We start from the raw sequence: 65,848 nt of genomic DNA, 5'->3' as shown, positions 1-65,848 counted from the left end.
GTATATTCCCTGGAATGTCTTGGTTTGTGGGAAGCTGGTCAGTCAAGAGATGGTGTAAGGAGCAAAAGTACTGTAGGAAAAAGCTGCTAGCACTCTGTCTGTACACAGCTCTGGAGATTGTACCTAGCCTGAGCTGGGACTATCAGGAAGCTGGTAAGTTCTTGGGAGGCCAAAAAAGAAGAATCTGTGAGGCAGTGTCATTTTTTCAGCAACTTCACCCTGAAATTATTTCTTGTCACTCAGATCTTCCATCCAAACCAAGTTATTTAAGAGAAGCAAACTCAGGAAATGTTTTATAAGCACAGTTGGATCATCTCATGATGGTTTGACCAGTCCTTATCAATCCTATAATCCCATCCATTTGGAGGATGTGTGATGTCATCACACTTGTTCAATACATCCTAAGCCCCGCTCCTTTGTCCTGCATTGGTGATCTGCATAATACATAATCTGCATAATATTTTAAAAAGACAAAGGATTTTGTTTTGTGAAGGTAGTTTTGCCTGTGTGCCTTTCCCAAACTCATTCCCTAACCCTGCCCCACCTAACATATGGAAGAGCAAAGTATCCATAGGCTCACAAGGAGTGTGGTGGTGGCTTCTTTCCTACTGACATGTGGGATAATGGGTATGTGAAAGCCAACTAAGAGAGACTCCAACCTGTGTTGAAAGTCAGTTTTGGTGTTGCATCAGGTGGCAGTTGTGGCAGTTCGGAAAAATGGATAGTGTTTCTGCTACCAGTTCAAACTTCTCTTGGGTGGGCACAGACAGTCACTGTATACATGGTGTGTATGGATAGGTCAGCAAAGAAGGACAAGGAAGGGTCTTCCGTATAGTATTCCAGTGAGGCTTATTCCAAAGTCCCACCAAAGAGTTCCTGTAACAAAAGACCAGGATTTCCTGCAGTGTCTCAGGTTAAGTATGGGGTCAGGAGCCAATAGTCTAGGGGCACAGGGGTGGCACAGGGGCAAGGCAAAGGGCACTGACCTATAGGAAACAAGGTAAATTTACCTAGTGTTAAGGTAGCATAGCACCATGGAGAGTCCTTTTTGTCTCATCCTAAGCAGTCAGGCTTCCTTGAAGCCTGTGGCAGATTCTTCCAGGGCATCTGCCCAGAAATTCCCTTACTGGGCTTAAGGGCTTCCTCAGGTAGTGGCTGAAATGTAGGAAAATACCAGCATTAATGACAGTAGTGCAAAATTGCAAGGAGGTGTCTGGCTTTGGGCTGAGATTAAATGGAGAGGTGACTGCCATGCCAAAGAGAGGCCAGCCCTGTCCTGCAGCTGATCAAAAAGCGAGAAACAGCCAGACAAAGGAGTGAGAGAGTATCAGCAGTGCTGCCTGACTGGGATATCTCACCAAGGCTACAATCACTGACCAGGGTGCAAAATCAGCAAAAATTGAGCCTGAGAGAGAAAGAACTGGGCTAGGTTGTTCATATGGTGGGGGGAAATGGGGGCAAAATAGAAGGCAAACCATATGATGGGGTTGTTCAGGGCCAGGGTGGGCATCAGCTCAGGAGCACAACACTAAATCTGCTAGGGCACTGTGGGTGGGTTTGCCTTGCTTCTGCAGCCACAGCAGTGGGATGTGGTCCCCAGCATCACTGAACAAGTCCCCTGACATGGCAGCAGTGAGTGTGACTTAAATTATCAGCTCAGTTCATCAGAATCTCAGAAAAGGCCATTTAATGAATCTCATTTTTATGTCCACATCCCTCTGCAGCCCTCCATATAGGACTGAAAGACAGAGAAAGGTCACAAACTGACCTCTCACTTCCCAGGAAGAGCTCTGCAGGTCCTTTCCCAAGCTGCTGCTGGCAGGGTCTTTGAAGTCAACAGCACATCTCCCTCTCCAGCTCACCCAGCCATTTGGTTCAAACTGGGAGGTGACCCTTGCCAGGAGGGTTTCACCATTCCCAGGCAGCAGGGACATGTGTCACCAGATCTGTCAGTGCAACTCAGTCCCACCAGAAGTCATCCGAACTCCAAACACTAAATGGGAAAGCTGCCTGAAAAATGAGGGAATGCTTTTGCATCAGGAATTACTCAAAGCTTTGGTATATAGTGTTCTCAAATATTTATTTAAGTGTTCTTATAAATGTTCTGTTTGAAGAAAATTGTTGTAATTGGCCAATATTCCACAGAATCTAAATATTTTGTTCTAAGACAGTACTTCCTTCCCTCGCCTCATAGAGATTTAATTCTTTGCTAATTATGTGGCTTAGGTTCTGTCCATGATGAGGGTTCCCTTCCACTGTTCACGTGTAGGTATGATCTTAATCCAGCCACTGTCATAGCAAAGGGGAGAAAATAATTTATCTTTTGTTAATCCTGATAAAGGCTTTCCATCTGACAGACTTATCCACTGAGAATGAGGAGTATGAAAGAGAGCACATTGGAAGAAGATGGGACAACTGGGGGGCAGAAACCAAGCTTCCCTGTTCCCCTGCATCAGCTGTGCTGGGAAGGGGTCACTTGCTAGCAATGGAGAGCCCTTGATAGAGAGGCCATGGGATCTCAGAGCTTGTGGGATCCCCAGAGCTTACAGCATGGTGAAGAGCAGTCAGTGTGGGTCAAGTGGTACGACTGGAACTTGTGGCTGCCAGCTCCTCCCTGAGGTTCTCCAAAACCTTTGCTTGTTGTACTTGCCTTCCCTCTGGATGGCAAAAGGATTACCCAGTTTCATAATGTGAAGAGTTTTATGCACACTGCATGGTCCCTGCTGTGAAGAAACATCCTGCCCTGCACCCAGGGCTCTGCAGTGTTCACAAGTGTCTGCTGGATTCATGGTCTGGAGATGCACCAGGCAGAGAGGAGTGTGAGCCTGCACTGAGGGACACACCTTGGCAGGACTGCCATCAGAGCACACAAGTGGTTGGTCATGCTCTCCCCTCTCCCAAGTTTGTGACAGAGTTGAGATCAGGCTGCTGGGCTGTAGCTGTTGGAATGAGCAAGCACCAGCTTCCAGGTATGCAGATGGGTGAAGCTCAACTTCCTTTTGGGATGCTAGTAACTTGATAGGAGCTGTGTGTCTCTTGAGCAAGCACTTCCCTGAAACAAGGAGAAAGTTGAGACAACTGCAGGCCAAAGGATTCAAGAGCAGAAGCAACAGCATGCAGCAAGTTCTGCCCAGCACAGGGAAGCACATTCATCTGGGAGCTCACCACCTGAGCCTGTTGTTGAGCTGTAGCTGATGGGTTTTGGACCAGCTGGAGGCTCCTGTTTCCACTGAGGCTGAGCCACAAGGCTAGGCATAGGCTATGGTTGTCAAGAGAACCTGGAGCAAAGATGTCTGTCACACATGGTAGTTGGTGGGACAAGCTGCCTGGTCTTTTTGCTTTCGGTGGGAAGTTTGGCAGTTACAGTGTGTGTTCTGTGGTGTTTCCTCAGTGACCAGTACCTGTTGTGTTTCCATGGGGTGGTTTGAGAAGTCCACTGTAGGAACATCTTAAGAATTGTGAGGAATTTTTGTAACATCAAATGGAAACTTTGATCCATTTTATGATCTTGTTGGATCTTGATGATGGCCTTCATTATTCTGTTGGTTCACTTTACCATGTGTACCCTGCACCAGGAACATCTTAACAGGTACTGGGAGAAGGAGCCTTGTAACAACCACCTGCTGATATGCAAGATGTTAAAGGTGTGTGGGTGTTAAGAACAAAACATAAATGCTGTGAGGTGATTGGGAGAAGCTTTGCTTCGTGACAGCTGATTTTTGTGTCCTGCATCACAGCTGCTGGAGTGGGGACAGGAATGGGGCACGGTTTGGGTGGCAGGCAGGCAGCTTCTTGAGGAACCAAACACAGCATAAGTGACATTGAAATGCAGGCACAACTAGCAAGGAATGGCAGAATTTTTGTGCAAGGTTATTTTAACGTTTCTATGGGTACCATCATACCACTGAGGAGGGGGAAGAAATATGGAAGGAGATAGCTGGATTGGGATGCACTTGAGAGCTGTAAATGAGTCAAAAGGAGAAAATACTGGCTTTGCAGTGGATAAATTAATCTTCCATCTCCAAAGTTAATTGGAGACCACATGTGAAATGCTGAATAGAGTACTAGCAATCTCAGTTGATTAGAGCATGGTGCTAGTAACTCCAAGGCTGCAGGTTTGATCCCCCTATAGGCCATTCACTTAAGAGTTGAGCTTGATGATCCTTCTGGGTCCCTTCCATCTCAGACTATTCTGTGATTCTGTGAAAAGCTCTGTGACTCTCACCGTGTGTGGACAGGGCATTTTAATGCAACAGCATAGCCTGCCTGCAGTATATTAGGCATAGCAGCAAGGATTAGGAGTCCAGTGCAAGAATTGGCAGTCACAGCTGGGCAGGGAAGACTCCTGTTTTGTTCTTTCTTATGTAAGCCATCTAGACAAGAAGACAAGAAGCAACAATGCCCTGGTATGAGAGTATTGCTCCCTACACAGATGGTCTCCAGTCTACAGCTTTCATGTCTGAGCTTGTGCAAAGCAAGAAGGAAACAGAAGAAGGATGTTGGTAGTGCAGCCAGCCATGCGTCAGAGAAAAGTCTATGAACTGCTATAAAAATAATGGAAAAGAACAGTAACTAGTGAGATTTATTACAGCGAGTAAAAGGTGAGCCCACAAAACTCAGGTAGTGCAAGAGCAAACAGCATGGAGCTGCAAGCAAGGAGAAAGATGGTCCTGGGGAGGAGGATCCTTGAAGAGCATACCCAGGAATATTTTTCCAAGTCTTCTTAATTCTTTGTCTTAATTGACTGTCCCGGGGAGAATCAAGTGTCTATAAGGAGAAAATACATTCAGAAAAGAGTCTGGTCTTGAAACAGTTCACATGGTAAATGAGACAGAAGGGCCCCTGCCTGAGACAGGTGCAGAGGCAAACAGAGCTGTCACCAGAGAGCAGCAGATGAAAGCTCATCGTCTTGATTCATGAGGACATAGTAATCCTGGAGCATGGGACACCCATCACCAACCACAGGCAGCAGAAAACCCAGAGCTGTGACACACAGCCAGGCCCTCCAGCAGTTGGTAGGACATGACCCATTGGGAGCAGCACACCCAACTATCTTTTGTCAGCATGTGATATTGCTCATTAGCAAATACCAGGTCTGGTCATGTACAGGTGCTCCATAACATTACAGCTTCCCGGTTTCTTGGCGTCATATGGCTCTGGTGCCTGTGATGTGGTTTTCATGCTGCCAGTGACCACAAGAGAGTAACCTCTGAGTGCTGAGGCAGATTTGCCCCCAGTTCCTCAGTCCTGGAGGAGAAATTGTGCCTGTAGCCAGGGCTGCCTGCAGCCAGCCTGTGAGCATGGGCCATGCTGAACCCTGCACTTGGGGATGTGTCTCCCTCCATGAAGGCAGTGTTGCAGCTCCAGGACAAGCAGTCTGTTTGCTTTGGCACAAGGCTGCAGAGAGGACCTGAGCAGTTCAGGGGGTTTGGCCACCTCTACCCAGGTCTGTTTTGCCTTCCTTGTGGCACAGTAGTGCCACTTAGGCCTCTCATCCCAGTGATTTGGGGGTCCTTCCCCAAACCCATCCCTGCAAGAAGAGTCATCTTGCTGTTGACATACAGCTTGTGAATAAAGCCATTTTTTAGGGCAGTCTGGAAAACAATTCCTTGATTACCTCCCAGCATATTGGTCATCAAAACACCTAACTCATAGCTGACAGGCAGGATTCTTGGAGATGCAGGTGCCTGCTCTAGTCTTCTGGGAAAGCCCTGAAAGGGTTGGCAAGCTCAGGCTTGAAGGGACCTCAAAGCTCATTTCATTTCATTCCCCTGCCATGGGCAGGAACACCTTCCACTATCCCAGGTTGTTCCAAGACCTGTCCAACCTGGCCCAGAGCACTTACAGAGATGGCGCAGCCACAACTTCTCTGGGCAACGTGCCAGTGCTTTACCATCCTCTCAGGGAAGAATTTCTTCTTATCTAAATCTCTCCCTTGTCAGTTTAAAACCACTCCCCCTTATCCTATCACTATCACTATCTGCCCCCCTAAGTACTAGAAGGCTGCAATGAGGTCTCCCTAGTGCCTTCTCTTCTCCAGGCTGAGCAGTATTTGGAGATGTCTGGAGCCTGGGTTTTAGGGGTGACCAGGAGTGACATCTTTCTTAAACCCCTGTTCTTTTTCCAAATCCTTCCTTTCTTGGCCACAGCAGAACTCAATGTTTGATTTATGGGCTTTTGAGGTGTCTCAAAAAAAGGGAAAAAAAAGAGTTGTGTTCATTTGTGTGTGACAAAGAAATTGAAAATGCAGGAGGGGAGATTGCTGTCAGGTCACCTCTCAGGAATGTCCTGTCTGTGGAAATACTGAAGCTGCCTCCCTCAGTGTAACACACAGCCAGGGCTTCATGTGAGCTCCCAGAGCTGCAGCTGAGCTGGAGCCTCCCTCTGTTCTGATAGCACAAAGATATTTCCCTCCAGCTCCAAGTAGAGTTTCTGATGTGGCCAGGAGCTGAGGTCCCTGGGACCCTGTTTCTCACCACTGCTCAAGGTGCAGAGAAGAGCAGGATGAGAGTCTTGTGCATCAGCATGGTGGGAGGGATACAACCCCTTGGAGGAAGGACAGTCAGACAAGGGACATTTGGAGGTCTGGGCAGGCTGGAGGGCAAACTCTGCAGCCTACGAGTGCCATCTAGGCAGGAGCACAGCTCTGTGGGAAGTTCAGATGCCACAGAGCACCTCTGCAGTCCCTGGCAGCAGCAGCTGTGCAGCAGGATAGGGACCATGTGCTCAGCCTGGGTACACATGTTGCCATGAATAGATCCATCTGGAAATGCCAGCATACAGCAGGAAAGGGAGGTTCCCACTCTTCCTTGCAAGCTGGCAGCCCTGTGGTTGCTGGAGATGCTGACACCAAGGCCCTGACAGTTTTCAAGCACTCTAGTCCTTTGGGCCCACTGCCAGGGAGCAGGCTGCAGCCTGGAGGTTCATCTTCTGAGCAGATGCTAGTTCCACAGCAGCCTCTGCCTGTGGGCTCCCTTTGGTCCTAGTGGGCATGGTGCCCTGCTTGTGGCTGCATCCTGCACTGTGAGGTGCAGTGCCCTGGGCTCCTGCAGTGCTAGATACTGAGAGTGTTTTCCTCTCCCCTCCTTCCTGGGGCAAGGCAAGGTAGGAGCAGGCTGTGTCAGAGGCATTCCAACAGAAGCAGATCAGGCTTCTGTGGTGGATGTGGTGCTGAAGGATAGACCCACTGACTCCTGTGTCAGGGCAGGGAATGGGACAGACTGTGCTTGCTTCACAGGATCATTGGAGGATTCTGTGCAGGACAGGGGCCAAAGGTCAGTGGAGGGAAATGGATTCCCTTATCGGGGCTTTAACTCCTACAAGCCAAGGCTGTGGTGGGGCAGGAGCTCAGTGGCTCAGTGCTGCAACCCCTACAACAGGAATTGACCTGGACTGGGGCGGGCATGGGCAGGAAGGGCACTAACCCAGCACCTCACGTGTGGATCTACCCTCTGGAGAGGCTCCACCAGGAGTACAGGTGCATGCCATGAGCAGGCTGAGCCCCTGGGTACTCACCAGCGTTGTTCCTGTACCAGCATTAGCAACAGAAAAAAGCCTGCAGACAGATGGATAAACCTGTCCATTCTCTTCTCTATGCAGGTAAAGAGGCACAACAGAGATCCAGTCCTCAAGATCCACACATAGGGAAAATTGCTTCTGGCTTATAGGGAAGCAGTGTGTGCTTTCTGCATGCTGGTCCCCATACAGGCCACCCAAGTGGGACAAGTGGAGCCCTTAGTGTATGTGGCAGCACTGATCCTCCTTAGGCAATGTAGCACTCCAAAAGTGGGATGGACCTTCCTTGCAACATGGCTCCTTCCTATCCTAGATGAAGCAGAACCCTTGGGCAGGTAGGAGGTTGCCCAGTGCCCCTGCCAGCAGCAGGATGTGAGGGATCCATCACACCTGATCCTGTCCTGACTCCCAGCAGGAGTCATGCCTGAGAAATGGGGATGTGTTTGGGCATGAGTGCCCTGCCCTAAGCAAGTGGGCTGCAGGCAGGTGGTCCCTCTGGCTGCAGCAGAGCTGCCATAATGCTGTCCTCCAGCTGCACTGTGTGTCCCAGGACATCTTCCTGTGCATCACCCTGGCCACCCTGTGCTGCCCAGCCTCCATCCACACCCAAGGGCAGCCCTTAACCTATCCCTTGTTCTGCCCCATCTCTGGGGTGTGGCCATGCCCGTCTCTAAGAGGGCACAGCACAACATCCACCTAGGCCCTGCTGCTCTGGCCTCTCTTCATGCCAGACTCTGAACTAAACAAGCTGCATAGTTTCCAGGGACTTAATTTTAAGGAGGGTGTTGGCACATCATCACACCCAAGGCTGCAATTCTCAGGAGTGAGAGGAGGAAAAGGAGGCAGGGAGGGCCCAACCTTTCCTGCAGCCCCAGGTAGCTGGAGGAGCTTCTCTCCTGCCCAGAGGAGCTGGGAACCACAGAGGTACTCTGCCATTGCGGGGGCCTGGGAGATAGGTCTGAGATCTCCAAAACTCAACCACCATGATGTCACTATTGATAATAGCATGGTGCCCTGTGGGAGCTGCCCTGTTGTCAGCATACAAAGGAGTGAGAGCATTAGGCCTCACATGTGCATACCATGCATGAAGTTACAAAGTATTGGGTATGTGGACAGTGGGATGGACAAAGTTCTGTCGGTGTCAGAAGTTCCCAGGAGAGGAGGCATGAAACCAGGAAAGCTTCATGAAGAAGAGATGGATTCCAGGACCCTCCTCTGCCCACTGCAGCCCATGTAGCCCCACACTGCCAGTGGGTCTGTGCTGCCAGAACAGCAGGGTAATGCTGGCCCCACACTGTGCTCCTGTGCCCAGAGGACCATGCCCCAAGTGAAATAGAATTCTCCCTGCCTTGCACTACAGTCACAACCCTACCCTTGTCTGCATTGTACCATCCCTGAGTCAGGCAGGTGCCCAGACTAGTTCCAGACATGTGCTTGCACAATAAAATTCCATCACTGGTATTTACCATTATGTTTAGCATCCCCAAAGGGAACCCAAAGGATTCTTGCCTCTCCTCCCTTTGCTGCACTTGTCCCCTGGCTGGGGGAGCCCCCAGTGTTATTTCTCTTTCTTTTCTTCCTTTGGGCTCAATTCTCTGTGGATACAACTTTTCTCTAGTCTCCCAGCCTTCTTTGGGCTGAATTCTCTGTAGATACAGCTTTTCTATAGTTTCCCAGCCTTCTCTGGGCTGAATTCTCTGTAGATACAGCTTTTCTATAGTTTCCCAGCCTTCTCTGGGCTGAATTCTTCTGGGATCCTCCCTCGTGGGGAGTTTCACTTATCTCAGTCTTTATGATTCGAAGTAAACTCTCGAGCTCGTTAGAATCTTGTTTCTCGTGTTTATTGAAGGATCCTTACAAAACTTAACAGGTCTCTCCAGGCTGGTTACAAGGTTAATCTTTGCAATTTGGAACATTTCTTTCTTCTGATGGTACAAACAAGGCCTTGTGGCACACTTCATGTCTGATACACAAAATGGCCCCGAACTACGCAGTTCTTTTATCTTTATACTTATTTTTATCCAATTAACAATAGACACGTATATTATTTTTCTTAATGACTCAATGACCCATCACCTCTGTGATGCACTGCGGCATTTTCTATCCAATCACTATTACTTAAAAACCTCTAGGAGAAGAACATGAAGAAGAAGAAAGGACAAGGGACAACACCCTAAATCCTCCATCTTGTCTCTTGTTCTCTAAACTACTTTTTCACCCAGTGATTTAAGAAACTTTCTAATCTACACACCTACCTTTCTTATCTAACTTTAGCATTTGTTTTCATGTATCACTATGAAAACATGCTCATGAATTTCATATTATATGAAATTCAGTGTTTTCTTGGATCTCAGAACTAAACATTAAAAACAAGGGCACACAGTCTGTATTTCAGACTCCAACACCCAGGACCTGTGCACCCACCCAAGCCTAAGCCTCCTGATGCAGGTTCATCCTGTTATAAATGCAAAGGCAATTTTGGGATAAAATCAAAGAAAAATTTATTAATAAACAACATAGAAAAAAAACAGAGAAAAAAAAACCACAATAAAAATGATCAGCGCAGCGCTGGGTGGACAGGACCTACACCCGAGGTGTAGGTTTCCCAAGTCCACGTCTGAGCGTCCTCAGGATTGGGGTTTTATAGGATTTTTAAGTCCTCAGGCCAAAATTCCAGGCTGGTTCCATTCACCAAGTGTCCTTGGTTGTCCAGTGAATGGATTTCCTGGCATAGAATAAAGACATTAACTACTGTCCGGCCAGAATCTCCTCATATGTAAAGGAGTTTCTGTGTGTGTTACAATGTTGGGTTTCTCATGGCAGGGTGGTGGAATCCGGGCTGGTGCCGATGGGTATCTCGGCCGGGTTTTCTCTTTTGTCTCCCCTGATTGCTTTCCCAACACAGGGATGTTCTGGTCTGGCGAAGTCTTTTCTTTTTGGAACTTGTCTTTTTTCACTGATTAGTTTCTGTACCCACTGGAATCTGCAGGGCGTTGCTTGGGTCCGGAGGTAGATAATTTCCCGAGCCGGTTCCATTGTTTTCTTGATGGTCCGTGTCCTGTCTGTTTGTTTGAGTTGATGGGCCAGCCTGGTTTAGTTATCTCGGGCGTTGCTGGTAATCAGCAACTTCTTGGGGAAAAACCTCGTCCTACTCTGAGGAGAGGTTTTTCTATACTTTATATTTTTTATATTCTTACAAAACATATTTGTTTTATATACACTTCGAATTTTTAATACAACAATAATTTATTACAGTCCCCCACTTAATAATTTATTACATTTAAAAATTCATTATTTTCACATTTTCCTTTGAAGGAAAGTATTTCTTTCTTACTCTCCTTTTTATCATCTTTTTAAAAACAGAACACTGAGTCAAACTGAAGACACGAGTTCTCGTCATCTGACTTCAATAGTTCCAAAATTATGGGTTCATTATTGAATGTCAGCTTTGCCTCGTGTTTCACATTCTTCCCTTCCCAGTACAATTTTCCCCCCATCATGCATGGTTTTAAGTTTGCTTTACTGTAGCAGGTAGGGTTAACTCAGTGGTAAGCCAGAAATGTCGAGTGTTTCTTTCCCCCAACCCAGACAGTTTTATTACACTGTCTGCAGACCTCGATTGGGGAAGTTCCCTTAATTTCTCTTTTGTTTCGGAAGTGGGTTACTGCAACTCCTTTTTCTTCCAAGTTCCGAATGGGTTTTTCCTTGATACTTGCTCTCGAATTCGAGCACCAGATTTTCTCTTTTGATTTACACAATTTGAACTGAGTGCCGTTGAGCCAACAAATACCTGCGTGTAGTTCTAAAGGACACTCGGTCAAGTGTTCGATTTTTGTGGCAGTCTGACACTGCTCACACTTCCCCTGGGGACCCTCCCCTGGGGGTACCTCGGGCTCTATTTCCTTGATCGAGCACATGACTAGGCTCAGGGACATCAGGATTCCCCACAATTGCATCCCTCTGCCATTCCCTCCGCCCGTACAAAAGTATACGGCGGGGATAACCATCTTCCCGGCAGCAAGGACTGTCTTCAGGGGCCCTTGATGTCCTGATGGCAAACCTCCGCTTAAAGGTTGCCCACCGAGATGCTTTAACCGGTTCGAACCTGAACGGTACTTTCACGGTCCTACGGTACTCAATTTCCAAGGGTTCGGCTTTGCAATCAAGCTGACCCCCTAATCCTTTTTGATAAAACAAGAACCACTCCGGAGAGTCTAGTTCTAAAAGGCCCGCTCGAGTTGCAAGTATCAGGAATCTATTTGTCTGGTCTAGTTCTCTCTCGTGACACCTAGAGCACAATCCCCTCGGTTTATTACCCCTTATGCAATGAGCTACCCAAATCTGCTTACAGTAAGCACACTTAAAATGTATAAACGGAAAACAATAACAATCGCGGATATTGCAACTTATCCTTTCGCTATTGTTCATTTGTGGTGCCTTCGGAACTTGATCTTCAAATCTCCTGGCGGGGTGGTGATCTCCCACTCGGGGTTTTTGCAGTCCGGAACTTTCTTTGCCCGAGAAAAGTGAGTCCAACCTTTCTCGGCCGTTCGTACAGCGGTGTCCGTGGTCAGAAGAACGAGGAACGGGCCTTCCCAACGAGGGCTGAGGGGAAGTTCCCTCCACACTTTGATCAATACTTTGTCGCCCGGCTGGATTTTGTGAATTGGGAATCCCAATGACGTGCTTTGGGGAATCAATCCTTTCTTCCGGAGTTCCTGTAGGTTTTTATTTACAGAAATGAGATAAGGTTGTAATTGCACATCCTCTATTTGGGGATGTGACACCGGCATCCCATGCCTATACGGCATTCCATATAACATTTCAAAAGGGGACAAACCCGTTTCGGAATGAGGCATGGTCCTAATGTTTAATAAAGCCAAAGGAAGACATCGGACCCAAGTCATTTTTGTCTCAATCATTAATTTTGACAATTGTGATTTTAATGTTTGATTCATCCTTTCTACCTGTCCCGAGCTTTGAGGATGCCAGGGAGTGTGATATCGCCATCTGATTCCCAATGCTTCTGACAGTTGTTTAATGATTTTCGAGGTAAAGTGAGTACCTTGATCTGAATCGATATGGTCTACTATCCCATATCTAGGAATTATTTCTTCCAGTAGAATTTTGGACACAGTTTGGGCTGTAGCCTTTGCTCTAGGAAATGCTTCGACCCAATGTGTCAGTTTATCTACTATTACTAGTAAATATTTATTTCTTCCAATCTTTGGTAATTCTGTGAAATCCACCTGGATTCTCTCAAATGGCCTATACGAAAGTGGTCGGCCACCCCAATTTGCTTGTTTTGAATTTGAACGGTTTACTTTCTGGCATATCACACACCCCTGTACCTCTTGCTTGGCAAGTTCAAAAATTCCTTTGCATCCAAAAAATTTTAGAAATTGCTCAGCCAGTGCTCTGGTTCCCCAGTGGGTTTGTTCATGCAATCTCCGGAGTATTCCTCTCGCTATACTTTTTGGGACTAGCTCCCTCCCGTCTGGCAACCACCATTTATTTTCTTTGAAATATCCACCTACCTTCTTGAAGTCTTCTCGCTCCTTCTCTGAAGGAGGCACGGATACTTCTGGGGGTTCCTTGGGACTAATCTCAGGAATACTTACCGCCAGCAATGCAGCTCGTTTCGCCTCTTTGTCTGCTAAATTGTTTCCCCTGGTGTGAAACTGCCACCCTGTTTGGTGTCCTTTCACATGGACTACCGATATCTCCTGGGGCTCCCTGACAGCTTCTAAAATTTGTTTAATTATCTCTCCATGTATTAATCCTTTTCCTTTAGTATTTATTAAACCTCTTTCTTCCCATATTTTTCCGAAAGTATGCAGTACCCCAAATGCATACTTTGAATCCGTGAAAATCGTTCCCCTTTTTCCCTTCAGGCCTTTGAGGGCTCTTAAGAGCGCATATAGTTCACAGGCTTGAGCCGACCAGCATGCCTGCAAGGGGCCGGATTCTATGATCTGTCCGGTCATACCATTTATGATAGCATAACCTGACTTTCTTTTTCCTTCTACCATTTTTGATGAACCATCAATGAACCATTTTTCCCCTCCTTCTAACTCTTGATCTTCCAGGTCCGGTCTTACCTTAGTTTGCAATTCTACCGCTTCAATGCAATTATGAAATAGCTCACCTGTTGGTTCCCCAAACAAAAACTGCGCCGGGTTTTGGGCAGTAGTTGTCCTTAACTCGAGGCCTGGCGAACTGATTAGCATGGCTTCGTATTTCAGAAGTCTTGAATCAGTTAGCCATTTCTCGGCCTTTTGTTGTAAGATATTCCTTACATCGTGTGGGGTGTAGACTGTTAAAGAGGCTCCAAAAGTTATCTTTTTTGCTTCCCCAACTAACAGAGCTACTGCAACAATTGCTTGCAAGCAAGTAGGCCACCCTCGACTGACTGGATCTAGGATTTTTGATAAAAATCCTATGGGCTTCTTCTTTTCTGCTCACTCCTGGGTCAGAACTCCTTGGGCTGTTTGTCCACTTACATCGACAAATAGCTGGAATTCCTTGCTAGTGTCTGGCAAGGTTAGAACAGGGGCAGTTATGAGTGCAGTTTTCAATTCCTGAAACTTGCTTTCATCCTGAGTAGTCCATTTCAATCTATCAGTGTTTAGTCTTTCATACAAAAATTTTACCTTTTCGCTGTATCCTTCAATCCACTGTCTGCAGTATCCCAGGAGCCCTAAAAATTGCCTGATTTGTCTTTTTGTTTTTGGGGCTGGGAGTACTAGAATCCCGGCCACTCTGTCAGGGTCTAACCTCTTTTTCCCCTGAGAAATCCAATGCCCCAGATATTTTACCTCGGGCTCTGTGAACTGCAGTTTGGATTTTGATACTTTCAAACCCTTTTTTCCCAAAAAATTCAGCAACGATATTGTACTCTTTCTGACCTGTTCTTCCATGGTTCCGGCAATTAGCAAATCATCTACGTATTGTAAGAGCTTTGTCCCTTCCTCTGGAATGAATTCAGTAAGTAATTGTTCCAATGCCTGTCCGAATAAATTTGGTGATTCCACAAACCCCTGGGGGAGGACCGTCCACCTTAGCTGCTGATTTCTATTCGTGTCCGGATCCTCCCACTGAAAGGCAAAGAAATTCCTACTCCCTTCATCCAAAGGACAAGTCCAAAATGCGTCTTTTAGATCAATTACACTGTACCATACATCCTCGGGTGAGAGTCTGTTAAGTAAAGTATAAGGATTCGCCACCACCGGAAACCTGGTTCGGGTTCTAGCATTTACTGCCCTGAGATCCTGAACCAGTCGGAAGCTCCCATCCGCTTTCTTTACTGCCAGGATGGGGGTGTTATGTTGGGACATGCAGGGTTCGAGGGTACCCCCTCTAAGGAGGTCATCGATTACTAATTTCAAACCCCTTCTCCCTTCTATCGGGATGGGATATTGTTTGATCCTGATCGGATCCTCTGGGTTTTCTATTTCAATTTTGATGGGGGTAATATCCAATTTCCCCACCTCCCCTTTTGAATGCCATACTTTGGGATCAATCTCCCTTTCATCTCTTGGAGTTAAATGGAATATCTTTATTACTAATTCAGAATTCTTTACAACAATGTTTATACCTAATGCGACAATCATATCTCTCCCTAATAAATTGTAATCGGCTTCTTCTACTAATAATAAATTTCCTAGGCATATTTTATTTTGAGATTCGATTTCCACATCTTTTATTACAGAAACCTTGAAGGGATCTCCCTTCGCGCCGATTACCACTACTTTTTCTTTACTTGCTACGCATCCCCTGGGTAATTTTTGCAGGGTGCTTCTTTCAGCTCCCGTGTCAACCAAAAATTCTACCTCTTCGCGATGGAGACCTACTTTTAATTTTATCAAGGGCTCTTTAGCTGTTATCGTCCCCATCTGAAAAAGCCCAAGACTCCCCTAATCTTCTTGGAATATTTGTTCATCTTTTAATCTCTGGCGGCAGTTCCGTTGGAAGTGTCCTACTTTCTTACAGTAGAAACATTCTGGGGAATCTTTCCGCGGGGCGGAGCCCTCCTTCTGCGGCTCCTGCGGCTTTTTCGGCGCTGTTTTAAACTTGCCGTGTGCCTGTTCTTGTTTCTGAGCCTCTTTTACTGCGGCCACTAGTATTTTGGCCTGGAGTTTCTGTTTCTCATCCTCTCTCCTCATGTAAATCTTTTGAGCTTCCCTTAGAAGCTCTTGGAGATTTTTCTCTTGCCACCCTTCAATCTTTTCAAGTTTCTTTCTAATATCCTCCCATGACTTTGCCACAAATTGGGTTTTAAGTAACACTTCTCCCACCGGAGAGCTAGGGTCAGTCCCAGAGTAAATCTGCAGACTTCGTCGCAATCTCTCCAACCACTCGGTGGGGGATTCCTCCTTCCCCTGGCATTCCCCAAACACTTTACTAATATTTTGGCCCCGGGGAACCGCTTCCCTTATTCCTTGCACAATTATATTCTTTAAATCATTCATACTTCTCCTGCCATCCTCTGTTTGGGCGTTCCAACTCGGGCTCACGCTCGGCCATTTCTGATCGCCTGGCGTTCCCTGAGGGTTTCGCCGCTCCCAGTCTCTGATACCAGCCTGTTTAATCATTTCCCTTTCCTCTTGACTAAACAGGGATCTCAGGATAGCCATGAGATCCTCATATGTATAAATACTACTACCCAAAAATTCATCCAATCTCTCCGCTACTCCAAACGGATCATCTAACAATCGTCCCATCTCTTTCTTAAACGCTCGCACATCCCCTGAGTTTAGGGGTACATTCACAAACCCAATCACTCCTGGAGCAGTAGGCACTTCCCTAAGAGGGAAGATTCTGTGCCTACTCTCATTCTCTTCCCATTCTTCACTCATTTGCCTAGACTTAAAACGAGTCCTGCTTGCGGGGGGGGAATAGGGGTTTTTGAGAGTCTGGTCTTTTATTATTGATGTATGGTCCATTGCCACCAGGTTATTATGAAGGGTTCCCCCTGTCAAATTTGAGGGACCTGGCTGTGGCAGCGGGACGGGCAATGGGGGATAAGGAGATCCCCGACCTTGCACCACCATGGATTCTGGAGAAGCGGCGGCGGCTGCGGTCCCCACAGGAGGAGCCAGAGGGGGGGCCACCGGAACCACTGCTGGCGCCGGTTCCCCTGTTCGCGATGTGTGTGCTCCACCTGGCTGTGCCGGCGAGCTCGTGGGAGCTGATGGCACCACTTGATCCACCACGGGAAGTCCTGCCGGCCCGTGGTACGGAGGAGGTAAATGATCAAGAGGCTCCCAGGTTTCTGTTTTTGCTTCGCTTTTTAGTTTCATTGGAAACAGCCCTACTTTGGCTTTTAGCCAGAGTTTGGCGTATTCCTTTTCCTCAGAGTCTGAGGAAACCTTGCTCTCTACATAAGAGAGCAATTCGTTACACGTCCACCTTTCAAACGTTCCTAATATTGGCCAAATGAGATGGGGTCTCAGTTCCTGCCCACCCCAAACCTCGGCGCAATAGTATATCATTTTTGCCTTGGACTTCTTTTTCCTCTCAGGGCAATTTTCCCAATATTTTAACAACCAACCTAAAGGACTTTCTGGTGGGATGTCTAACAATCCCTTCGTTTCTATGGAAGGATTCTCTTTATCTACTGGCTTCTGTATTTTACTCTTTCTCTGTCCCATGGTGAAAAAGGGAGTCTTACCTATTTCTCTGCGTTGTGTTTTGTGTTTGAGAGACAAAAGTCTGCTAATACTCACCTTCGCGGTTTGCTGTACCGGGGTCTTTCTTAGCGCTTTGATCTCTCCTCCGGACCTCTCCTTGGGCCCTGATTGCTAGAAGAGTTTACTCATTCCCGAGCTCTACTGGACGTCCTCTTCCTCTTCCAGCCCTTTGTGATCGGTCCCCCAGAGCACCCCTTTGGCCCCAGGCTTTACAAACGTGTAGAGAGAGTCCTCTCACCCCGACTCGCTTCCTCCGTAGCCGGCCAATTCCCTCGCGGGAGGATGGAACCGCGGCTTTTGGAGTCCGCTCTCGCTCCGTGATCAGATCACGTCTCACACACGCTCGCCCAATCACCCTGCTCAACCTCGCAGTACTTACAGCAATTTTCTTGCGAGGATGTCTTCGTGCACGACTGACTTTTTATGAGCTACCAAGCCATGGCTTTTTCCCGAGCTCTTCTTGGATCCGTATCCTCTTTTATTGTGGTTTTTACCTCAGCCTAAATTTGGTTCGGGTGTCGGAGTGAACTGCGGAGGTTCTCGGCTTCCCAGGCCGCTGAAATCAGCGGGGGTACCCTCCTGGACAGCGAGGTTCTCCCACAGTTTTCCGATCCGAGTCACGGCACCAATCTGTTATAAATGCAAAGGCAATTTTGGGATAAAATCAAAGAGAAATTTATTAATAAACAACATAGAAAAAAAACAGAGAAAAAAAAAACCACAATAAAAATGATCAGCGCAGCGCTGGGTGGACAGGACCTACACCCGAGGTGTAGGTTTCCCAAGTCCATGTCTGAGCGTCCTCAGGATTGGGGTTTTATAGGATTTTTAAGTCCTCAGGCCAAAATTCCAGGCTGGTTCCATTCACCAAGTGTCCTTGATTGTCCAGTGAATGGATTTCCTGGCATAGAATAAAGACATTAACTACTGTCCGGCCAGAATCTCCTCATATGTAAAGGAGTTTCTGTGTGTGTTACAATGTTGGGTTTCTCATGGCAGGGTGGTGGAATCCGGGCTGGTGCCGATGGGTATCTCGGCCGGGTTTTCTCTTTTGTCTCCCCTGATTGCTTTCCCAACACAGGGATGTTCTGGTCTGGCGAAGTCTTTTCTTTTTGGAACTTGTCTTTTTTCACTGATTAGTTTCTGTACCCACTGGAATCTGCAGGGCGTTGCTTGGGTCCGGAGGTAGATAATTTCCCGAGCCGGTTCCATTGTTTTCTTGATGGTCCGTGTCCTGTCTGTTTGTTTGAGTTGATGGGCCAGCCTGGTTTAGTTATCTCGGGCGTTGCTGGTAATCAGCAACTTCTTGGGGAAAAACCTCGTCCTACTCTGAGGAGAGGTTTTTCTATACTTTATATTTTTTATATTCTTACAAAACATATTTGTTTTATATACACTTCGAATTTTTAATACAACAATAATTTATTACAATCCCGTCTACTGAGCAATACGATGGCCTTTGTCAGCACAGAACACAAAACAGCGCACTGTGATTGCTGCAAACCAATGAGATCACTCCCTCACCTGCCCTTCACCAATGCACAGGGCAGCCTCCCTGTAACCCTCCCAGAGCCAGGCCTGGAGCTGGAGCTCTGAGCTTTCCAAGGAGTTTGTAAATCTCTCCTTGCTCCACTTCATGAAATAAGGAGGTCTACTTGGAGTTTGTGCTTGGCTGGATGCATGCCCACCTCACCCCTAGGGAGCCCTGCATATGCTGTGGTGGTGGTGATCCTGGGATGTGTCAGTGGGTCAGTGAGGATGTGACAGGGTCACTACCTGGGCAGATGGAGCCAGGAGTGGTGCAGACCTGTGGGAGCACAGGCAGTCTAAGTGCTGCTGCACATGCTGAGAGCTGTGTACCCAAGGCTACTTTATCCACACAACTTAGCATGCTTCTGGGTGCTCCATGTGGGAAGGCCACACTCCATGCTGCCAGCCACACACCAGTATCCATTGCCCTACCCAGTACTGCTGCTGGCAGAGGGGCTGGGGAACTAGCCTGATGCACCTTCAACAGCTGAAGCTTTGCCATGGGGTCCCCCCCCATACCCCAAGGGCAGATGAGTTGCTGCCAGCTGTGCTGCCTGAAGGCCAGGAGCTGGGTATATGGCAGTGCCTGCTCCCATGTGACAGCAGAGCTGCAAGTGATGCAGACCACTGACTGTGCTGGTGCCTGGTCCCTTACGGGCTGTGTGACAGCAGAGATGCAGGGCAGGGCAGACCTCAGACCCCTGTGTGGCAGCTCTGTGGCAGACATGGCAGGGATCACTCAGCAAGTGAAGATGATGCTGCTGAGACTGGCAGAGGATGATGTTATGTTAGAAAGCACAATGCTTGGAGCAGTTTGCTTTAGCGTAGTTGCTCGGGCAGGGGCTGTCATGCTTCAGTGGAGCCCAATGCTGCTCTGGCCTGGAGAGTGGAGAGCTGCTGAGGAACCTAGGGGAGCAGAGGGCTCTGGGATGTCAGTGCAGCTGGAAACCCACCCTGCCAAACAGGCTGAAATGAGACATCTGAACCAGCACTTCCAGTATGGAAACTGCTGGACCTTCTAGGCACCTCTACCACACCCCATCTTTCTGGCCTACAGTGGTGGATCTTTCCCTGTGTCAGATGATGGTGTGGTCCTGCTCCATCCCATCCATCTTCCCAGATTGCTGGGAATTCCCAGAAGAGCAGTGAACTTAACCTTGATGACCTCCTCTGGAGAAGCCACTCAGCCTCTGGGTTGCCAGTCAAAGCAGAGAGCAGCATCTCTCTCTGTCACTTTTGGAGCTGACAGAAGATGACAGCTGCCTGCTTTGCAGAGCCCTTAGCACCTCCATTACATCAGGTACTTAGTCCTCTCCAGGGAATACTTCTGGCCTTTGCCCAGAAACAAGATTGAACTCCAAAAAGTTTGTCCTCTACAGAGCAGGGCTGCACTTCAACTGCGGGTAAGGAGCTTGAGGTCTCCAGAGGAACCTCTGGACAGTGAGACATCAGGGCTTGGCTGTCCTGGCACTGCATTCTGGGACCTGGGACAGAGTGTAAGGACAAGGACACCACAAGCAGCTTCGAGTTGGAGTGAGCAGTGGGACTGTGTGGGTCCCCCCAACATCATCAACCCAACAACACATGCCCAGGAAGCCCTCGCAGGTTTTTGGGGGTGCTCTGGCCATTGATCCTGCAGCGGTGTCAGGGAGCAGCTCAAACAGCTCCCCAGTGCATGCAGGGGCATGCCATGGTGTGATCCTCCGGGCCTGGTGGGGAGGCCCTCTGGGGAGGAGGTGCTGGTGGCTCTCTGCCCCGCATCCCGCAAACCAGGGGGGCAGCAGCTCCTGCGGATGGGGAGTCTCCGAGCCGGGGCTGGGCTCGGGGACACTCTGCGAGCAGCGATACACCCTGGGGTACCACCCCAAGCGGACCAGGTCGCTACACCAGCACCGGCGTGGAGACCGGGACGGGAGTGAGTCCGGAGCGGCGCGGCACGGCGCGGCACGGCACGGCACGGCACGGCGGCTCGTCTCGGTGCCGGTGCACGGTGCTGCTACAGGGCTGGGCACCGGGATACGGGACCCGCAGGTCCGGCGGGGCGGGGCCGAGTCGGGCTGGCGACGGCGGGGCGGGGCGATCGGAAGCGGCAGTGCGGCGGGTAAGCGGTAGGGCCGCGGCGCTGCTGGGAGCACGAACAGGAGCGTAGCCGGGGGAGGGGAGCGGGGCGTGGCGGGAGCGCAGTCGAACCCAGCGCGGGGCCGAGACGCCTCGGCCGCGCTTTGTTGTCTCGACCGCCACCGAGTCCCGGCTGCAGCAGCGCGGGCCCGACGGACAGGATGTCCCAGGAGAGCCTTCTCGGGATGGACGAGGGAGCGCTGCGAAAGCTGGTGAGTCCCGCGGCTGCTCCGGGTCTCGGGGTACGGTGCGCGCCCGCGCCGATTCCGGGGGCGGATCGTGCCTGGAGGTGCCTGGGTTCCGTGAACCCCCCGGGCCGAGGGCTGCTGTCCCAGGCGCGGGCAGAACGAGAACGGGCGGGCCTCGGGTCTGTCGCTCGGCTGGGGTATTCCGGAGCCATGTCTGGGAGCGGATGTAGCGCTGGAGACCCAGCGCTGCATCCCAGGCGGCAGCACCTGGAGCGACCCACGCTGGTCGGGGTCGGGCTCTGGGCCGGGGTGAGATCCAGCACGAGTCCCCGCTCCACTCCGGTGATTCCGAAGGCTCTGGCCCCGCTGCTCTGGCCGCGCTTGGCCCTTTTCTCGCAATCGCGCCCGGCCGTACCGCCTGTCCCAGCTCCATCTTCTCGGCCGGCGGATCCTGGGGAATCGTTCCCCGATGCCGGCAGAGTTCCCTGCTCCCCGCTTGCCCCTTGCGGGCTCCCGCGATGCCGGGAGCTGGCGCGGTACCAAGCGCACTTCCCGGGCTCTGCCCGCATGGCTTTGCATCCCATCCCCTCCTGCGCAGCCGCTTCTGGAGCGCTGGCCGGAGCACTGGCCCGGGAGCGAGAGCCGCAGTCGTGCGCCGTCGCGGCCGATGGGCTCTGGAGGACGAGGGCCTCCGTGTCCCGAAGACGAGACTCGGGATACTCAGCCGGGGCTGGTGTCCCGGGAAGCCCCTACAAGTGTCCGGCTTTGGGCAACCCCAGGGACCCCCAGCCCGGGGCTAGGGCTGTGTTGGCTGTCCCGGGGATTGCGCCGGGGTGGCCCGGGTCAACGATGGGGAATGATCACAACAGGAAGCTGAGTCAGCCGGGAAGGCAGGTCTGCTGGAACAGGAAAGAGTCGGGATGCCGGCGGGAAGTGAGGGTTGTGCTGTGGGTCGGCACGGGGGCTGCCCCTGGCTGAGCCTTCTGTCCTGCCACCCTTAGCCAGCTCTGAGTGGCGACACGCAGACCTGCCCGTGGCTCGAGCTGGGGAGCCCACTTGCTTCTCATGGGGTGATGTCGGGGCCAATGGACCACCTATCCAGAGGTTTGGGGATGGGTGGTCAGGGTGTCTCCCCATCCTGCCAGTGCTCCAGCTCTGCCATGTCCCATCCAAGGTCTCTGATCTAAGATGGAGTCCCAGACGTGGCGATGGGTTCCTGGTGTCCTGTCAGCCCAGCGAGGTGGATCTCATCCTGCAGCAAGCACTGCTTCTATGGATGCTTTTTCTTTGACATTCTGAGGCTTTGTCTCCCCAGAGCACTGTGCTTGTGACCCACATCTCCCTGTGCTGTGTGGTACAGGCTGGGGAAAGCCGCATCTGAGCTGATGTGAGGCAGGGAAGGAATTATTTTTCTTCTGGTTAGGTTTTTGGCTCCACTCAGTTGGAAGAGGATTAGTCCATATAAGGGAAAACTGCCTCTCCTGCCACTTCCTCCCTTCTGCTCTGCTCTCCCCAGCCCTCCACTCTCCTCATTTCTCCCAAGGGCTGCTAGGCAGCAGCATCTGATGTCCCCAGGGAAACTGGAAAAAGTAGGCTGGGGGACTTGAGCCCCCTCAGGTCCCTGCAGCCCCCTCACTCCTGTGCTGGCTGGGCTGGTCACTGCCAGGAGTTGCCCTGCAATACTGGCCATAGGCAGGCATATGATTCTCTTCCCAGCTGCCCACTGGTATCCCAGTCCCAGGGAGGCCAGTTGGGATGAACCAATGGTGCAGCATAAAGTTGACCAAGGGTTTGGAGAAGCCAGAGGAAGAAGCTGTGGGGGATGGGGTGGACTGCAGGGTGGCCCTTAGGTGGATGTCCAGAAGCAAGAAATTGAGCGCTTACAGCTGTACTGAGCTCCTGGCTGAGGTCTGCTGGCCGTGGGTTGGGGAATGCTTCCCTCCCAGCCCCTCCAACTCTTAGTCTGGTTAATTAAGGACAATGTAAATACCTTTGGTGACAGAGGCAGGACAGGTTTGAGCTAGGGAAGTCACTGCCATGAGATCCCCTTCTTCTCATACCCAGTAGTCTTTGGCTATAGTAGTCTATAGTAGTCTTCCACGGCCTTGAGAATCACTGCATCCCTGCCACATCCCTGTCATCCAGTGTCCTTCCTGCTTTCCTCTGACTGGGGGGTAGCCATGCTCCCCATGGCTCTTTCCAAAGGTGACAGTGAAACTTGGGGCTGTAGGAGGTGCTTGTTGTGCCAGGTTCATCTGATGCCATAAAGCAGTTTCCCTGTGCCCAGGCTCCAGATTCCAAAGTGCTGTGTGGTCCTGCACTTCAAAGAGCTGGATGGATGCTGGGCTAATTGCAGCCCTCCTGGAGGAGCTGCTCACTGCACCAGGGCTCTGAGCACTTCTGTGTTGGGCACCAGGTGGGAAGCAGCCTATGCGTGCTGTGCCAGTGCCCTTTCACAAAGGCACTCTGTGTGATGAGGAGGGTGTTTGCTTGGAACCATTAATTTGCTGGCAGCTGGGCAGGACCCATGGGGCCTCAGCATGTACCAATCCCTAAGCCTGCCTGGGCTGGCAGGGTTGGGCCCCTTGGTCCCTTTGCAGCTGTTGTGGTTTCCATCATGCTTTCCTCTGCCACTGGCTACATAGCTTCCAAAGCTGCTTATTTGCCTCATCCCAGCTCCCTGCTGACGTGGGCTTGGAAGAAGCCATTTTCTCCTGTCCTGCCACTTGTCCTGTGGGGAGAAGCCTTCCAGGACCTGGGGGCAGGTCAGGTCCCAGCTGAAGCCTCCTGGGTAGAGTAGACTCCAGAGCTGGCAGGTGGGTGCCACACAGCACACACTGGTGCCAGCATGTTTCCTGCACCAGGGTGTGCAGGGCTGGTGTCCCATTGTGTCCCCCTTTCCTGGCACTCATGATTTCTGCAGCTGCTGTACACACCACTTCTCCTCCCTCCCCCCACCTTCCCCACTGCCCTGACCCAGGTGCTGGGGCCAAGCCACTCACTGCCAGCAGCTTATTTTGGGAAGGGCCAAGGTCTTGGCCACCCAATATGCAGTTGAGGACTGTATTCCTGTCCTCAAAGTCTTTGGATGGCTGTAGGGAGAGATGTCCTTACCACAAAGCTCTGCCTCCAGCCCCTCATTTTGAGCTGAACCAAATTCCACCACTTCCCAGCCCATCAATGCTGCCCTGTTTGCAGGGAGCCAGGCTTCCTGGCTGGCCAGGATGGGCACCATTGCTGCTGGACTATGTCTTTTTCTTGGTAGTAGTTGTTCCAACTGTAGCGGCATCCTTGGGATGCCAGCAGCCATCTGGGGCAGATGGGAAATTAGAGGCCCATGAGGATGGAAGGGCTGGTTTTCTCTCCAACACTCCACACTGCTCTGGCAATGCCGTGGCTCCTGCTCTTCCCAGCTGCTTCCCTGGCCTTGTGGTGGCAGAGGTGACTGCTCTGGATAAAAGCCCGGAGTGGACTGCAGGCCTTGGCTTTAGCCAGGATGCTGGAAGGGATAGTAATGCCTGCTGGCATGGTGGGGGCTGCTGGGGTGGGAGGGAAGGAGCACCCTGGCTCCAGGCAGCTCCCCCAGAGGTTTAGTGTATTTTTAGAGTTGGTCTGCTCTAGGGGTTGGTAATCCCAGCCACCGGGATCTTCCCCAGTTGGGGAAGGATAATGCTTCCAGTTAGGCTTTGCAGCTGGCAAGGGTTGGAGGACCACAGTTTTGGCTGCCACTGGGGTGGCACATGGCATCTCTGTGTCAGTAGCGCATGGGACAGGAAGAGAAGGGACTGATGCTCTTGTCCTGTGGCACAGCCATGGCTTCTCCCAGCATGATGGGGCTTGAAGCTGACAGCAGCTGCTGTTGGTCACGGGGTTTATTTTTAACAAGCTCCATGGGAAATCACCTCCCACATTCCCAGTGTCAGGGCAGTCTTGATGTCCTACAGCAGGACAGTGTGAGGATAGTGGGGCCATGCCTGCCCTGGCTGGCCTTTCACTGCAGATCTGGCTGCCTTCTGCCCCTTCAATATCAGGAGGTGGGTTCATGGCCCTCTGGAAAAACTGGAGCTGGTAGGGGGGCTGGGCTGTGACCTGGTCTGGAAGAGGGGGAGCAGCTCTGGGTGCCCATGCTAGGTGATGGCCTTGGTGGGCTGAGGAGCACCTGGAGCACCTGTGAGATGTTCAGATATTTGGGGGAGAGTTATGGCTGTGCTTCCCATACATAAAGGCTTGAACTTGGATTTAGGACAGATCCCACTCATGGATTTGGTTCCAAGAGCTGCCTGCCATGCACTAGCAGTGGATGGGTGGGGGGGGAGGGCTGCAGGGTGCACAAGATGACCCCTTGGTGGGATGCTGAGGCCCTTTCAACCAGCACCTCCTGGGGAACTTGGGATGGAAAGAGAATGGGCTCTCCTGTCCCTTTGCTGCTGAAGGAGCTGGCGTGGGTAGGAGGACTCATTCCAGAGCTGGTGGCAGTGGGAAGGGCAGAGATGCATGGCACCAACCCTTGTAGGCAGCAGGACTGCTGGTGGGTGTTCATTTCACATGCTTGTCTCTTTGACTTTTATATGCCCAGAGGTCTCAGTGCCACCATGGCAGCCCCTCCTCACCATGGGTGGTCCCAGCATCCTGCTCTGGGCGGGCTGTGCCCAATTTCTGCAGGGCCTGGCAGTGCCAGGCAGCATGCTCTGGGCACGTGGGTGCCACACACAGACAGTGCCTTTGTCCAAAGTGTGGGCAGCTCATGACAGTGTGGCAGAGGGTGGCACCAGGACTGAGACAGGGGCTCAGTGGCCAGAGCCAGTGCTGAGCCCTGCCCTGTGCACCCAGCTGGAGGCCACACTGGACCTGGCTGAGCGGCGCCGCATCCGCTCGGCTATTCGGGAGCTGCAGCGGCAGGAGTTGGAGCGGGACGAGGAGATGTTGGCATCCAAGCGCTTCCGCCCAGAACGCAGCAACCACCGACAGGATGACAAGGAGAATTGGCCACAGTGAGTCCTTTTGTGAACTGAGGTCATTCCCTGCCTCTGCCCTGGGAGACGGGGGCTGCAGTACCCAGCCCCACTCTGGCTGGGACAAATTTGAGTGAACGTGAAGGTGGGAACAGCCTGGCACAGAGCAGCTTGGCACGTGGTGGGGCCTGTTGTCTGGATCTGCCAGCTGCCCACAAGGGGACTTTGCTCACAAGCACCTGTGACAGCCACCGCTCTCATCCTGCTCAGGTCCCAGCACCTGGAAGAGGAACAGCAGGCAGCCCTGGCTGCCTTGTCTGAGCGGCTTGAAGCCATCACCAGCGTGGAGGAACTGACAAAACTGGTGAGCAACTGTGTGCTGGGGCAGACCATTTGCTGGGATGAAACTTGTGCTGGGGCTGACCCTGCTTCTTTCCTGGGTCCTTTTTTCTTGCAGCTGCGGGCAGCAGGTGAGTATGAGGAGCGCAAGCTGATCCGAGCTGCCATTCGCAAGCTGCGGGCTGAGGAGATTGAAGGTGAGGCACCATTCCCATGTTCCGGGGTGGATGCCTTGGGGGCTCTGGGATGTGGGCAGCTTCTTTCTGAACACCATCTTTGCTCCCATCCAGCTGCAACCCTGGCTGGGAATGTGCAGAGCAGCCGAAAGGATGGCAGCAAGCCCCCCACTGTGCCTGGGGAAACAAAAATTGTCCAGAGGGACAATGCTGAAACACCAGCCCTTACTGGAAGTGAAGAGAGCTGTGGTGAGGGCAGAACCAAGTCTCCAGGCACAGACAAGAGCGGGGAGAGCAGCCAGCAGGATGATGCAGAGCCAGCACTGGCTGGGCCAGAGGAGAGTGGGTATGGGGAGGCTGTGGAGCAGAAGCCCGAAGTCTCAGCGGTGAGTGTGTAGAGCACTGCAGGGGGCGGAACTGTTCAAGATTTCACCCTTTCCTGGGGTTTCTGTGCCAGCCCATCTGGAGCACAGAGCCCTGGGCAGACTGTGCTTGCCTGCCCAGAGGGACTGAGGCAGGTGGGGCTGGGGTCTCTGGGGACAGGGGAAACATGGCTGTGCTGTGCCAGTGTGGCCCCAGCCAGCAGTGATGAGCTGGGGCTGGGGTCTCAGGCCAGGGTGCTCCTTGGGTTTCTCCCAAGGATGCAACCTGGTGGGGATCTGGGAGCTCCTTGGTGTGCGTGGTACACCCATCTCTGCTCCACTTCTTGGGGATGGGGTTCTTTGGAGGCAACAGCCATTCATCTCCTCCGCAGCAGTTCCCTTGCATGGGTAGAAACCTCAATTCCCTGTCCCCCTTCTTGTGATGGCTGTTCCTGCCAGCCTTCAAGGAGCCAGGGCTCATTCTGGAGTGAAGCTAGGGGTTTTCTGGATGGGGAAAGGATAAGCTGGTGGGCAGAACTGGAAGGAATGAACACAAGCCAGGGTTTTCAGTGCAGCAGGGATGATCCTGCAGAGACTGTGTGGGGGTGGGAGATCTCTGCACCCAACCCTGGGGGATTGCCCTTTGAGGGTGAGGGTGGGAAGAGAAGAAGCAATGAGTGTACCCACAGCCAGGTGAGAAGGCATGGGTTCCCCCATCTGCCTCAGTCCAGCCCTGCTTCTTCCTCCACCTGCCCCAGGGCTGTAGCAGGACACTGCCAAAGGGATGTGGAGTTGTGCCACCTTTCAGCACTGTCTGCCTCCCCATCTGGATGGGCTGGCACGCTGCCCCCAAAGCCTGGCTGGAATGGGACATCTCTGAGCAGCTGAGAGGGCTGTTCTGCTCAGTCTGGCTGATAACTACAAACCCAAGGCCATTTCCATCCTTGGGTTTGGGGCCTGGTTGCCCTGTGTCCCCTCAGGGTAAAAGCTCTTTTTTGTCTCCCCCTGTCCTAAAGTCAAGGTGCTGCTAGAGGCACTGGCAAAGCCAGACTGGCACCTTGTTCCCTAGCTGACACCAGGACACCCTAGCCCTGCTCAGACTTATGTCAGAGACACATCTTTCACCTGTGTGTGGTCCTATGTCCAGAATATTTCATCATTTGCCAAGCAGAGCTGCAGGTGCCATGGACAGGGACAGGGTAATGTAAAACTGGATGTTCCCTGCATCACAGAGCCCTGGAGTGCCTGGGCTGGGAGCATGGGGCAGGTTTGGGGTCCCCCTTCACTAGACACTGTCTCTCTCCCTGCCTGCAGGATGCAGTGAGGTATGGGGACACTTGTCCCCGTGCGAGCCTCTTTCTGTGACCTGTGTGCAGGGACTGGCTTGTCAGTTCCTGCCAGCATGCAGGCAGGGACCTAGATAGCATGGGAAGAGACCACAGCCTATGCGTCCCTGGCTGGAATGGGCCATGGTAGCCCAGTCAGAGACTGGAGTGGGGCTGGTTCTGCTCTCCCCAGGCCTGCAAGCGAGAGGATGTGGTGGAGCAGGAGCATGTCCCAGCTGGGATGCAGGAGCTGTGCAGCCAGCAGGCAGGAGATCCCCAGAAACCCAGTGCCAGGGGTGAGTCCCCATAAATGTCATGGCAAAGTCCTGTCTAGGTGTGTGCCTGGGGCCAGACCTGTGCCTGGCCAGCTGCAGGACGATGAAAGGCATACCATCTCACAATGGCGGGCAGGGCAGCTGGGTGCCTGGAGGGGCTGCAGGAGTAGGGATGCATTCCAGGCAGCTGCAGGCTTACCAAGCAGAGCCTCTTCTCACCCACAGCTGTGGTTTCGGGGACCCTTGTGCTCCTGGAGCTGCAGCCAGCCCCAGAGTCCAATCCAGAGCCTGAGGATGGCGGTAAGGACCTGCAGCAGGGGCAGCCCCAGGCAGCCTGGAAGGAAGGGAACCTGGGCAGCCCTGCCAGCGCCCCAGAACCCAGTGTGGCGCAAAGCCCTGGAGGGGAGCAACTCATCCCAGGCCAGCCCAGTACTGACAACCAGGTATAAAACTGGTGGCAGCTGCCACTGCCCTCCTTGCCCGGGGCTGGCAGTCTGGGTGAAGGCAACTTGATGGGGGGGACTGCATGTAACTCCCAGCTGAATGCTCCGCCCCTCTACTCCACAGCTTCATGTTGGGGCACACTGCCAGGTGCTGGGGCCAGGTGGAAGACATGAGAGGCCATCAGTGGGTAAGTGTAGCCCTGAGGGGGATGACATGAGAGCCGTGGCCCCTGCCAGCTGGGCAGGGCTGTCCCAGGGCCCCCCCACTCCCCTGTTCTGCAGCATGTACATCCCAGGCATCCCTAGGGACATGACTCCCGCCCACGTGTGCTGGGTCAGGAATGTGAGTGCAGGACACGGCCAGGCCAAAGGCCACCGATTGCTGCCTAGCCAAGTGGTGGCAATGCCCACCCCAGCCAGGGAACTGGGTGCCAGGCAGGCTGTTTACTGGGGCTTCCACTCTGGCCGGGTTACTGCAGGGCCATGAAAGGGAATCAGTGCCAGTAGCAAACCCTGGCCTTTTGCATTCTTTGTCCCAATAAGGCTAGGAGCTGTGCACGGCTGGCTCTGACCATCCCCACCCCAGGCCCAGCACCCTGCAGGGCCTCCCCACAGCCTCGAGAGATTCCAGTGGCCAGTAGTTGCTCTTTTCCTACTGTTGTGAAAACCATCCCCACGGCTGTGCCAGGAGGAAATGGGGGAAAACTGAAAAGCAGCTCTCTGCTTCAAGGATGAAGGGTGCTGTCCTGGCAGGCAGAGGTTGCTGTCCCTCTGAGGAGCCCCTGGAGGCTGCTGGCTCCTGGGAAAGAAGCAGCCCTAGGAAGATGCTAGGGGTGGTGGGCTGCAGCATGGCACAGCCCTGGGGTAGAGAGAAGTGTGCAGGATCCAACCCTCCCTTGCCTCACGGGGCTCAAACCTGGGTTGTGAGGAGAAGGTGAGCCCCCCTCCCTCCATGGGCATCAATGACTTCAGCCCCAGGGCAGAGCCCTGCCTGCGCCCTTAAACACTGAGCCACCTGGCCCCCTCAACATCTCTTCAGAGGCAATGGTGTGCCAGGCCCTGGTGAGGACAGGTGTGATCCCAACCTTTCAACACAGACCCCAGCGCTCCCCACTGCACTACTGGGCACAGAGCCTACCCTCCTCTGCAGTGTGGTTTTGCATTGCAGGACAGAGCCCATGCCTGGGGTGCAGGGCAGCCTACAAGTGCTGGTGGATTTTGGCACTAAGCTCTGGGGAATGTGGAGTAATGGGGAGGGAGACTGCAGAGTGCTGTGCTGGAGTGAGGGGGTTGCCAGCAGTACCTGTGCCATGCTCACCTTCTGCTCCTTTTTGTGTCATTCCTTCCCTGGCCTCTCTCTTCCCAAGCATCAGTGCCCCCCCAGGAGGTAATGGGGACCCCAGCTCGCCTGAATACTCACCAGTGGGAGCTGGTGCCCTCCTCCCTTTGCCTGGCTGGCCACACGGGTAAGATCCTAGTGGTGGTTGCCTCCATTCGCTGCTTCCCGGTGGCGGGATGTCCCCGGTGGAGCCTGGGCAGGTGTGAAGCTCCTCAGCGCCAGGTGCTGCAGGATGCTGCTGGCTGCCCACCTGCTCTTTTGCTTCCTGCCCAGAATCCCTCCCTCCCATCCATGTACACAAGCATCCGGCAGCAGTGGGAGGAGGGAGCAGAGGCTTTGAGGGGCTGCAGCGACCCTGGGAAATGCTCGGATCTCTGGGGGGCAGCAGTACATCCTGTGAGCACCGTAGGGGATTGCATGCATAGTCAGGCACTCCGCGGGCTTTGTGCGTCGTGTGGGCAACCTAGGGGGGCTGCGTGCACAGTGTGGCGTCCCGGGGCGGGGGCAGTATGCATGGCAGGGGGTACCCCAGGATGGGGGGGCAGCGTGTATCGCAGGGGGCACCGCGGGGCGCTGCATGCACGGTGCGGAGCCAAGCCCCGGCGGGGACATGCGAGGGCGGCCGCAGTCCGGTGACCCCGCGTCCATTCCCGCAGCGCCGCGCCCCGCCGGACCCCCAGCTTCCCCCGCCGCCGGCTCGGTGCGGGAGCGCGCGCAGCGGTTCGGGCCGGCGGGGGCGGGCGGTGCGGGGGGGCGGGCCGGGGCCGGGGCCGGGGCTGCCCAATGGCAGCGGGGGCCCCGCACGGCCCCGCCGGCGCCCGCTCAAAACGCGCGGGGCTGCGGCGGCGCACAGCAGCGCCCGGCCCCGCGCCCTGCCGGCTCCCGCCTCGACGCCATGAAGACCTTCTTCACCATCGAGATCAAGGATGGGCGCGTGCAGCCCCTGGCGCCCCGCATCACGGCCTCCCCCAGCAGCCAGCGGGCAGGTGGGCATTGATGGGGTACGGGGTGTGCAGGAAGGTCCAGTGGGCGATGGCATCTGTCATGAGGCTTCACACTAGGGGTGATGGGCATGTGTCATGCAGGGAGGTGGGACTGAAAAAGATGTGGATCTCTCAGTAAGGTGGGCACAACAGGGTAATTCTTATCCACCAGGCTCTAAGCACTACAGGATTGTGCTCCTAATATGACAATGTGCACAGCTGGGCAGTAGAACAGGCTGGTGCCAGTGGGCAGTTGGGCACTAACAGATGGTGGGCACAAATGGGCAGATGGAGGCGGGCAGGCTGAGCCAGGCCAAGTGGGTGCTGATAGGCAGCAGCGGCATTTGAGTGCTGGCAGCCCAGAGAACAGGTGCTGCCAGAAGAACAAAGTGCGTATGGTAGCCCTCATCCTTCGGCATGCATTCTCAGCCTGCTTGGGGCATCTCAGTTCCGGGAGACCATCTGGCCCTGCAGCCTGCCCACAGCCCCGCTGTCTTACCACGTTTATGTTTGGGGTCATTCCCCAATCCCTACCCTGCCCCTGCAGCCCTGCCCCATCCTCTCCCCACTGACCTGTTGATTCAGGGGGGAGCCCATGCCATCCTGCTCTGTGTCCCGTTCCACTGCTGCACCATGTCTGTTCCAGCCCTGCCCCAAACCTGCTTGCCCACAGATGTGACTGGGTCAGGATGCTCCTGTGGCCATCCCTCTCAGTGTGGGGTCTTGGCTCCAGCTGAAGCACTGCATAATGCACCCTTACTTGGGGAGGATGATGAACCAGGGCAGCAGGGGTCTCGACTTCCCCATCTCTTGCTTGCCTCCAAGACCTTTCCCTGTGCCAGAGCTCAGTGCTCACTGCCAGGGCAGGATGTGTGGGGCAGGCAGAGAGCCCAGCCAGAGCCACTCCCCAGCTGGGTCTGAGCCTGTGGGCTGGGTCAGATCCCACATGCCTCTTTCTCCCTTTGCAGAGGTGACTGTGGGTCTGCGGAGCACCCCCATTCGTATCACCACCATCCCCAGCAGTGTCAGCAGCATCTGCAACATCAGCAGTGTCAGCAGCAATGTCACCAAGGTGAGTGCCCAGGCGGTCTGTGGGGCTGTGCCCCACCTGGCCATTGCCTGGCAGCTCCAGGGCTTGGGGTGGGGACCAGGGACCAAGGAGTTAGTGTAGGCAGCATGATCCAGAGGCTCTGTCTAGTTTTGGTTGATGCTTTTGTTTTGGTAGGGTTTTTTTCATCAAGAGAATCTGGACTTTGTGTGTGGTTGCACAGCTCCACATGAGCCCTCTGGACTGTGCCACCATGTACTCAGACACTTGGGGAGGTGGGTGGAGGGGGTCAAGGAGTCTTTTGTGGGTCTCCCTCTGTTTTAAACACCTTTAAGGGTGGCAACAGCTTGGGGGAAAATCCATTGCCAACCACCCCTGTTCTTCCTCCTGGGGATGGACCTTGGCCATGTGTCTGGGAAGCCTGCCTTCCCAGAGGCAGGGAGGCTACTCCTCAAAGGTCCCTAAAGCACTCTGGAGTTGTGGGTTGGGGTCTTGCTAGTTCCTGCTATGCCAGGAACTAGCTCTGGTGGAGAGTGCCCAAAGCCCCAGGCCATCTAGGAGGGATTCTTGGGTGCAGCTGGTGAAAAAAATCAAAAAACAACCCCTCTGCAGTGTCTGGTGGGGAGAGCAGGCTGTGGCTACCCTGGGGCTGGGTGCACACAGGAGACAGCCCTTCAAGTGCTTTAATCTGCTCCTGCCCATCTAGGGTAATGCAAGGCGCCTGTGTGCCGCCTTGGCAGAAGCCAGGATATCAAACATGGTTCTGTCTCACTCATGGCCTTGTGCATGCCTGGCTGTCTCTGCAGGAACAGCACTGTGGGTGGCTTGTGTCACTGCCAGTGGCTGTGGTACCACCCATAGCCTGGGGCATACTGGTGGCTGTGGTACCACTGGCTTCATCCCACCCTCAGCCCAGCCCTTGCCAGCTTGAGGCAGGCAGTGCCCACAGGTGCTGCCCACACCTGCCAGCAGGTCCTGGGTCCTGACTGCAGTGGGGTGACTTCCCTGTGCAAATGTGCTTGGGCAGCACTTGTCAGCTCTCATAAACGTATTAGGGGGCCTGTCCAGTGAGGTGGGGGGCCTGAGACCTGTTGGCTGCCTGACAGGAGACGCAGCCCCCAGGTATGCTCCCAGTGGGCAGGGAGGAGGAGGATGCAGCAGTGCTGGCAGCCCTGCCAGGTAGGGCTTGGTTGGATGACCATCAGGCTGCAGGGACTGGGGACAGTAACCACAGTGGCATATCTTCTCATTGGTGGGGTGCTGCCAATTGATGGGGTGCTTCAGGGACCTGCTCCCTCTGGGACGGGCATTGGGCAGCATGGTTGTATGAAGACCTAAAATCCATGCTGTGATCAAGGTCCTTGCACTGATGCAAGTCTGGGGCTGGAGATGTGCTGTGGGTGATGCCAGCCCAGAGTGGGAAGGCACTTGGGCAAAAGTACATAGCAATGGTTGGCCTTTTCATTCACCCAGCACTGCAGTAGTCAGGGCTGGTCCCCACTACTTTGTCCCAAGGCTCCCAGGCTGATATCTGGCCCTGACAGCCTCCAGGAGCGGGGGGGCCACTTGCTGGGCTCCCCTTGCTGAGCCACCTGGTCCCACAGCCGGATGCACTGCCAAGTGTGGCGCCTGGCTCAGCACCCCTGCATGGGACCCCCGGCTGCTGGGACCAGAATAGCCCACAGGCAGGGAGCGAGCCAGCCTCTAGCCGGGGGGGGTTCCTGGGCCCCTATAAAGGGCAGCGGACAGCTGAGCAGGGCTCGCCACAGCGCCTGCACCACCACCATGCCAGGGCTCAGCTTGGAGGGCCTGGCTCAGGCTGGGGTGGCTCAGCTGGCAGAGCTGCGGCAGGAGCTGGTGGCGTTCCGGGGGGCAGCAGAGGGGCAACTGGAGCAGGCTCTGCAGCAAGTGCAGGTGCTGGTGCAGGCTCTGCAGACATTGGAGCAGGAGCACCTGGAGTTGCGGGCAGAGCTGGAGCGCCTGGGCCGCTGCCTTGATCTGCTGGCGCCTGGGCTGCAGGTGCCCCCCAGGGAGGACATCAGCACCCTCTTTCTGGAAGCACAGGACCCTTGCACCCACTTTGTGGGCACTGAGGAGCCCAGTGGCCCTGTGGCCCATCCACCCACTTTCTCCAGTACGTGCCAGCAGTCGGCCCTGCATCTCTCCCGAAGCAACAGCAGCGTGAGTGTGGGCAGCCCTGCATCATGATGGGGGAAGGGAGGGGGTCACCAGCCCCCGGGGCTCTTGGAGGTGTCTGTAGCCCTGGCACAAGGCATGACTGTGGCAGTGATGCATGGGGACATGGCACAATGGGGATCCACCACTCCTTGGGCTCACTGTTGTGGGGCTGTGCACCCACCTGTTTCGCATTCCCAGTGTGCCAGGTGAGAAGCCGCAGGCAGCTGTCTTGGCCCCACCACAGCACCAAGCACAGGTGGTGGCATGGGTGCCTGTGGCCAGCATCAACTCCTGCCGATGGCTTTGCCATGGATCGGTTACCGGGCCCAGGATACAGGGGCCAGGTGTGTGCGTGGCTGCTGTGGCCCCACTGTCATCCCTGGTGCCTCTGTGCCCTATTCTGGGCCTGGCCCACTGCCTGCTATGCATTGTTGGGGGGTTGTGCTAAAAGGGACTTGGCGTCCTGTCCTGGCTGTGCTTGGGCAGGGGCCAGACTGGCCTAAATCCTGGCAGGGATGCAGGGGAAGGCTCTTGATCTCCTGCACAAGCTCTTCTCTACAATAAGTCCCTTAATTCCGTGGAAATCCCTGTGCTGCTAATGGTGCACACTGGCCTTGCCAGCACCCCGCCCACTGCTGGATAACAGCTGCTGCCCAGCCCAGAGCCCAGGGCAGGCCCTGCCTGCTGGGGGACCCAGCCACCTCTTGCTGGGGAGCAGGAAGGATTTATGGCAGCCAGACTGGAAGGAAGAGAGGGACTGCTGGGCCCTCCTGGGGCATGGGGTGCTGCAGATTGTCATACTCCCCTGCCTGCCTTGGGTACTGCAGATTCTTGCGGCATCCCACCAGCTGAGAGCACTTAGGCCCTATGTTGCACATCCTCTCCAGGGTCCTCACTGCCTGTCGCACTGGGCTGGTGTCAGGGTGATGAGGGCCTGGACCCTGAGAAGAGGTGGGGGGTGGCAAGCTGGCTGGGGCTCAGCTGCATGGTGATGTCCTTGCAGATGGAGCCGGAGGTGGTGGAGCAACACCAGGCACCAAGGAGGGAACCAGAGCTGCCCAACGGCATGGAGAAGGTGCAAGTGAGGGAGGTGGAGAGGAGCAAGCTGAATGTTGAGGAGCTGAGCAGGATTGAGGATGAGGATGTTCTGGATAAGATGGTACCTCTTTCTCTGGTTTGGGCTCCTGCAAGAAGGTAAAGGGCCCTCAAGCTGATGGTAGAAGACTAATGATGACTTCCCCCTCCTGCAGCTGGATCGGACAACAGACTTTGAGGAGCGACGGTTGATTCGAAATGCCATGCGGGAGCTGCGCCAACGCAAGCGAGGTACTCAGGGATGGTGACCCCTGCTGGGGTCAGAGTGGTGGTGATGCCAATGTAGGATGCTGAAGTGGGGCTGTCCAACTGTGGGGAAGCAGTAGGGTGTGTGCTGGGTCCTCTGTTGGCCCCCTGGCTTTGCAAGGCCAAGGACATCATCCCTCCCACAAACCAGTTGTGGGCCAGCAGCAGCGCAGGACCTCTGGTGTGGCAGGAACTGTGCCCACCACCCCACCTCCCTGCTGATGCCATCTCCCATTCATGTTTGCAGACCAGCGGGAGAAGGAGCGGGATCAATGGCTGCAGGAGTCTAGGAGCCAATCTGTGGCAGGAAGGGCTGGCCATGCCACAGAGACCACCACCATGCAGAGCACTCAGTCAGCCGATGGCTCGGCACGCAGCACTGTCACCAAGACTGAGCGTCTTGTCCAGTCTAGTATGAGCTGGGCTAGGGGGGGTGTGCCAACCCTTTGGGGGCCTTGCAGAATCCTTCCCATTGCTCCACCACCACAGTTCCTTTGCCATTCACTGCCTGTCCTGAGTCTGGCTTGACTGTGCTGGGAGCCGGACTGTGTTTCAGAGATGAGTCTTTGGCTTGCCCAGAGCCTGCCTGAGGATAATTAAGGGTTCTGCTCTGGTAACTTCCCTCTGAATTCCCAACCCTGTCAGGATGGCAGGGCCTCATCTGCACCTTCGGCCTATGTGTTGTCTCTTATACCCCTGCTCTCCCAGTCCCTGGGTGGCTCAAGCTGAGCAGCTGCAGGGGTGAGGGATGCCCTAGCTTCCCACTGCTTTTTGCTCGCCATTTTGTTCTCTGCCTGGGGGGCACATGCCCTCTGTCTGGGGGGCACATGCCTCTGCCTGCCATGCCCATGGCTCTACCACCTGGGACTTCTTTCTCCCTGTTACACTGCATGGGTGCATAGGTGCTTGGCAGCAGCATGTGTCTGTGGGTGCTGCTCCTCCCAGCCCAACTGCTCCTCCCAGTTCCCATTGCTTTATCCTTGCAGGTGATGGCGCCAAGACCTCCCGTACTACAACCATGGAGTCACGTTATATGAAGAGATCAGACAGTAAGTTTTTCCTGCCCTTTCCCCGTGTCATCCTCAGGGTGTAACCCTGGAGCATCGCTGCTGCTGAGCCATCACTGCCCTGGTGCAGGCAGAGTCTGGCCTGCCTGGCACTGCTGCCCTCAGCTCCTTCAGCCGAGAGCCCAGGGCCTCTCTCCTCTCTCTCTGCAGATGGCAACAGCACTTTCGTTCAAACCAAATCGTCCTACAGCTCCTCATCCAAAAAGACAGGCAGGTGAGCAGAGGTGCCTGTGGGGACAGCCCCACATGGTCCCTGTCACTCATCTGCTTGCACAAGCCCTCTGTCCAGATTGCAGTGTCCCCACACAAATGTGACTCCAAAGCCTCCTGGTCCTTGAGGTACATTCACTGTGTTCAGAAGCTCTCATGGGTCCTTCCATAGGCATGGAGATAGGTCTGCCAGCTGAGGACCTTAAGCCACCTCTCATCTGTCCAAGGCACACAAAGGTCTCCAGAGTTCCAAGGCTGGCCATGGACTGAGACCACTGCTTGCCCTCCCCTGGGCTGCCCACAGCCCCTTTAGCATTTCCTGTCTCTCTCCCAGCATTTTTGACCGTGAGGATGAGAGTGCTTCTCGGCAGAGCAGCCTGGCTGCGCTGGAGCGGCGTCAGGCGGAGAAGAAAAAGGAACTGATGAAGGCTCAGAGCCTGCCCAAGACATCAGCCTCACAGGCACGAAAGGCCATGATGGAGAAGCTGCAGAAAGAGGGTGGGAGGTGAGGCTGGGTCTGGGGCAGGCTGGCTAGGGCAGTGAGTGCTGCACAAAAACAACACCCTGCAGCTATGAGTAACACCCCATGTCTCCCATCACAGTTCAAATCCTGCAGCATCACAGACCGCTGTGCAGCGCTCCTCCAGCTTTGGTGTGCCTAACGCCAACAGTATCAAGCAGATGTTGCTGGACTGGTGCAGAGCCAAGACCCGGGGCTATGAGGTGGGTGCCACATCCTCTTCCTGTCCTAAGGCAGTCACTCTGTCCCTTGGTAACTCTGTTGCCCTCTCAGCACGTGGACATCCAGAACTTCTCATCCAGCTGGAGTGATGGCATGGCCTTCTGTGCCTTGGTCCACAATTTCTTCCCTGATGCATTTGACTACAGTAAGCTGACGCCCCAGAACCGCCGCCAAAACTTCGAGGTGGCCTTCTCTTCTGCAGAGTACGTACCTCTCTTGCCATCATGTGGACTTGGGGTGGCTCTCCTACTCGCTGCTGGGGCGAGAGGGGACACTGGAGGGGATGGTGCTGGAGGTGGGTGCCTGTAGGTGTCACTCCCCCCCATGCAATGCAGCAGGGTTAGGTGCTGTGGGGGCATGTAGCAGCTGTGTGGGCAGAGTCACAGAGGCCAGTGCAGCGCAGTCTGGTATGGCAAGTATGGGTATGGGGGTCTAGGTTCCTGGGTGTGGAGCAGGGCACCCAAAGGCAGAGCAGCAGCCCCATGAGCCCATCTGGCTTTGGGCAGTACATTCAATCCTGGTGTGCCAGGTGTGAGACTGCAGCCTGTGGGGGGAGCAGGGCTTGCCTATGCCAGGTGCCTCCTTTCACAGTTGTAGGGGCTCAAACACCGTTGCAACTTCTCCAGTCTTCCCCTTTTGCTTCTGGTTTTCCTGGGTGCTGAGAGATGGGAGTGCACCCAGCTGGAGGGCTGGCAGGCAGCCCCTCTCTCCTTCCTTCTGTCTCTCTCCCACCCACCCACTCCTCTCCTCCAGCACCCTGCTGGGGGGCAGGGCTGAGGATGGGGGTCCCATCCTGCTGATGTCCAAGGTGGCAGGGTGAGATGGAGACTCCTGCAAGCTCCCAGGGTGCTGTGGTGCTGTTTGGTGGAGTGAGAAGGGGGCTGCGGGCCTGGCTCTTGGTGCTCCTGTTAATGGATTTTTTGCCTTAATTGGGAAACTGGTCCGTGGACTTGAGAGAGCCATCGATCTCTCCAGCCTGGAAGCCAGGTGGCCTCTTGTCCTTCCTCCTCCTCCAGCTCTTGTGAGCATCCTCTCCCAAGCTTCCTGCACCAGGGCGCACCCTGCAGTTCCAAGTGGAGCTGGGCAGAAGGGCTGGGCTTGCCCCCCCCATCCTCCCAGTGGGTCTATATAGGAGCTATATAGAGCGCTGCTCCACTCTGGAACCCGCTCCCCGAGCACCTGGCGCGCCAGAACACCTCACTCATCCTCCTACTCCTCCTTCTCTTCCGTCTGTCTTTCCTTCTGAACTTCACGCCTCTCCACACCACTCACCTGCCCCTCTCCCCCTTGCTTTTGCCCCGCCAATGTCACTGAATGGCCTTGGCATGGGGTGCCCAGAGCCCTCCTGCCCCTGCATCGTGCATCCCCAGAGCATGCCAGAGCAGAGCAACTACCAGTGGGATGGGAACTGCACTGATCTGTGTCTCTTGTTTTCTCTTCCTCCCCTCCCTGACTGGGCTGCGGTCACTGGCTTGCCCCTCTCTCTCCCTGCACCCAGGAAGCACGCGGACTGTCCACAGTTGCTGGACGTGGAGGACATGGTCCGGATGCGCGAGCCAGATTGGAAGTGTGTGTACACATACATTCAGGAATTCTATCGCTGCCTGGTCCAGAAGGGGCTGGTAAAAACCAAAAAGTCGTAGCCCATTGTCAGCCCCCCAGGACCAATGGTGAGAATCTTCCCCTCTGAGTACCTGCCCATGCCCCCACCACCACCAGGGCTCAGCAGAGAAGTGACTGCCTTGGCTGCAGACGAGGCTGGGGGATGCTGGGTTAGGGGCAAGTCCTGGCAGTGCCAGACAGGGCCCAGCAGGAGATGGGCAGAGACAAGTGGCTGGGATCAGGCCTTCTGGAATAGTGCCAGTGGGGGTTTCAGCAGGGGGAACTGTGTCACGCTGGAGTTCTGTTTGCTCTCCAGCTGTGGGCAGGGCAGTAGTTAGAACAGAGCCCTGCCCCTGTGGCTGAGCCTGACCCAGGGATCAGGTTCTGGGGATGCCACTCAAGGTGTTCTGAGTGGTGCTGGCTGAGTGTGTGGGTGGCCACCCAGGATGCTGCAGCATCACTGCTTCCACTTGCTGCCTCATTCCCCTGCCCCAGGGTACATGCCCAGCTCTGAGATGCTGCCTGCTCATATATGGGCAGAAACAGGAGCCTGGAAAGTGTGACTCAAGGCTCAGGTCCTGCCTCGTCCTGCAGTGTTTGTGCCTGTCTCAGGACATCCTGGCTGACGTTAGAGCTGCAGCTCCCCTGGCTCTGCACAGTGCTGGCACACCAGGGCCCAAACAACGGCTTTATAAGGGCAGAGCTCTCCATGCACTGCCATTGCTCTGCCGTCACCTCCTGAGCCAAGTGGCAGTGGCAAGGGCTTTCCCAAGGCCCCAAGCATCATCCACCCATCCCCATGGTGGCCAAATCATGAAGTGGGGCCAGTGCCAGCCAGGCAGTGGGCTTGGAGCCCACTGAGCAGGCACCAGAGACCTAATGGGATGGCTGGGGGCATGGGACCCAGGGTGGGGGTTCTCTTGGGCCCTGGTGCTCCCCAGGGGCTGTCATTGGCTAGGGTTACTCCTTAGGGTAGGGCTGTTCTAGGGGGCCGGTGTGTGCAGTGGTGTTAGTGCAGGAGGGGAGGGGGTAGGTACAGGGCTTGGGGCTTGAGGGTGTTGTCATGGTGGGTGGCAAGTGTAGAGTTCAGACCCTCCTTGTGCACCCTGTCCTTGGGGGCAGAGCCCTGCCTTGGAAGATCCTCCTTGTGTAACCAGAGCCTTGGGGAAGAACCTTGAGTGGCCCAGGCTAAAGCAGCTGAACTGGCCGTGGTGGCAGCAGGTGCTGCTGGTTTTTGTTAGCACTGCCCCCAGTGCCAATGCAGCCCTTGCTCCAGCAGCAGCCAGAAGGGGGGACAGTGCCTGGTAGGGGTGTGGGACCTGGGCAGGACCAGGAGGGTTGGCAGCAGTGGCAGGGTTGCTTCTGTGCCCCCCCACCCCTTCTGTCCCCGTAGAAAGCAGAGGACACGAGGTGGCCAGATCCCCTCCATGCCCTTCCTGTTTGCCATTGTGACTCCTAATCATGTTCAGTCCCTTCAAGCACCCAGGGTGCCCCAGCTTGGGGAAAGACACAGCCCAGGGAACTGGATGGGTGGCAAGGCAGAGTGTCACCGGACCAAAAGGGCAGTGGCAGAGCCCCAAGGCTGCTATGGGGATGGGGACACAACCATAGCTGATCTGCCAGGGCCCCACAACACTGGTAGCTGCTGGAGCCAGGTCCTGGACTGTGGTGGGGCAGGGAGAGGAGGAGATAGGCTAGGTTGAGTGAGCTGAGGCAGGGAAGTGCCCACTCCAGCAGTAGGGTGTGCTAGGCCTGGAGCAAGCAGACCCCAGGCTCTAGTCCGGGGCAAGGGATAGAGCCAGGCTGGCAGGGCTTGGAGGAAGGCAGAAAAGCAGGGCCAGGGCTTGAGGCAGAAGGGGCAGCATGTAACCAAGACCCACCCCCTGCTTTCCCTGAACCACCAGCTAGGGTTTGAGGTAGGGGCACAGCAGACACCTGCAGCCAGGCTGGGCTCTCCCTAGAGGCCATCAGCATCAGCTGGAGGAGCAAGAGGGTGGGCACAGCTTTAGCGGAGTGCCAGCACCAAGGATGGAGAGTACCAGGGGAGCAAGGGGTGCAGACAGCTGGGCAACCTCTGTCCTGAGGCAGGCCCTTCCAGGGCAGACAGCACATGCTCTTCCCAGTGTCAGGAGCAGAAGGACTGTGGGTACCAGGGTAGGTTGGGGGGTGTGTGAAAGGAGCTGAGCAGGTCTGAGGGTAGCGGTGCCCATACCAGCTGGCCCTGGGCAGTGTGGGGTGCCCATCCCAGCCCCCACGTGGGGCAGCCTGCTTGAGGCCATGCTGAAGGCTTCATCTCTGCAGGACGCTGGTGGACTGCGTGCCGCTGGTGGAGGTTGAAGACATGATGATCATGGGGAAGAAGCCTGACGCCAAGTGCGTCTTCACCTACGTGCAGTCCCTCTATAACCACCTGCGTCGCCACGAGTTGCGCATGCGGCAGAAAGAGTGCTAAAGCCTGCCCTGCCCACCCCCACTGCTGCCCTCACCCCAGAGCTGCCTGTGGGCAGGGGAGCTGCTTGCCTGGGAGGGTCTGGGGGGGACATAGGTCTGACACTGGGAACAGGACAACTCTTCCAATAGTGCACCCCCACACCTCTGCCTTGGCAGAGCTGCTTCTGCCTTGGCCAGCTGTGTGCTGACCCTGTGGGCAGTGCCAGGTTCGCCTTGCTGGGGATGCTCCCACCTTAACTTGCTTCCCATGCTCCAGTCTTTTTAAGTTATTTGTTCTCTAGGAATTATTTGCCCTGCAGGCACCATCCCTGTATCCCTGGGGTGACTTGGGCACAGCTGTGCCCTCAGACTTGGGCCACCTCATGGGTCTGTGGCTGAGCATGACTCTGCAGTCCAGCCAGGGCCATGGTACATCCTGCAGGCAGCACCTGTCAGTGGTTCCCTTGGCCCCCTGCAAGGAAGCCTCTCTGCCCTCTGCAGGCCCAGATTGGTGTCACTTCCCTAGGGAGAGCTCCATAACTGTGCCAACACCCTGCTTCCCACCTCCATGTGCACCACGGGCACTTCCACATTGGGGGCAACTGTGGGTTGGGGAGGGGGCAGCTGCAAGGGGTCCCAGGGGAGTGCAAGGCAAACAGAGCAAGCTGGGATGACCACCTCCACTTTCCTCTCCAGCCCAGGGCACCTGCGTGTTCAGCGCTGCTTGCCCCTCTGTCACATCTCTACACCCATGCTGACACATGTACCAACACTAGCCAGATAATAAAGGTTTATCTAGGGCAATGCCTCTGGCTCAGGTCCTTCTGCCAGCAGCATATTGCACACCACAGTGCTTGGGGAACGCTGAAAGTCCAGCTGCTGCTGGCTGTTCTACCTGGAGCTCTACTGCTTACCTACCCCAGAGGGACACTAGGGCATGTATTGTTCTTCCCCTCATTGATGATGTCCATAATTAAGGCACTCTGACCATGGTTCACTGTCCCACATCGCCCCAGACCTAGCACAGGTAAAAGATCCCACATGGCCAGCAAGACTGTGGTCAAGTGCAGTGGTGCCCCACTTCCCTCCTTAGCTGAGGGCCAGATGTCCCCACTGGGCCAGTACAGGCATGGGGCTTTGGTTCAACACTGCAGGACTTGTTAATGGGCGCATGCCCATCCTCCTGCACCCAGCTCATCCCATGCCATGGTGCCCACCACACTCACCCCTCTATCATGCTGGGGAGGGGTGGCACAGGAACAGCACAGCTGGTCTGTAGGTTGGTTTGTGGCTCACCAGCAGTGACTAGGACTGCCATCCTCTCCTGCCTCTGTGAGAAGCTCTGGGGCACACAGCTGTCCTTGGAACACAGTGGTGCAGGATGCCACCGAGCTCCCTCTTAAAAGATGACACAGTGCAGGTGACTGCAAATAAAAGCTTTACTAGGAGCTGGATATGATAACCCTGCTGTGGGTTGTGCTGTGCTCTTCTTGGGGCAGCTCTCCCACCTTTGGGACTCAGCACATCTACCCTTAGCACCTAGTGCTTTCTGCTGAGGGCTTCATCCTGTCCCATGCAGGCAGGATACTGCTGCCCAGTGCTGAGAGCAGCTAAACCCCTGGGCACAGCAAGGGACTGCAAGGAAAGCTGCTCCTCCCAACAGGCCAGGGATAATGGGCTCCAAGGATGGGAGGGCATCAGCCAGCAACACAGGACCCTCAGAATGCCCTCAAGTGTCCAGGAAGTGCCTGCTTGAGGCTGGATGTGCCTGGGACATCCTTGGGGCAGAAGAGGCTACCCAGCACCAAGAAGGGTGGGGGGAAAAAAATCTTTGCCACCCTTTGACACCATCCCCAGCTGCCATAGCACCCTCATTCCCTACACGGGACTGGCTGCAGGACCCTGCCCCAAGTGTGGCACTCCTTGCTAGAGGTCTGGATGTTCTTCCTTGTCATGTTTGGATGGGGTCTTGCCATTAGCGGTGGGTGCTTGGGGGGGCAGCAGTATTGGCAGAGGCTTGGCAGGGGCGAACTGGAACTCCTCTGGCACAGGGGCATCAGGTGTCTCCTTGCGGTAGAAGCCCAAATCCTGCATCAGCTGGTTGATCTCTTCCCGGGTCATGTCGCTCAGGGGAATTCTCTGCACCCAGACAGGGTTATAGCCTGGCACCTATAAGGCACTGACCACCCCAAGCCCTGTGGCAGCAGGTGCCACACTGCCCACTCACCTCTAGCTCCTCATACTGGAGGCTGAGGAGCACAAGCTCAGGGTCAGCGCCAGGCAGGTGTTTCATCTCCAGGTTATGGCTGGGCAGTGAGTCAAGGAGTGGGCAGCACTGGTCAGGCCCATGCAGCCCTTATCCCATCCCATCCTTTATCACATCCCCTTCTACCCTCTGTCACATCCCGTTCCTGCATATTCTGTACCAGCCCCCATCCCAGCCAATCTTCTCTCATATCCCATTCTCCTCCATCCCATCTGTTCTGTCCCACACTCCATCCTTCATTACATGCCATCCCATCCCGTTTCCCATATAATACCATCCGATCCTCCATCACACTCCCCTAAACACCCGTCCTCCAGTCCTCACCAAACCCCGTCCTTCATTCCGCTCAAAACCCCATCCTCCCTCAGCCCGTTCCTCCCATACTTCATCCCATGCCATCCGGACCCCAGCGCCGCAGCCGCCGTCGGCGGGTACTAGAGCGGTATGTCCTGGGTGACGAACGCCTTCACCTGTGGAGAGTGGCCGGCCGGGCCCGGCTCAGTGCTGGGAAACCCCGACTCCCCGGCCCGGCCCGGGCCCGATACGTACCTCCCTGAGGCGGTTCAGCCGTCACCCACCGCAGGTCTGCGGGAGAGGATACCCCGTCAGGCACCCGGCGGGCGCCGGTTCATCCCCGGCGCGCCACGCGGCCCCCGCCCGCGCTCACCTCCACCTTGCCGCGGGCCAGGTCCCGCAGCACGGACTCGCGGAGCCGGGGATGCTCCGAGCCGCCGCTCGCCGCCAGCGCCACCGTCAGCAGCAGCCACAGCCCCGCGCTCGGCCCCGAGGGCACCGTCCGCATCGCTCCCGCCGCTGCCACGTCCGGCGCTCCTCGGGCACGCGCACGGCACCGCGCATGCGCAGTGACTCGCGTGCACAAACATACACGCGCGCCCACGTGCACGGACATGCGCACATGCCGGAGGCCCGCGTGAGTGGCGCGTGAGTCCCGCGAGCGCGCACGGTGAACAGCACCAGCACACAGAGCAACACACACACACACACAGAGCAACACACACACAGACACACAGACAGACACACAGACACACACACACAGTGCACACACACACACAGACACACACACAGTGCACACACACACAGACAGACACACAGACACACACAGAGCAACACACACACACACAGAGCAACACACACACAGACACAGACACACACACACACACAGTGCACACACACACACACACACAGTGCACACACAGTGCACACACAGTGCACACACACACACAGACAGACACAGAGACACACACAGAGCAACACGCACACACACAGAGCAACACACACACAGACACACAGACACACACACAGAGCAACACACACACACACACAGTGCACACACAGTGCACACACACAGTGCACACACACAGTGCACACACACACACAGAGCACACACACAGTGCACAGACCGACACACAGAGCAATACACACACACACACAGACACACAGTGCACACACACACACCCACACCCCCCACGCCCCCCCCACAGTGCACACACACACACAGACACACACACACAGTGCACACACACACACACAGAGCAACACACACACACAGTGCACACACACACACAGACAGTACACACACACACGCACAGTGCACACACACACAGTGCACACACACACACACACACAGTGCCCACACAGTGCACACACACACAGTGCACACACAGTGCACACACACAGTGCACACACACAGTGCACACATAGACACACACAGTGCACACACAGTGCACACACAGTGCACACACACACACAGTGCACACACAGTGCACACACACACACACAGAGCAACACACACACAGTGCACACACACAGTGCACACCCACACCCCCCCCCCACACCCACACACACCCACACCCACCCACCCACCCACACACACACACAGTGCACACACACACAGTGCACACACACAGTGCACACACACACACACACACTCACAGAGTGCACACACACACAGAGTGCACACACACACAGAGTGCACACACACACACCCATACACACACAGTGCACACACACACAGTGCACACACACACACAGTGCACACACACACAGTGCACACACACACACACACACCATGCACAGACACACAGTGCACACACACAGTGCACACACACAGTGCACACACACACAGTGCACACACACACAGACAGTACACACACACACACAGTGCACAGACACACACAGTGCACACACACAGTGCACACACACAGTGCACACACACACACAGTGCACACACACACACAGTCACACACACACACAGTGCACACACACACACAGTCACACACACACAGTGCACACACACACAGTGCACACCCACACCCACACACCCCCACACACCCACACCCACAGTGCACACACACACACACAGAGTGAACACACACACACAGTGCACACACACACAGTGCACACACACAAACACACACATACACACACACACACACACACACACACCGTGCACAGACCGGCAGACAGAACAATACACACACACATACACACACACATACACACACACCGTGCACAGGCCAGCAACACACAGACCAACAGCACCACCAGCAGCAGCAGACACACAGCAACACAGACCAGCTGTGCACAGATCGACACACGGAGGCCAACAGTACCAACACAGAGAGGAACACACGAAAACAACTACACATACACACAGAACACACACACAACCTGCACAGACAGATACAGAAACAACAACACCAACACACACCAACCCTGCACGCACCAACACCACATACACTAACACACCTGCACCACACAGACCCCCATGACATCCATACTGCACACATTCACAGTATGCACACTGACACCACATACTACAAAGACATGCAGAGACACCCAGGCCAGGAAGTGCGCATTCGCACACAGCTGTGCACATTCACACACTCTCCTGCACACACAGCAGTACACACATACACATGCACAGGTGTGTGCACACAGCCCTGCATACATTTAAATGCAGGCTGCACAACAGCACATAGGTACATACCCACTGCTACCCACCTTCCAGTTTCTCCCAGCCATGCCTACAGCCACATGTATCAGCCTACACAGCAGTGCACAGGGACACAACCAGCACCCCAGTCACACATGCAATAGTGTGTGCACATATGCTGATCTACATGAATACCCAGCTGTATCCACACACTGCGCATACACACATCTGAGGCACACACATGTGCAAACCATCATGTACACCTGCACACGTCTACCTCAAATCCCTACCCCCCACACTACAGCTGCACATAAACACCCATGCACAGGCATGTGGACATGGTTTCTGAACCTGAAAGAATTTCAAGCTCTCAGGGGCTGATTGTTCCCAAGGGAAAGTCTTTGGGAACTGTCTTTCTCAAGGACTATTTGTGTAAATAAGGTTTTACTTTTCCAAAACAAGACACAGATGTTCTGAAAGTGTTTTCTCTCATCCCGCCAATAGGATGAGGGAAGTGTTGTTCCTTCTACCAATCTGGGTGACCTGACCAGAACAGCTTATAAAAGAGTTGACAAAACCCTGAAATAAAAGCTTCTTTGCCTCATGAAAAAACCTCTGTGGTTGCTGTGTGTGTGATTTCTCGGAACCCTTTGCTATATTTCATGTCCTCTAGCGACACAGGCACATCCCAGACAAAGGTCATGGGGTCTTGGATTGGCTGAGATTGGAGACAGCTCTGGGGTCTCTCTTGTCTCTTCACCTGTTCAGGTAAGGACACCTAGAGCCAGGAGCCTAGGACAGTCTCCATGTGGGTTTTGTGAACATCCAAGTATGGAAACTGCACAGCTTCCTGGGAAACTTAGGCCAGGGAAAAGTGTTTCCTGACATGCAGAGGGACACTTCCTGCATTCCAGTTTGTGCCCATGGCTTCTAATCCTGCCCCTGGGCACTGCTGGGAAGAGCCAGTCTCTGTCCTCTACACTTCCCCTCAGATTTTTATATACATGGATGATGAAACAGAGAAATCAAGAATTAGGAAATAAACATAAAGAAATGCTTGACTAGAAAAGGGGTGGGGGTGGGGGTGGGGGGTGGTGGTGTTTGACAATAACCATACCCTGACACCCTGATCCACAAAAACAGGAAAAGGGTCAGACTACAAGATAAGATAAGGAGCTGGAATACACAAACAAGATGCAAAGACAAAGGCACCACAGGATAAAGGGGATTCCTCAGACCCTAAGCCAGAAGGAACAGATTTAAAGTCCCAAAAGGTGGTCAAAGGACTAAAAGGGGCATGGAGCTAATTTTAATATGAAGAGAGGACAGGCGGGGTAAGGAAATGAATATGTATTAGGCGTATCGTGTAACCCTAGTTTGTAAAGGATAAAAAGAGAAAACCAAATCAAAAAGGTGTGCATACTTTTCGGAGGAGATATCCCCCCTGCACCTCAGCTCTGAATAAATTCATACCTACTCTTATAACTGCTCTGCGAGTTATAGAGTTCTTTTCTATTCCGCATATCAGATGAGACCCCCCTGAGCTTCCTCTGCTCTGGGAGGCACAGTCCCAGGTCTCACAGCTTATCCTTATATGAAAGATGCTCCAACCATTCCTCCTTGTAGATCTTCACTGGACTCCCTCCAGCATGTCCAGCTGATTGCAGCCTGCCCAGACACTGTCTCCTCTGGAGGCGCTTTTGGGAAGGTAGCACGGCCTGACCAGTTACACCCAATGCGACAGCCCACATGTGAATACACACACACGCTCTCTCACACACACACAGCTGCCGCAAGGGTGGGTGTGTGTGCACACACCAACAATGCAAACACTCTGCAGCAGACCACAGACACATCTGGCACAACAGCTGCAGTGGTGAACAGTCATATACACAATAATGCACCAGGGCAGGCATTCATTTGCAGGGGCAGATGTGCATTTGCAAGGACAGGTGTTCATGCACAAGAACATATGCGTACATGCAAGGATAGGAGTGCAAAGATCGGTGTGCACGTGCAAGGATAGCTATGCAAAGACAGATGTGGACGTGCAAGGGCAGGTGCGCAAGAAAAGGCTTTCGGGGGACGGAGGGGGCGAGGCGCGGGCCATCACATGAGCGGGGGGGCAGGTGAGCGACGGCTGGGGCTGTTCCTGCGCCTTTAAGGCGTCGCGCAGGTGGCGGGCGTTGACGTCAGTGTGTGGCTACGTCACGGGGCGGGGCCGCAAGGTGCACGGGGCCGCAAGGTACACGGGGCCGGGTCGGGGCCGCTTCTGTCTCCTCCTGCCGATGGACCCGGCCCGGCGCAGTAGCGCCGACCGGGGCTCGGCCGCCGGCGCGGGGTCCCGACCCGGTCCTTTGCGCGGCCCGGGAAGCGCGGCTCGGCTCCCGCCCGACGCTGGGGCTTCGGCGGCGCCTTTCCTTGGCGGCGGCGTCCCCGGCGGCCGTAGGAGCTCCCGACCGGACGGGCATGGCTTCGGGCACGGCTGCCCGCGGCGCGCAGGAACCGAGGAGCGGCCCCCGGCCCAGACCTCGCCCGAGGGTCTCCCGCTGCCGGCCCTGCTGCCCCCCGGCCCGGGCGGACCCTCGTTCCCGGCAGCGCCCGGGCGAGCCGCCTTCCCCGCGCCGGCCCCGCCGGAGCGACGGGAGATGCTGCCCAAAGCGGAGTCCAGTGACCACATCGCGGCCTGGGCGGGCCCCGCCGTTCCCCGCGCCCCCATGCTCCCCAAGGCTGTGTCCAGCGAGTTCCTCGCCGGCGGGTGGGCGGACCTGACCCCCCGAGCGGAGCTGGGCGAGCTGCCCGTCGTCGCCCGGCCCCTCGGCCGGCTCGGCCCCGGCGACGTCTGCGATCCGCTGCCGGACTGTCCAGGACGGGCCCCGGAGGACGGCGCGTTCCGGTGAGTGGGGCCACGGGGACGGGGCTCGCAGCGCCACGGGAGCAGCACCCGTTGTGCCCCTTCTTCCTGCTGTGGCGGATTCAGCAGGATTGGGGTGCAAGGCTGCAGGCAAGCTCCCGGCGGGGAGGATGCCTGATGCTCACTGTTCGTGCGGGATATCGTGATAGAGACACCGACTATGGAGTGGGTGCCACCTGTCCTGGCTGTCCCCTAGGACTGGGGCTAGCGTGGCGCTGCTCTCTTTCCCTATTAAGGCGTGTGCCCTGTGATGGAGGCTCCTCTTTGTCGCTACCGAAAGAGCCTGTGGGTTCTTTGCTGGTGCCCGTTGCGCAATGGCATTAATGTGTTGTGATGGATGTGGCTTTGCGTTGGTGAAGGACACCGCTGCGGGGCTGCAGCACTGCTGTCACATGCGCTGCCCTGGCCTTTGTGGCTGGCAGGGGATGGGAACTGAGATCCGGGTCCTTTTCCCCAGGAGCCCGAGCCTTCCTGAGGAAGGGGGGGAAGTGGTTTTCCGGAGATACCCTGTCTCATAGCCTGCGTCAGCTGGTGGTGATGAAGATGAGGGCTCTTTATGCCAGTTTCTAAATTTCAGGTGCAAGTCCTGGGGGATCTTGGAGGCAAAGATCTATCTCCCTCGTACAGGAGTTAAGGACCTGGTGTATATGCCATGACTAAGCTTCAGCTTTGACTACTTCTGTTGTTAGCAGAAAGCTTCCTTGGTGGATCTGGGGACTTACAGGGTTACAAGGAACCCCTCTGAGCCCTCGTGTTAGCGTGTTCTTCCTTTGTCCTCCAAGCATCACAGTGATCACCTGGAACGTAGGTACAGCCATGCCCCCAAATGATGTGACATCCCTGCTGCACCTCAACACGGGCGAGACAAACGATGTGGACATGATCGCCATTGGGTAAGAGGATGAGGTGCGACTCCCCCTTTTCCTTCCTCTTCCCCCTCTGACAAGTCCTCTTTTCGGGGAATCGCCAAAGCCCTGGGAGACAAGGAATGGAAGAGCTGCAGCACCGGCCTCCTCTGGGGCATGGGGAGCAGGGAAGGGTGTGCATCACAAATGATAGTGTCAGAAAAGGTGATGGAGAATCAGCTCTTGGTAAAATGGGAGTGCTGAGAGGAACTGAAACCCTTGAAAACTGATTAGACTTGAATCCTCATCAAGCCTGAGGCTGGCTATGCTGGGCCAAGTTAGCCCTGATCTTGCTGTGAGCTGTGGCAGTCCTTCTGTCAGGTCTGTCAAGGTATTTGACTCACCTGGCCCAGTCTTCTGGGAGCATTCTCCTCCTCTCTGCTTTTGCAGGTGGTATGCAGGCCTCAAGGGCATAGATCTGCTGTTCTCCTGAGGCTGGATTGGCTCCATGCCCCTGGTACACAGACCAGCTGTCAGGGCAGTGCCACAGCACTGTGGTTGAGGCTGGTGAGGCGAGGGCGGCTTTCTCTTGAGGACTGCAGTGATGCGTGAATTCTTGCTAAGGCCAGGGATATGCTGTCTTTGCATAGGGAGCAGGAAGCAGCCTCTGCCTATTGGTATGAGGTGGAAGAGCTGGATCTGCCTCCAGGACTTACTTGCCCCCAAGCTCTCAGCTGCAGAGGGCATAGTGGTGCAAGGGGTTGACACTGCTGGAGCTGTGATGCTGTGTTGGAACCAGCCTCTCAGTCCCCTCAGTCTTGCAGGCCAGTGGAATGGGTCTGTGTGAGTGGCAAAGGTCAACCTGAGCTGGATGGATGAGCTGGGTGAGGGGTGTAGCTGACGTAGGGACCTGCTGGGACCATGTTCTGGCCAGGACACAGTGTCCTGCTACTCCTCACTTCTTGGCATCTCTGCCTGGCTGTGTCCTTCCTCTGATCTGTGTCTTTGTGCTCTAAGCACTCGATATTTTTGGGCAAGACATTTCCTGATTGCACTGTTCTCTGTGGACATTTTTCTCTCTCTTCATTAATTGCTGAGCTGGGAGGAGCACTATTAACTTTCTGGTTGCTGCTGCTTCAAGCTGTGCAGCTCAAATATGTCTGGACACCTCATGCTGTTTGGACGTGACTTCTCTGTAGAGACTGAAAGGCCACTTAAGCCCCTCTTGCGCACCGAAATGGGCTTTAGGCTTCTGCTCAACCCTGTGCAGCTTAACTGCTTCTGCTTTAGAAAGGGCCAAGGATTCTTGGATTCAGAGCCACTTGTGCCTCCTGCCAGCACATGGCCCAGAATCACTGGAGCGAAGACATGGCTGGTTTGTGCTCTAAAATCAGTGTCTTCCCTTGAACTGCCCTTCCCACCCTGTCCTGCTGTCCAGCATTGTGCTTTGGCACCTCTCCCAGGTTTTCACTAACTGGGATACATATGCTTTCCTACTGTGTGGCTGAAGGACCCATACATTTCCTCTCAGGCTGCAAGAGGTAAACTCCAAGATAAACAAGCGCTTGAAGGATGCCCTCTTCACAGATCAGTGGAGTGAACTCTTCATGGATGTGCTGAGCCCCTTCCACTTCATCCTGGTAAGGAGTCCTGAAGGAGTTGGCAGCTGGTGTTCTCTCTGCCTGCCATGCAGGTGGGACACAGTGATAGACCTGGACTGCAGGTTGGAGGGCGGTGCGGTGGGAGAGCTGCCTGGATTTGCAGCCATCCAAGCAGGGACTGCTGCTGCATCTCACCCAGCCAAGTTGTTTGGCTTGTGCCACCCAGCTGCCTTTCCTGGGCTTATGCTTCCCCTCTGGTGCTTTGGGGTTTATGTTGCCCCCTGCATTGAACCAGGGTGAGAGGGTGAATGTGGGAACCGGCCGGTGCTGCTGGCAACAGCCTGCAAGACTCAGGGCAGGCTCAGCTCCCCCAGACAGGTTCAGCTCCCCAAGGAATTTGCCTCAGAGCGTATGTAAGCCCAACATCACTGAGGCTCAAGTTTGGCTGTCAGTGTTCAGGAGGGTATGCACAGATCTCTGAACCAGATGGGCTGTTTGTCACCTGTGGGATAGGGGGGGACACACAAAGGGTGGAGGTGCTGCCCCATGGCCCAGAGCAGGGGAAGTTGTCCCTCTGTCCCCAGGCTCTCTGCCATCTTGCTCCAGCTCTTGCTCCCATTCCAGGTCAGCACAGTGCGGATGCAAGGTGTGATCCTGCTGGTGTTTGCCAAGTACTACCACCTGCCCTTCCTGCAGGACATCCAGACAGACTGCACTAGGACAGGGCTGGGGGGATACTGGGTGAGTGTGGCCCTGGGGGGAGATTGCAAGGGTCTGGCTTCCCAAGGAGTCATGGGATCCTCTTGGTGCAGGGCAACAAGGGTGGGGTGAGTGTTCGTCTCTCCATCTTCGGCCACATGGTCTGCTTCCTGAACTGCCACCTGCCAGCACACCTGGAGAAGGCAGAGCAGCGCAAGGAGGACTTTGCCACCATACTGCACATGCAGCAGTTTGAGGGGCCTGTGGCCAACGGCATCCTGGATCATGAGTGCGTACCCCACCACTTTGCTCCCCAGTCTGGGCTCTAGTGCCAGTCCCAGTCCTTGATCACCTCCATGTAGGGCCTGGGGGTCTGTCCCCTGCATCCCAGCACAGCTTGGAGATCAGGTCTTGCCTGCAGAGCTGGCCTAGCATGGACTCAGCATGGTGGGGTAGGTGTTTAGGGGAGTCTTGGTCTCATCACATTTAGGGCTGGTACAGCTACTGCATGCACTGTTGGGGTTTGGCACCAGTCAGGCAAAGGGGCCGGCTCTGCCCAGGTGTCCTGGCTATGTGATCTGAATCAATGGGTGCCTCACTGTGGAAATTTCCATCCTCAGTTTCTGCTTCGGGAAGTCTGGCCCATTTGGCTAATGATGCTTGGTCCTACCTACAGAATCCTGGCAGCTGGCCAGGCTGCCAGCTGAGCACTGACCTGTGCCAGTGTTCCCAAAAGCACCTGTGCTGTGGGCTAAGGCTGCCCTCAGGCTGGGGACATCTTACCCCTGCTGTCCCTGGCTCTGGTAGCCTCAGCCTGTTGCCCTTGCTACCATCCACAGCCTCGTGTTCTGGTTTGGGGACCTCAATTTCCGCATCGAGAGCCTGGACATCTGTTTTGTGAAGTATGCCATTGACAGCAATGTCCTGAGCCAGCTCTGGGAGAAGGATCAGGTGAGGGATGGGCATGCTGCCAGCCTACACTGGACCCCAAGCAATGATGGACTCTCCCCAAAACTGCCCATGCAGCTTGTGAGTCAGGGCATGTCCTCTTGCAACCCATAGGACACGAAGGGCCCTGGCTCTCATGTCTCTGGGGGAGGAAGGGACAGCAGAGTCCCAGGTCAGTCTGGATGGAGCTGGGCACACTTCCCTCATCAGTGTGTGAAGAGCTGAGGCATTAAGTCTAGAGACTAGCTGCTGGCATAGATAGACAAACCCTGAGAGCTGTGTGAACTGGCAGGAACAGGACTGGGATGTCAGTGTGTGAGGGTGGAGCAATCTTGGTGGGGGTTTGTGTAGGGGTCTGGCTGTGGGGGCTGCTGTGCTCCTTGATGTGCTCTCTTCCCCACAGCTGAACATTGCTAAAAGCACCTGGCCTGTTCTCAGAGGCTTCCAGGAGGGACCCCTGAACTTCCCACCCACTTTCAAGTTTGATGTGGGCACCAACAAGTATGACAGCAGGTAGGGGAACAGAGCTGGGCATGAGGTGGGGCTGAGAGATGCAGGAGCTCTGTGCTTGGCACTCAGCACACAGCTGCAGGGCCAAGTGTGGGTGCTGGTGTGGATGGGTGGGGTGGGCAAAGCAGCCATGCTGGGGCAGTTACAGGCTGGACTGGGGTGTGATGGCAGTGCTGGTGCCAGCACAGGCCTGTCCCTGCAGCTGTGCTGAGTGCCAAGATAAGCAGCATCCCCTGCCCATACATGCCATAGTGCCAGGGGGAGGGAGTTTGGATCAGAGCCCACTGCCCCTGCCAGGCAAGAGATGCCCCTCTGTGCCCTGCAGTGCCAAGAAGCGAAAACCTGCCTGGACCGACCGCATCCTGTGGAAGATAAAACCTCCCAGCAAGGGGTTGGGCACAGGTGGGCACTGGCCCAGCCAGGGTGTGCTGTCAGTAAGCCAGCTGTGCTACTGCAGTCACATGGAATACACCGTCAGCGACCACAAGCCAGTAGCTGCCATCTTTGCTGTGCAGGTGAGCACTATCCAGGGCTGCTGGGAACACAGGCAGGAGCTGCAGGGTTGAAATGCCCAGCCTTGTGGCGCGGGGAGGGGGGGGCTTAGTTCTGTTTGGAAAGCTCAGCTGCCTTGCCCCTTAATGGGGTCTGCTGTGGGTATATGCATGGGGGCCCTGGGCAGCAGAGGCAGTTTTTGCCATGCCCTTGCTCACCATGTACCTGTCTGACAGTTTGCTTCCAAGGTGGACAAGCCCCTGGTTGAGATTTATGTGGCTGATGAGTGGAGCAGGCCTGAGCAAGCAGTTGTCAGGTACAAGATGGCTGTTGGCTTCCACCGGAGCTCCTGGGACTGGATAGGACTCTACCGGGTAGGGGCTTGAGGGCTGCTGGGGCTGGAGGGAGTGGGGAGCACTGCAGAGCACTGCGGGGTCCCTTCTGCGCTACCCCCACCAGCGAACATGGTGAGGGCATGGAGCTGTGCCCTCCCTTCCCCTGGCATCATGTGGTCCTGCTTCAGGAGGCTCAGGTCCAGCAGTTTCCTCTTCCTCCTGCTCTGTGGGCCCCACAGCACACCTGGGGGTGGAGCAAGGCAGCTTTGGGTCACCCTGTGTGCACAGAGGGGCCTGAGCACCAGGAGACTGAAGAGTGATGTTGCAGAGTGGGGCTCACATTGTCCCACTCGTGTTCTCCTATGTATTGTGCGCAGGTGGGCTTTCGGCACCCTAAAGACTACGTGTCCTATGTCTGGGCTAGGAGTGATGATGGGGAGCGCTGCCTGGAGAAGCAGCTGTGTGCACAGGTGAGGTGGGGCGAGCCCTGCCATCTTGCTGGCACTTCTGCCCCACAGTGGCAGGACAATGGCCCCTTTGTGCCCCTGACAGAGTTGGGGATGCAAGCACCTCATTATTGCTTTTTCCTGAGCCTGGAGCAAGCTCATGGTAGCAAGAGATTTGTGTTTTTGGCTGGGATTGGAGGTGGGAGAAGGGGCACCCCTGTGCCAAATCCAGTACCCATCAGGTGTCTCTGGGCTGCAGGTGATGTTCTCTGAGGAAGCACTGCCCAAGGGAAATGGCGAGTACATCCTTGGATACTACAGCAACACCTCCAATAGCATCGCTGGTGTGACTGAGCCCTTCCAGGTGAGCACATCCCAGGTGAGGGTGAGGGGGGATGAGTATGGGGGAGGCCAGCTGGTGTGGTACCCAACAGTCCCCTGTGAGGGTCAGCCAGCAGTGCTGATGCAGGGGTGCAGATTTCCCTACCCAGGTCAGAGGAGGGCAGCAGCTCTTCGGACAGCTCAGGCAGCAGCTCAGAAGAGGATGACAGTACACTTGTCCTCCTGGCCCCTAAATCCCGTAGCCCCAGCCCGGGCAAGATGAAACGTCACCGGAGCCGAAGCCCCAGCCTGGCCAAGTTCCAGGGCCTCATCCTGCGGCCATCAAGCCGGGACAGGGGTACAAGCCGCAGTCCCTCACCCCAGAGCCGTCGCAGCCTCCCCAGGAATATCCCCACTATCCATCTGCCCCAGGATGAGCTGGGACACCATGCAGGCAAAAGCAAGGAGCTGGGACAGGCAGCCAAGAATCCGGAGGGCAGTTCGTTCTACCAGACTGTGCAGGAGCAAGGTGGCCTCCGGTGTGTGTCTGCTGACAGCTCCCTGGCCAGGGCTGACCCCCGGAACCTGGGCCTGCTGCCTGCATTGCGCCTGGAGATGATTGACCAGGCCCTGGGCCAGCAGCAGGAGAGCTCAGACCAGGGCTATTATCCCTGCCGGAAAATGAGCCCCGCCAGCCCCCCAGGCTGTGGCACCTCCCCAAAGGAGGGGCACAGTCCCCAGGAACTGGACAGACATAGCTATGCCATGGGCCACTGATGTAGTGGCTCCCTCCTCCCCATAGCGTGCTTGCTGTGTGCTTTCCTCTGCCACTTCCCTGCTGACAGTCCCTAACTTATTTATTGCAGTGACTCCTCACCCCTGTTGCGTGCCTGGCAGGTAGATGCCCCCTCCCTTGCTGCCCCCAGCCCAAGCTCCTGCCCTGGGCAGGGCTGTGAGGTGACAACACAGGGGAGGGTGAGCAAAGCTTGTTTGGGGAATCCCTCATGAACTTCCAAGTGCAGGACTCTTGTCCCATGGGAGGAATGCTGACCTCACACCTGAGGTCACACAAGAGGCCAGGGCAGGGCTCTGGCAGGAATGGTGAAGGGCACAGAGCAAGGACCACCACAGGGTACCCTGGAGATCAAAGCTTGCTCCTTCCCTGCTCTACCACTGTGCCTCAGCCTGAACATAGTGCAAGTGACAAAATAAATGATCCTGCCCACCCCAGCTGCACTGTGCTCACTGCAGGGGGCAGGATCAGCCCCAGGGTGGGGGTCTCAGCATCAAGAGTGGACGGCAGGCTTAACACTTGCACCATACACCATGCTCTGACCACCCTTTATTTTTTCTGCTGCATGACCCTAGCCCTCCTACCCTGCCTAGGCAAGAGGGTGGGGATCACACCTCACTGCTCAGGGCCCCCAGCTGAAGGGTCACCAATGTAGGGGTGGGGTGCCCTGCCACCCCCCCCGTCCCAGGGCACACCAGGGAAGGACAATCGGTTTTCCTTTCCTGAGCCCTCCTATTTCTTTCCCCTTGCTTTTGATACTCCTGAATGGCAGCAACAGCTCCTTGAGAGGCTTCTTAGTCCCTCTGCCTGTGCTCTGGCTGTGGTCCCCAGCTCCATACTGTCATGCCAACAGCCATGTTCAGTGCCATCCTTTGAGTTGAGGACCAGACTCCAAGCAGCCTCCAGGCTGCAGCTGCTGCACACATCTTCCTCCCCTTCCTTCCCAAGGCAGCACTGCTTGGGTTCATCGAAGGACTGTGTGGGGCCAAGCACCTGGTGTCTGCTGTACAACCAGATGCTGGCACTGCTCACAGAGGGTGCCTCCCCTGGCCTGTGTCTTCCTGTGTGGATGTTTGGCCTTGGAGCTCACACGCAGAGGGCCCCAGCGTCTTAGAATCTTTTTGAGCTGCCGTGCAGGTACAAGCACAGCCCTGGTCACCGTGGTACAGCTGCTGAAGAAGCAAATCTGTGAGCATCACTGTAACCTGGCAGCACCAACATTACTGCCCCTGCCCTGCAACCTGGTTGTGGCACAAGAGAGCAGGGGCCATCACTTACACTACTGGTTTCCTGCCCCACCCAGGCCCTGGCCTCTTGACCTCCCCACTTACCTCTGCTGTGATCCTCTGCCTGGGCTGCAGGCAGCAGGCAGCTCCAGAACAAAGCAGTCCATGGCGATATGGTCAGCCAGAACAGCCACGTCCATGTCACTGCAGTCCCTTGCCCTATGGAGGCACCGTGCCAGCCTGCAGGCACAGGAGGGCACACATCAGCAAATGCTGGCCAAGGCAGACATCCCACCTCCTCTGATCCCCAGCTGTATGCATACAGTGCCCTCTTCCTCCTAGACTCATACCTGCGTGTGCAGTTGCAGTGGAGGAGTGTCCGGCTGTCCACATTGTGCAGCTGGTACTTTGCCTCATGGGGTACAATCTGGTGCTCACACTTACCCAGGTGTTTGTTGCACCTACACCCTCTGCCTGGGCCTGAGGAAAGCAGGGAAGTAAGGGCCACCCCCAGCACATGACCCCACAAGCCTGAGGCCTTGGGCCACTCTGGCTGCAGTGTGCACGTGCTACCCACAGTACCAGCTCACCCTGCTCCCTGCGCTCCTTCACAGCTGGCATGGGGGTAGCTCCACACTGTGCTGTGGCTGGGCTGGGTCTAATGCTGCCATACCAAGGATGTGCTGAGATTCCAGCTCCTTGCTCTGCTCCAACCACATCCTGTTCTGACACTGTCAGTGCTGTTGCAGGGCCAGGCTCTAGCCCCCAATGCACTGCTGGGTGCCTGGTTGTGAGCTCAGCCTTGTCCCTGGCCAACAGTGGGGTACCTGGGCCCTGCAGCTGCTGGGCTGTCTTATGTCTCCATACCTGGTGATGCCTAGGCTTTGCCCTCAGTTCCTGTCGAAGCCACTTACGCCCTCTTCTAGAGAAAGTCCTTCTTTTGCCTGGGGGCTGCACAGTGGGGCTGGCCCTCTTCTCTGCTGGTAGGCTGGGGTGGTACTGATTCTGCTGCACCATCCTGGCAAGAGGCACTACATCATAACGCTCACACCTGGGGACACCACATGCTGTGAGGTCCTGCACACCAACCAAACCATGCCTGACGCAGCCGAGCAGGGCACGCGGAGGACCAGGGCACCCCTGGGAACTCACCCGCCCCACCAGTGCCACTGGACGCACTCCTCACTCTCTTCCAGCACAAAGCATGGCACCTCCAACAGGTTGAAGAATGTGACGCCAATGATGTTGGAGACGGTGTCGTTGATGGCGAGCAGGCACTGCCGGAACCTGCGGGCAGGGACCGGTGGAGGGCGGGCTCCCCAAGCCCCCCATTTCCTCACCCCCCGACCCCGGACTTACCTGGCGTCGCAATCGCAGTGGGACACGGTGTGCAGGCGATAGTTGCGGATGCCGTAGTTGAACTGCAGCGCCGTGATTTGCGCCCAGCACTGGTCGTGCTCCCGACAGCACCGGTCGGGCCCGCGGAACAGCCCTGCGGAGGCGCCGATGAGTGCGGCCCCGCGGAGCGATACCGGGTGCTCCCGCCGCCCCTCTCCGCTCCGTACCCAGCTCGCTCCAGTTCCCCGCCGAGTCCCCCGCACCGCACCACAGCGTTCCTGGAAGCGTCCAGCCCCGGCGGCGACGGCGCTGCGGTCCCGGCGGCACGGGGTCGGTGCAGGCGGCGCGGCGCCGCCACAGCGCGGACAGGGCCCGGCGCAGCGCGGCCCCAGGCGCGGCGGGAGGGCGGTGCGCGCAGGCGGCACGGAAGGCGCGGGCGAGGCGCGGATCGCGACGGGCCCAGCAGGCGCGGAGGCGGCCGGGGGCGGCCCAGACGCTCTCGACCAGCGCGGGTCCGGTGCCGGCGCTCAGGAACGCCACGTACCGCGCGCCGCCCGCTGCCCCCGCCTCCCGCGCGCACACGGCCCCACCGAACCAAGCGCGCGCGCATGCGCAGAGCGCCGCGCAAGCCAGAGCCGCGCGCGCCCACATCCCGCGGGCCGCCCCGCCCCCTCGTGCCCGCCTTTAACCCCGCGCCCGGCAGCGGAGCCGGCGCTGATTGGCCCGCGCCCGGCAGCGGAGCCCGCGCTGATTGGTCCGCGCCGCGCAGGCCCCGCCCCGCCCCAGGGTAGAGCGGCGGGTGAGGCGGAGGTCCCCAGCCCCGGCACCTCCTCATCCCGGGCACTGCCCCATCCCTGGCACCCCCTCATCCCGGCCACCCCCTCATCCCGGCCACCCCCCATCCCGGCCACCCCCTCATCCCGGCCACCTCCTTATCCCTAGCACCCCCACATCCCGGCCACCCCCCCATCCCGGGCACTCCCCCATCCCGGCCACCCCCTGCTAGCCGCGCTTACCCCACACGCTCTTTCCCTGGCCACTCATGAGTGTGTTCGCACGTGCACGACTCTGGATACAGGTGTGTGTGCAGGTGTGCACGGGTCCATGCACACTCACCTTGCGCACACGTGTAGACACGTGTGTGAATTTATGCCCATGTGCCGTGCATGCCCAACCATGTGTGTGGCCGCACAGGCTGTAGCCATGTCCCTGTTCAAGTGTCCACTGTGTGCGGCCAGTACACAGAGCATGGTGCTGTCCAGCCCCTGCAGAAGCTGCCCACATCCTAGGACCACCTCTGTTCAAGAGCTGAGGATCCCTGAGGATGGAACCACCACAGCCCCCCAGGGCAACTCCTATTACTGCCTGGTCCTCACAGTACAAAGGTGTTTCTTGATATTCAAAGGAACCTCCCATGTCCCAGTTTATTTTTATTGCATTTTGTTCTAGTTAGTTCTGGACATCACTGGGAAGAGACGAACTCTTGTCTCCTTGCACCGTCCCTGTCTATGTATTAACAGGATCCCTCAAAATTCCTCTGCTCCAGTCTTTGCAGACCCTGCTCCTACTGCCACTCCACACAGTACAGGTGCTCCACTCACTACCACCATCATGGCTCTTTGCTGAACTCACCCCAGCATGTCTGTGCCTTGCCCAGGTGATCCCAGCTGGAGCAGCATGGCCTGCCCCTGATGCTCCCTGCCCAGCTTTGTCTGGGGCAGCTTGGGCTGCTGCCATGAGGACACATCCCTGGCTCTTGCTTAGTTTGTGCCCAGCAGAATCTCAAGGCCCATCCCTGCAGAGGAGTTGGTGGCCCAACTTATGCTGGTACAATGTCCCCCTGGGAATCAGGATCTCTCTACCCTGAGAGGGCAGTTGGGCTGTGGGGCAGAGCCCATCCCCCACCCACCCCAGGGCCCTGGTGCCCCAGGGAAGCATTGCTTAGGGTGGCCAGTGGGACTGGGAATCCTACTGCATCACTACTGCATCGCAAAAGGATGCTGGAACTGCTCTGGAGAATTGGCCCACTGAAGTCCAGATTCACCTCTCTCTGCCAGGAGGGAGGGAGGGAGGGAGGAAACCATGGTCCCTCTGGTGGAATCTCTTTCTTTCAGGGCTAGTCTGGAGTCATGTCTGTGTCCAGGCTGATGCTCTGCCCTGCTGGGGTTCTGGGGGGCCCAGGGGAGGTGGTCTGTGGAATCCCATGTGCCCTAACCCGAGGACACTGGGGGCTGATGGATGGGGCTTGGCAGTGTAGGCTTATTTCACCTTATCAGGATTTCCCTGACAGCAATGCATTGCAGACAGGGCAGAGTCCATTCTATGGCTGTGATAGGGCTGCTGTGTGCCACCCATGACATCACCCCAGGTGTCACAAAGGTCTCCCCTGTCCTGGGAGCTGTGTTCATGAAGCTGGGTAAGGCCTGGCAGGATGGGGATGGGCATGCTAAGGCTGGGGAAGGGCTCTGCTTGGAGGTACCCAGATGTGGGAGAACCAGCTTTCCACCCATAGGGATCCACAGAGCCCTCCTGCCATGGAGGTGCTGCGTTCCTGTCCCAGTGCACCTGGAGCTGCTCTCTGCATGCATTAGGCCCCCTCATGCCCAGCACCCTGGGGCTACCCTGTGCCTGGACTGTGTTGGCAGCCCCATGGGGCCCCACAGGGAAGGATCCATGGGGCAGCACAGGACAGCCTTGGCTGACAAGTGTATGACTGCATCAGAGACACAAAACCCAGTTTGGGTTTGTCTGGAAGATAACAGGGGATAAGTAGGAATGTCCAGTGCTCTGGCCTTCACCGCCCAAGCAGACAGTGGGTTACAGGGCTGGCTTTGCAGCAGAGCTCCCCGCTGTGTAACCATGCAGCTACTGCCCTGCTGCCAGCTGCTGGCACAAGGCTGTGTCTGGCGGGACAGTGAGGACATGGGGCTGAGCCCTGGGCTACTCACCCCAACAAGCAGCACTGTCAGCCTTGCACCCGGCTCCACTGACGTGGCTGAAGGCCGCAGACAAGGCCAGCATGGGGCTAAGCTGCCAAGGACTCAGGGCTGAGCCTGCAGTGGGGGAGCACTGAGCTCAGGTGGAGATGCCAGCAGTCATGGTTCATGCAGCAAGGGTGGGGAGTGGGTCTCAGCCTGGGTCAGCAGGAGTGCAGAAATGGGCTGGTGAAGCAATTATTTTCTCCTCTTCTGCATGCCATGGTTGCATTAGGGGCTCCCCATTACAAGAAAGATCCCATACTGGAGTAAGGCTGGTGAAGTCTGAGCTGGTCAGGACTGGAGCTAGGCTTACTTGGGCTGAAGGAGAAGAGAAATCAGACTTCATCTGCCCCAAACTCTGAGTCATGGCAGGGCTCATTTCTTCTCCTTTTACACTCCCCAGGCCAGCATAGGCATTGGAGTGATGCCTCTTATGCATCCTGCAGGCAGGGGCTGGCTGACCAGACTGTGTGAGTGGCTGCCAGACCTAGGGCGTCATCCATGTCTCAGTGCTGACAGACACACAGGTGTCCCCATGTCCAGTCTTGCCCTTTGCCCCACCCAGGCAGCAGGACTGGCTAGCCATTGTGCATGTACCATGCATGCTGCTGACTGTGTCCTGCTCATGTCCCCTGGGGACAGGCAACTTTCGAGAGGGTGGACAGCTCTGCCTTCTGGAAAGAGAATTGCTGCAGCACTGCTTTAAGCCTCTCTGCTTTCTACTGATCTAAGTTGGAGCTTACAGCTTTGTGGAAAGAAGCAATAGAGCATCCAGGGCATCCATGGCTCTGAACATAATTGGCAGAACAGGGAAACAATTTCATGAGAGAAAATGTCTTGTGAAGGTTGGAAGACAAAATTCAAGTTGGAATGAGTAAAAGAATGGTGCAGTTATTTCACTCCTGAGTTGAGATTATCAGTTCAAGCACTTTGCAGATCCAGGGAGACCCTTGAGGGCTCCTATGGACTCTGGCATACACTCAGAAGTCCCTCCACCCCATGCTGGTTGCTGGGCACTCCCCAGGCTGGCAGACAACACAGCCACCATCTATCTGCCTAGGAGAGCCTGGGTCAAGCTGTGGCCCTATGTGACATCTTTGTTCCATCTGGATCCCATTCTTTGGCACCAAGACCCCATGCCAGTGCCACCCTATCACGCTTGTGTGGGCACCCTCATCACACAGCAGCCAGGAGTGCCCCAGCCTGCTGCATCAGGCTGCTCAGGCTTTCCATCAGCCTGATGGAGATGGTGGCACTGGGATGTGCTGGGAGTCAGGCTCTTCTGCTGCTTTCGTGATATTTGCCTACTCCCTGGCTACCCTGTGGGGCTAGAGGCCAGGGTGGTGGGCTTAACTCACCTGCACCCTGCAGTCCTGGCTCTCGGGAGAGCACTGGTTCAGGCTGGAATGGCACTGGTTCCCATGGGTGCTCAGGCCACCCTGGGAAAGGACAGCCTGACCCCAGGCTCTGGGAAGGCTGTGCTGGTTGTCATCATGTAGCATCTGCCCAGAGTTCTTCAAGGAAAGAGCCATCCCTCTAGGATATATTGTCTCATACCATTTTATAGGGGTAAGGGACTTACAGACTACAGAGACAAAGAATTTTCTTCTCTCTTGACAGATTCCCATTGCAGAAGCAGAGCTGGCTCCATCAGCTATTTTCAGTGTGAATCTAGACTGTATGGATGATGGGGATGGTCAGGCTCTGCACATGTGCAGGTCCTGCAGCTCACAGGAGCCATCTCCTGGGTCCTCAGCCACAGCTGCAGCCTTCTCAAGGTCTTTTCCAAGAGTCAAAGAGCACCCTGAAGGCCCTGGGCAGTCTTGTTTAGATGACCCTGCTTGAGCCAAGGACTAGACAGCCTCCACCCTCAGCAAGGATGTGTGCCTTGCTTCCAGTGGTAAATAACCAGCCTTGCCTATAGGAAAATACAGAAAGCCCCAAGACATAAGGAACTCAAGGAAAACCACCCCAAAACAACCACAAGGCACAGAGGTTCCTTGTAAGAGGATACTGATGGTAGGAGAAAATTCCTACCATTTTCTGTTTTCCCTTAGCCCCTAGGTATTTCCCCATGCCACTGTGATCTTGGGAACACCTGGTTTTACTGCCCTGGTGAACATGTCCCTTTAAATTATGGCAACTATCCAGGAGGAAGCAGCTCTGCAAGGAGTGGTACCTAACTGGTGCATATCACTGCACTCCAGGTGAAGGTCAAGTAAGTGATGAGTCAGCAGGAGCTGGGTTTACCAAGAGCAGGAGCAGCAAGACAGAGCAGGGACCCCCTTCCCAGCATGCATGGGGGCTTGGCAGGAGCCGTGGGCTGCTACACTGGGAGAGAAAAGGTCATGGGGTTGAGGCATTTCTGGAAAGCACAGTCACTTTTCTTTCAATGTCCAAGGAAAACTGTGGGCTGGTATTATTATCATCTCTTTGGAAATGAGATGAAGGGACCAAAGCAGCTTGACAAGAGAAAAAATTCCCACATGCTTCAGATTTCTTTCCCATTGTGTTCAACAGATATGACCGAGCTCCGCCTGGGAAGGTTTGGGTGCCTGCAGCGGGAAGCGTGTATGGTACTGGGTGAATAATTTACTGCAAAGTCAGGCAAACAAGCCACAGCACGTGTGTGGTTTTTACTCCCAGATGGCAGAGCAGGGCCAAGCATGCAGCTAGCTCCACCCTGAGCACCCATGGGGGCTGGCAAGGCTGCAGCCTGTGCACCCTGGCCTGCAGTATCCACGTCACATCCATATCATTATATGGCTCAGCAAAGGGGTACGAGTGCAGGACAAGCTTAAAAACATGAGGATTCCTCTTTGAACTCCACACATCTCCCAGTAAAGCCAGTTTCCCTAGTTTTGGTAAAGCAAGAAGCTAATTTCAGGTGGCCTTGGGTGCCAGTGAATTTCTCCTTCCCACTGGAGCCGAGTCTGGTGCAACTGAGTCTGGGCTTCTTCTGGCTCAGTCCAATGAATTTGCTGTCCTGTCTCTCATTTGTAGTCCAGCCTAGAGACAAGGCAGGAATTCCAGCAATTTCTACAGAGGGCAAGCCTCAGGAACATTCATGACCACAGAACTTCTGCAGATGTTGGCCAGCAGCAGGATGAGGCCAGCTGTGCTCCAGGCTGTTAAAGATTGTCAGCAGTAGCAACGCAGGGCAGCTAGAGCAGCAATTCATGGAATGAGTCCTGGAGACATGGCATGCTTCTGACACAAGGGATTCTGCAAAGGAAACTGGGACTCAGGAGTTTCCTTGTCCCCTGGCCAAAGATGGTAGCCTGGGCCTGTGGTGCTGTTGTCATGAAATACTGGTCAGGGGAAT

At 55.5% G+C, this 65,848-nt stretch overlaps 4 protein-coding genes across 14 annotated transcripts; 2 read left to right on the top strand and 2 right to left on the bottom strand.

Moving 5' to 3' along the window:
- The first annotated feature begins 20,828 nt into the window (after positions 1-20,828).
- Positions 20,829-42,653, top strand: SMTN (smoothelin). Of its 6 annotated transcripts, XM_058851667.1 has the most exons (23): positions 20,830-21,067; positions 25,874-26,034; positions 26,266-26,359; positions 26,453-26,531; positions 26,625-26,896; positions 28,391-28,493; positions 28,698-28,915; positions 29,040-29,103; positions 30,283-30,381; positions 30,528-30,650; positions 30,911-31,240; positions 32,206-32,309; positions 34,350-34,466; positions 35,467-35,622; positions 35,714-35,789; positions 36,052-36,216; positions 36,791-36,853; positions 37,022-37,085; positions 37,416-37,586; positions 37,684-37,804; positions 37,875-38,026; positions 39,322-39,493; positions 41,727-41,866. In XM_058851667.1, the coding sequence occupies exons 1-22, from the start codon at positions 21,017-21,019 to the stop codon at positions 39,464-39,466; spliced, it is 2,928 nt and encodes a 975-aa protein (XP_058707650.1). In that variant the 5' UTR covers positions 20,830-21,016; the 3' UTR covers positions 39,467-39,493; positions 41,727-41,866. The 6 variants fall into 6 exon arrangements, with proteins under 6 accessions (XP_058707654.1, XP_058707650.1, XP_058707649.1 ...); XM_058851666.1 differs by lacking the exon at positions 39,322-39,493 and having other exon boundaries at positions 41,727-42,653; XM_058851669.1 differs by lacking the exon at positions 34,350-34,466 and having other exon boundaries at positions 20,831-21,067.
- A 623-nt stretch (positions 42,654-43,276) lies between these two features.
- Positions 43,277-45,046, bottom strand: SELENOM (selenoprotein M). Its single transcript, XM_058851672.1, has 5 exons — positions 44,789-45,046; positions 44,671-44,706; positions 44,557-44,591; positions 44,083-44,161; positions 43,277-43,994 (listed from the first exon to the last, which is right to left on the bottom strand). The coding sequence occupies exons 1-5, from the start codon at positions 45,029-45,031 to the stop codon at positions 43,782-43,784; spliced, it is 606 nt and encodes a 201-aa protein (XP_058707655.1). The 5' UTR covers positions 45,032-45,046; the 3' UTR covers positions 43,277-43,781.
- A 4,161-nt stretch (positions 45,047-49,207) lies between these two features.
- Positions 49,208-57,413, top strand: INPP5J (inositol polyphosphate-5-phosphatase J). 3 transcript variants are annotated; one of them, XM_058851487.1, is made up of 12 exons: positions 49,208-49,973; positions 50,774-50,884; positions 52,368-52,476; positions 53,062-53,178; positions 53,250-53,425; positions 53,976-54,087; positions 54,488-54,597; positions 54,920-55,109; positions 55,323-55,460; positions 55,799-55,891; positions 56,127-56,231; positions 56,345-57,413. In XM_058851487.1, exons 1-12 carry the CDS (start codon positions 49,366-49,368, stop codon positions 56,963-56,965), a joined length of 2,490 nt encoding a protein of 829 aa, XP_058707470.1. In that variant the 5' UTR covers positions 49,208-49,365; the 3' UTR covers positions 56,966-57,413. The 3 variants fall into 3 exon arrangements, with proteins under 3 accessions (XP_058707470.1, XP_058707469.1, XP_058707468.1); XM_058851486.1 differs by lacking the exon at positions 50,774-50,884 and having other exon boundaries at positions 49,277-49,973; XM_058851485.1 differs by lacking the exon at positions 55,799-55,891 and having other exon boundaries at positions 49,277-49,973.
- Positions 57,414-57,637: 224 nt separating this feature from the next.
- Positions 57,638-60,226, bottom strand: PLA2G3 (phospholipase A2 group III). 4 transcript variants are annotated; one of them, XM_058851489.1, is made up of 7 exons: positions 59,773-60,226; positions 59,567-59,699; positions 59,360-59,494; positions 58,798-59,258; positions 58,558-58,687; positions 58,313-58,447; positions 57,638-58,150 (listed from the first exon to the last, which is right to left on the bottom strand). In XM_058851489.1, exons 1-7 carry the CDS (start codon positions 60,194-60,196, stop codon positions 57,946-57,948), a joined length of 1,623 nt encoding a protein of 540 aa, XP_058707472.1. In that variant the 5' UTR covers positions 60,197-60,226; the 3' UTR covers positions 57,638-57,945. The 4 variants fall into 4 exon arrangements, with proteins under 4 accessions (XP_058707472.1, XP_058707471.1, XP_058707475.1 ...); XM_058851488.1 differs by having other exon boundaries at positions 57,638-58,153; positions 59,773-60,225; XM_058851492.1 differs by having other exon boundaries at positions 57,638-58,153; positions 58,558-58,681; positions 59,122-59,258; positions 59,773-60,225.
- Positions 60,227-65,848: the final 5,622 nt, after the last annotated feature.

The sequence above is a fragment of the Poecile atricapillus genome, chromosome 16 (assembly GCF_030490865.1).
Source record: "Poecile atricapillus isolate bPoeAtr1 chromosome 16, bPoeAtr1.hap1, whole genome shotgun sequence".
Taxonomy (NCBI): domain Eukaryota; kingdom Metazoa; phylum Chordata; class Aves; order Passeriformes; family Paridae; genus Poecile; species Poecile atricapillus.
This window is presented reverse-complemented; position numbering and strand designations above follow the sequence as displayed.

Coding starts and splice junctions, on each gene's coding strand:
- PLA2G3 (XM_058851488.1), bottom strand. CDS start 60,196: ATGTGGGCGCGCGCGGCTCTGGCTTGCGCGGCGCTCTGCGCATGCGCG. Junction 59,259..59,359: donor CAGTGGCACTGGTGGGGCGG/GTGAGTTCCCAG, acceptor TGGTGTCCCCAG/GTGTGAGCGTTATGATGTAG. Junction 58,688..58,797: donor GAAGGAGCGCAGGGAGCAGG/GTGAGCTGGTAC, acceptor TGCTTTCCTCAG/GCCCAGGCAGAGGGTGTAGG.
- INPP5J (XM_058851487.1), top strand. CDS start 49,366: ATGGACCCGGCCCGGCGCAGTAGCGCCGACCGGGGCTCGGCCGCCGGC. Junction 49,974..50,773: donor CCGGAGGACGGCGCGTTCCG/GTGAGTGGGGCC, acceptor TTGTCCTCCAAG/CATCACAGTGATCACCTGGA. Junction 52,477..53,061: donor GCCCCTTCCACTTCATCCTG/GTAAGGAGTCCT, acceptor CTCCCATTCCAG/GTCAGCACAGTGCGGATGCA.
- SMTN (XM_058851666.1), top strand. CDS start 21,017: ATGTCCCAGGAGAGCCTTCTCGGGATGGACGAGGGAGCGCTGCGAAAG. Junction 36,854..37,021: donor TTATATGAAGAGATCAGACA/GTAAGTTTTTCC, acceptor CTCTCTCTGCAG/ATGGCAACAGCACTTTCGTT. Junction 38,027..41,726: donor GTGGCCTTCTCTTCTGCAGA/GTACGTACCTCT, acceptor TCATCTCTGCAG/GACGCTGGTGGACTGCGTGC.